Source organism: Pseudorasbora parva, chromosome 7 (genome assembly GCF_024679245.1).
Source record: "Pseudorasbora parva isolate DD20220531a chromosome 7, ASM2467924v1, whole genome shotgun sequence".
Lineage (NCBI taxonomy): Eukaryota > Metazoa > Chordata > Actinopteri > Cypriniformes > Gobionidae > Pseudorasbora > Pseudorasbora parva.
In genome coordinates, this window is record NC_090178.1 from 24581403 (window position 1) to 24653491 (window position 72089).

At 45.1% G+C, this 72089-nt stretch overlaps 1 protein-coding gene across 1 annotated transcript; it reads left to right on the forward strand.

The window, feature by feature from the left end:
* Positions 1–3168: 3168 nt before the first annotated feature.
* On the forward strand, positions 3169–40806 carry LOC137083514 (meprin A subunit beta-like). Its single transcript, XM_067449460.1, has 13 exons — positions 3169–3231; positions 3338–3356; positions 3545–3583; positions 3718–3755; positions 3851–3932; positions 4036–4153; positions 35935–36113; positions 36421–36639; positions 38435–38590; positions 38745–38969; positions 39050–39481; positions 39749–39919; positions 40697–40806. The coding sequence occupies exons 1-13, from the start codon at positions 3169–3171 to the stop codon at positions 40804–40806; spliced, it is 1851 nt and encodes a 616-aa protein (XP_067305561.1).
* Positions 40807–72089: the final 31283 nt, after the last annotated feature.

A 72089-nucleotide genomic window follows, 5' to 3' on the forward strand; every position in this document is an offset into this window, starting at 1 on the left:
TGGAGGAAGGAGGAAGGAGAGAGAGCCCCTGAGGAGAAGAGTAATTTCTTCCTCAACATTCTGATATGTATTTTTTTTTAAAGTAATTGTTTTAATTTGCTCTGTTTGTTGAGAGTAAAATAACATGGTCCAAATTTATATTAGGTGGCCTTAACTACTATGTACTTGCAAAAATGAGTATAATGTACTTAATGTGTTCATATTGTATTGCAAAACACTTTTGCTGATATTGAGATACGGGTAGAGTTATGGTAGAGTAGAGTTATGGACTGGTGTGGTGAATAGGTAAGTTTAAAGGTTTTGGTGTAAGCGAAGTGTCACAGGGTAATTATAAATATAACTCCAGAAATAATTACAGATGTAATTACATGCAGGTATTTTTTAAAATGTATTAACATTTATGTACATAATAAGTGCATCGTATCAAATGATTCATTTAAATGTTAGAATCTAGTAGTTAAGGCCACATAATATAAAGTGGCTTCAATGACATTATATATATATATATATATATATATATATATATATATATATATATATATATATATATATATATATATATAATAAACCTACTCGCATGCGCCAGTATAGCTGAAAGGTGATGAGCAAGAAGGGCAGCGCTGCGCCATCAGCCAATGATTTGTCGTGATTCTATAAGGGCTTTAGACAATCGCCCATTGGCGAACCCCATATGCGCCATTACGCAGCGTCAAAGTGAACCTATGAAAGAGAACACTCATCACCAATTTCCATTGGACAAAATTTCTTGAAATGGCTCAACTATTAAAGATTTGTTACTGAATAGATGCATATCTCCAGAAAGATTTTTTTGTTGTTGTTGTACAACCTACTGTAACAAGTTATAATCACAGACTTTGTGTAACTGAGATAATAATGTTGAAATACTGGTAAATTGAACATGTGTCTGTGTATCACTTTCTATGTATATATTGTACAGTATCATACCTTTTATAGAGGTGTTATTTTGTTATTTTTACCTTTTTGGCTTTTGCAGTTGAGTTACTGTATTTCCACTGTATGCACATGCTGAATACAAACAAATGTTTACAATATTCAGTACATACTTGCAGTGCATACAGTATTTATTCACCTTACTGTTGTGATACTGTACTTTTTATAATTCGTTGACTCTGTTACAATATACTTTTTTTCTGTAAATGCACGCTTTGGATGATGTTTTCCTTTTTTGTTTGTTGTTGTTGTATGCTAGTTTCCAATGAATGATCTGTTGTTTTCATAATATTGACTTAGCCTACTGTGTGTGATCTGAAAGCATTATTTGATTTTGAGCACAGATAAAATGGCTTTGAGGCAGTTGTTTGATTTTGCCAGAAGGGCCATAAGTTCTGCATTGTGTCAAATGTTTATTTTATTTTATTTATTTATTTAGTCGGGACAGTGCACATTAATGAACAGTCTAACATTACTTTAAAGACTGTAAATGAGCCAGGTTATAGAATAAATGCTAATTTTCACCTGTAGTCCCGAGGCAGGAAAACAACAACATACAAAATAGTGCATCACGACAGAATATAACAATATACAATCAAACAAGAATCACATTAACACACATTCAGACAGATTATATTACTTCAGTAAGACTAGTCAAAATGATGACAGAGCTGGGAACTTTTAAGAAATTGTTTAAGATTGGTTTTAAAAGTCAAATAGGATGGACTTTCTCTAATGTTTGTTGGGATACTGTTCCAAAATGTACCTCCTCTAATAGACAGAGCAGTTTGTCCAAAGGTAGTTTTTCTAAGGGGGATCTCTATATCTCCTCTGAGTAAAGCTCTGGTACAATAACCTCTGTCAGGTCTTGGTTTAATGTATGTAGAAAGTGATAGTGGAGCAAGTCCATGAGCAACTGTTTTTAAAATGAATAAAATTTTCAAAATTGAGCATATTGTATTTTCCAAGAATATTACACTGATGAAATGACAAAGGTTTTTGATCAAATACTTTTATAGATTTTTTTAATACATTTCTATGGGTTTTAAATTTGTATTTCCAGTGAGTGACCATGCAGGTTGTAATGCAGTAATCTATTTGTGAAAATATCATTGAATGTAAAAACATTTTAGCAGAAATAATAGTCATTGATGGTCTAATTTGTTTAAAGTTTTGTAAATTGAATTTAATTCATTTCGCTGTAAGTTTAATGTGTTTTTTAAATGAGAGTGTTTGGTCCAGTGTGACACCGAAGTACTTGAACTCCTCTACAATGTCAAGTTCCATTCCCCCCAGTAACACATTGGACCGCTCCAGTTTTATGGGATTTTTAGTGAAAATCATAACTACAGTTCCCTTTCAGTCGGTCACGTTCGACGTACGTCAGAACTGAACCGACGAATGGGATCTTACTTTAGAGACCATTCGTCGGTTCAGTTCTGACGTACGTCTCCGTTCCCTCCTTCAGGGAACGAGGGTTACATACGTAACCGAGACGTTCCCTTTCAGTCGGTCACGTTCGACGTACGTCAGAACTGAACCGACGAATGGTCTCTAAAGTAAGATCCCATTCGTCGGTTCAGTTCTGACGTACGTCTCCGTTCCCTCCTTCAGGGAACGAGGGTTACATACGTAACCGAGACGTTTTCTTTTTGTTCAATAATAGGCAAGATTTAGACAGCCAATGCTGTATATTCTCCAGTTCTGATGTAAGGGTAGATGATGCTTCCTGTGTGCTTTTAGCAGGTGTAAAAATGACCGCATCATCAGCATAAATGTTGGTTCTGTGTTTAAGGTTTTGAGAAAGTTGGTGATGTTTTCAAAAAATGTATTTTAGAAATTCATTCAGTTCAAAGCATATAATGTCTTATTGTGCGTGTGTGGGTGTCATTCTTTCCTATAGGAGCTTAGTATAAGGAAGTAAAGAACTGCACAAACTGCATATTTAAATAACTTTGTTAGACCTCAAGATTGACAGAGTGAATCAGAGTGACTTAGTTACTGCCTACCAAGTTGGTTCAAGCTGGTATGTATCCCTTTTATTTAATAGTTTTTAATCACATAATTGTATTGTATTTTAGCATTATTAAAGTCTTTAAAACTGTCTAAGTGTATCCCTTACATTTTGCTTGCAAATTTTAATGCAAATGATAAAACATAATTCATAAAATGTGATCATTATAATTCCCAGTAAAAATGCAGTTAAGTGATTTTCTTCTGCTGAGTTTGGCTTTGGCTCTTTGCCTTGCATCACCAATGGTAAGTTGGATTATAATACATTTTCATTAAAAAGGTACAGCAGTTGGTTTTTTTAAATGTATTTTTCTTAATGTCTGAATATTTCTTTCATATCTCATGCTCTCAGCCCCCACTAGATATAAATGGTAAGTACAATACAGTCACTGACATGAATCTGTTGTAAAGTAGTAATATGTTCTTATAGTGTCCAAGATGTTTTTTATTTTTGTCATTACTGTGAGAAGATGTGATTGCTCTTTTTTCTACTGTTACTTTCAGGCTGTTTCACTGAATCCTGATTTAAACCCTGTCTTCTTTTTTCATAATATTTTAGGCACTGGGCAATGGAAGGACATACCAGATATAAATGAAGGTAAAACCAACATTTTATTAGAAGTCAAGTAGGTTTATTGGAAGTTAAGCAGTAAGTAACATATCGATGTTTGTTTGTAATTTTTATGCCTGTTTTATTCAAACATTAATTGTATAAAACTGCTGTTGCATTAGGTTTAAATCTCAGAGAGGGAGACATCATGATGGTGAGTTCTATTCTAAGGATTTTTTAAAGTACATGAATATTGGATAATTAAGAAATCAGTCCATATAATATTTATTATGATACTTAAAACGTTCTGCTTTAAAGCCTAATCAAAGGAGTGCCATTCTTGGGGATCAGTACCGGTGGGATATTCCCGTCCCCTATGCTCTGAGTGTGAATCTCAGTAAGAAAACATGAATTATTCACTTGCATTTTAACAAATCAAATTTAAAATAATGAAGTTATCTAATATTGTTTTTGATTATTTTTTCTGATTGTGGTTACAGGAATGAACTACAGAGGAGTCATTTTGAGAGCCTTTGAGCAGTTCAGACTGAAATCATGTATTGACTTTAAACCCAGAGCAGCAGAAGAATTTTACATCTCTGTGAAGAGTCTTGAAGGGTACAGTATGGTTTCAGATAGTAATCCATTCAACTTAATAAACTTCACAACCAGTCAAAATTTTAAATAACTTGACTTTTCCTTTAAAAGGATTTTGTCAAATGCAATATTTCAAAAAACATGAATTTTATGGAAGTGTCTGGTTTTCTGAAAGGAAGGATCCAAAATAGATAGCTGCTTAGACTGTATAAGAAACTCAAACAGAAGACTGGGGTGAGCCACCTGCACTGTAAAAAAAGTCAGGTCTGCAATTGTAAACAATTTTGAATGTAAAATTTACTGAATGTATTTTGAAACAAAGGTCTTGTTAATGATTTTCAGTTTAGTTCAAAGTAATTAAAGCAACAGTTTTTCAATAACGGAAGATTATATTTGGGATAAAGGGCACAATAACGAATGTGATAATAAATAGCCGGTTGACTTTTACATTAGCTGACATCCATGGTTAGAATCAGATATTGTGTATGTCCCCCTTAGAGATAATCATCAAATTTTATAATGAAACCATCAGATTTAAAAATGGAATAATCATAGGCTATACCAAAATATATATATATTTATTTGTTACTGTAAATCTTTATTATTTTATTATTTATCTTTAGTATTATGGGATCTCATTTAACATGAACAGCTGTATTTTTATTAACTAATGTTAACAAATTTTAACAAATACACAGTAACAAATCTATTGCTCATGTTTCATGTTAACTAACGCATTAACTAATGTTAACTGATACAACCTTTGTAAAGTGTTACTGCCTATATAAAGGGATAGTTCACCCAAAAATGAAAATTCTGTCATGTTTCAAACCTGTATACCTTTCTATGTTCTGCTGAACACAAAGATATTTGGAAGAACGTTTGTAACCGAACAGATACTACTACCATAATAGGCAAAAAATATTATGATAGTTAATGGGAGGTTAGATCTGCTTGGTTACAAACTGGCTTCCAAATATATCTGTGTTCAGCAGAACATAGAAAGGTATAAGAATGATGACAATTTTCATTTTTGGGTGAACTATCCCTTAAACACATTAAAGTTGTTTGGCTCATTTTTGTAACCACCCCAGCTCTTCCTGTATAGGGCTTCAGGTGTTTCTCCATTGCTGCATCAATCTCAGAGTCTGGAGCATTCAAGTTCCACCTCTTCACAGCATCTGAGGGAAGAGAATATTTATTTTTAAAATAAATATAAGGGAAAATGTGAGGTAACTTACATGCATTTATTCGCAAAATATCTTAATGGTGTACAGCTAGATAAAATAAAAAAAACAATGGAACAACATGTATAATAATAATAATAATAATAATAATAATAATAATAATAATAATAATAATAATAATAAAAAGCATTTTATTTATAACGCACTTTTCATTCCGAAGAATCTCAAAGTTCTACATGGGAAAATGACAAAAATAAATAAAAACAAGTAAAAATATAGAATAATAAAAACAATGAACACATAAAAGCATTACATTTTATTTTATTGTATAAAAGATGTTCTGCTTTAAATGGGTGTTAGATCAGTTGGTGGAACAGCATCTGTCCCCTCCCTCTTCAATACCACTGTGGTGCCCTTAAAAAAAACCCTTAAATGTGGGGTAAGTGTTATTTCAAAACCGTTTTAGAAAAAGGACACGGGCCGAGTTGAATAAAAAACTTGTAGCCAATCAGCAGGTAAGGGGCGTGTCTACTATTGATGGTGAGAAGAGCGCTCGCTCTGTGCACGTCATTATTCAAAACACACAAGTCACACATGACGGACATTAACCGAGAACTAGTTTAATATATGCTGCTTGACTATGCTCGTGTGTCATGTTCACTTGTTAGTCCATTTGCGATCGTATTGTGGCTCACTTCAGCGATGATAAAGACCTGTTCATTTCCACACCGTATGGAGCATCTAAATCTCATCACTGTGTGCTTCAAGCGTCAGCTCACACAATGTCTCCAACAAGTAAGATACTATATTCCTAATATATGTTTGTTTACTCTTTTCATGATCTATATATCCCTTATCCAGTCATAATTGTAATATGTCATTAGCTGGACTGTCGTGCTTGTGTTCTATAGACCATTTCAGAATGTTTGTAAACAATCGCCTCAAGATACTTCCGGGTGGCAGAACGCGAGCGGCTTCTACTGACAAACTGAAGAGATCAGCCGGCTACTGTAAATAGTAACATAGTTAAGAACATTGCTGTTGTTTAAAGTTGAAACTATGACGAAAACGTGTTGTGTTTGGGGTTGCGCCATCAGATATACAGGAAAAGGTGTAGGATTTTATTGATTTCATTCAGAAAGAAGTAAATATATGCAGCAAAACCTGTGGGTGAGGAGGCTAAAGCGAGTGGACGTCGTCAAAAGTGGCGCTACAGAGAAGTATTCTCAAAATGGTCCATCTACAAAATCATAGAAGAGCATAATTATCTTCAGCTGGGGAATTTCGAGACTAATATTAGTAAACTTTAGATCTCTTTTAACCCCTTACGATTCAAAGATCATACGGCCTCAGATTACTATTGTTCAACATTCACTGCTCATCACACATTATCTGGACAAACTCAGTATCATCAGAAAGATTAAAGACTCCAGCTTTGATATTTGAACACTGTTTATGATAAAACTGGGTTGCAGTGACATTCAATTCTTAATTTATGTCAGGAGTGCATTATTATCGATCCGTTATGAACGATATTTTGAATAGATTATCAGACGCACTTTATTCTCTCGTCTTCACTGGCTCATTTGTGTTCACAGAGATCGCAAATAACAGCTTTCAGTTTAGCTCTTAGTTTAAAAGTCCTCATATTTGGAGAAATATTGACATATCACGTTTGCAAAATATTTCGTCATACAGAATACCATTTCTATTCATTTCTCACGGAATTATTCAATATAAAAGAGTGCATTTGTGCATTTCCTCTCTCGCTCTAGTCACGCGCGTGCGCACCCTACCGGGAGAAGAGCCCGTACGGCCCATACAAGAACCTTTCGCTCTATTGACGTCAAGCCGACCCATTCTCGAAAAAAACTCTCCGAAACTTGTGAGAAACCAGAAGGAGTATTTTTGACACAGAAATACTCCATCAAACGTCCAACATTAGTTCCTTTCCGGGAACTCGAGCTGCGTCGAAACGCTGTGAGAACGCCTCTGCGTTAATGCGTCGTGAAGCGCCTGTAGAACCATTCCATCGGAAAAAAGATCGGTCGTCGGCGTGATGACGTCATCGACCCGGAAGCTATAAAGCGTCCGTGAAAACAAACAGGAACTAGCTTCTGAGCCTTCAGTAAGCGATCTGTGTGAACCTGTCTGTCTATTTGGTGTTTTTGTCTGTCTATTGAAGAGTTTTTCCACCCTTTTTGTTAAATATTGTATATATATTAACAAAACAAAAGGAAAATAAAATAGATAGAATACTATGGCGAGTGAAAGCAGTTTTAAGAGATGTGTTCATCCCTGCCCACGTTACATCACGAGCGGGGATACACACTCTCTTTGTGTAGCCTGCTTGGGAGCGCAGCATGCCCAGGCAGCCCTCGAGGGGGCTGCTTGCGAGCATTGTGAAAAGTTACCGCTGAGAACGCTGCGCTCCCGCCGGGCACTCTTTGAGGAGGGTGCCTCGGCTCGTGTTCCCCGCGGCTCTGGTCCCGCTGCCGCCGAGGCGGAGCGGAGGCTGCAGTCGTGGGGATCACAATTGGATGTTGCAGAGGGGTTAGAGACGGGCGGGAGTTTTTATGGCAGCATTTATGGCTAAACCCCACAGACATCAAGGAGAGGGAGAAAGCTTTCCTGCTTGATGCGCCGCTTTCTCCTGGAGGCCTCTTCGGTGACGCAGTTCACACTGTCACCGAGAGGTTCCAGGAGTCGAAAAAGCAAGCTGCGGCGCTCAAGCAGTTCCTCCCTCTCCGTGTCCAGGTCCCTGGGGCTGCTGCTGACATCAAGCAGCCCAAACCGAGTACGAGCGCCTCGCACAGGGCAAAACAAAAGCAGAGCGTCGCTACCCGAACTCCCCCTCAGCGCGGGGACGAGGGGCGGCGCTCTCAGACGAGGCCTTCGAGGGGCAGGGCTGATCTGAGGACAGTCCTGATCGCCAAGAAGGCCTCGTCGAAGCGTTCCTGACGCCAGAAGCGTCAGGACGCTGAGGGTGGTTCCCCCCGTAGGGAAACGGTGTTTACCCCTGCCAACGGTACCCGTTTCCCGCAACCCCGCCGCAATGCCGGGGCGCAGTCGGTCTCCGCGGGCCACCCGAGGGTGGTCCGCGCCCCCCTCGGGGGGCCCCCGAGCAGTCAAGTCAGTCGTTCCCTGCCGGTCCGCCGCTTCAGGGCACTGTGCTTGTTGCTCAAAGTACACCAGAGGCCAGCCTCGAGAGGCTGGTTCCCTTAGTAGATTTTCTAGACGAGTGGAAACGTCTATCAAATATATCTCATTGGGTCCTGCAGATAATAGAAAGGGGGTACGCCATTCAATTCAAAAGTCGGCCACCTCCTTTCAGCGGTGTCCTACCTACAGAGGTGGGCCCGGAGCAGGCTCTGGTTATGGCACAGGAAGTACAGACACTCCTGCAAAAAGGGGCTATAGAGAGGGTTCCCCCTCCCAGCAGGGAGTCTGGGTTTTACAGCCGTTACTTCATCGTGCCGATGAAGGATGGGGGCTTACGCCCGATATTAGATCTGCGTCTACTAAATCGCTCGGTGGCCAAGCTCAAGTTCAAGATGCTCACACTCAGACAGATTGTGTCGCAGATCAAACTAGAGGATTGGTTTGTCACCATAGACCTCAAAGATGCGTATTTTCATGTCTCCATCCTTCCACATCACAGGAAGTTCCTCAGGTTTGCCTTCGGGGGAGAGGCATACCAATATCGAGTACTTCCTTTCGGTCTAGCTCTGTCACCCCGCACGTTCACCAAGTGTGTGGATGCAGCTCTGGCGCCGTTGCGTCTGCAGGGCATCCGCATACTGAATTATATCGACGACTGGCTGATTCTAGCGAATACAGAGCAGATGGCGGTTCAGCATCGAGATGCTGTTCTCGCGCATATGTCGAAGTTGGGGTTGAGGCTGAACGCAAAGAAGAGTGTGCTTTCTCCGGCTCAGAGAACCACTTTTCTAGGTGTGAACTGTGATTCGGTAATAATGCGGGCGCAATTATCGCCAACACGCATAGCATCGATCCTGGCAGCAGTCAAAGAACAGAAGCTAGGCCGGGCCGTCACTGTGAAACAGTTCCAGAAACTGTTAGGTCTCATGGCAGCAGCGTCCAATGTAATACCTCTTGGCCTACTTTACATGAGGCCACTGCGATCACAGTCACGCGGCGATGCCTACGTGCTCTGGTCATGTGGAAAAACCCGGGGTTTTTATCTCAGGGTCCCGTGTTAGGGGCTCATGTTCGTCGCGTAACGCTAACGACAGATGCCTCTCTCACGGGCTGGGGGGCGACCATGAGTGGTCGCTCATCCCAGGGTCTATGGCAGGAACATCAGCGGCACTGGCACATAAATCGGCTAGAGATGCTCGCAGTGTTTCTTGCATTGAAACAGTTCCTGCCCGACCTCAGGGGCCACCATGTGCTAGTCAGGTCAGACAACACATCGGTGGTTGCCTATATAAATCACCAGGGGGGTCTGAGGTCCCGTCCGTTGGACAAATTGGCACATCGGATCCTCCTGTGGGCCCAAGGGAAATTGCTGTCAATCAGAGCAGTATATATCCCGGGGGTCCTGAATCAGGAAGCAGACAGCCTGTCGAGGCAGGGGCCGAGGCCCGAGGAATGGAGACTCAACCCAGAGGTGGTGGAGCTCCTATGGAAGGTATATGGGAGAGCAGAAATAGACCTATTTGCTTCGGCGGAGAATTCTCACTGCCCGCAGTGGTTTTCTCTGACCCATCCAGCCCCGCTGGGGTTGGATGCCATGGTACAGGAGTGGACGAGGCTACCTCTGTACGCCTTCCCCCCGATTGTCTTGCTTCCAGGAGTTCTGGAGAGGGTACGCCGGGACGGGGCCCAGGTACTTCTAGTGGCTCCGTACTGGCCGACCCGAGTATGGTTTTCGGACCTGATATCTCTCCTGGAAGGCTCTCCAATGGAGATTCCGACCAGGAGGGATCTACTCTCTCAGGCGGGCGGGAGATTCCTGCACCCACGCCCGGAGATGTGGAAACTGTGGGCCTGGCCTCTGAGGGGGCTAGGCTCATAGAGGAGGGTCTCTCGGCCGAGGTCGTAGAGACCATCCTTCACTCCAGAGCTCCATCCACGAGGAAGCTGTACGCTCTGAAATGGAAACTTTTCTCAGCATGGTGCAGAGAACGCCAGTGGGACCCAGTTAACTGCCCGGTTGGTACAGTGCTGGAGTTCCTGCAGGCAAGGTTCTCGGCAGGGTTGACCCCCTCCACAATAAAGGTGTACGTGGCGGCCTTGGGTGCCTTCCACGTCCCTTTCGGTGGAGTGTCTTTGGGAAGACACCCTCTGATTACACGCTTCCTCCGTGGCACTTTGAGGTTGAGGCCGGCTATGCACTCGAGGGTCCCAGCATGGGACTTGGCCATTGTCTTGAGGGGCTTGTCTGGGCCACCGTTCGAACCTTTAGAGGAGGTTTCGGACAAGTTCCTCACCCTAAAAACCATCTTTCTTTTGGCCATTTCATCTCTCAAAAGAATAGGAGATATTCAGTCCTTGTCGGTAGCACCCTCATGTTTAGAGTTTGCGCCTGGGATGGTGAAAGCCTTTCTGCATCCCAGGCCGGGTTATGTCCCCAAGGTTCCTACGAGCCCACGGGGCCCCATCACTCTCCAAGCCTTCTGTCCTCCTCCTTTCTCGACGTCAGACCAGGAAAGATTAAATCTGCTGTGCCCTGTTAGGGCGCTGGATACATATGTCCACAGAGCTGCCCTGTGGAGAAAGACTGATCAGTTATTTGTCTGTTTCGGGCCCCCTAAGAAGGGGGCCCCTGTATCTAAGCAGAGGATGAGCAAGTGGGTGGTCGAGGCCATTTCACTTGCTTACGAGGCGGCCGGGCAGCCGTCTCCACTGGCTGTCCGGGCGCATTCTACCAGGGGTATGGCTGCTTCGAAAGCACTTTTGTCGGGGGCTTCCCTCCATGACATTTGCAACGCGGCCGGATGGTCGTCTCCATTAACCTTCGTCAGGTTCTACGAACTAGACCTGGCATCTACTGTTGGGGCGCAGGTACTCTCGTAACCGTGTGCGCTTCGGCTTCACACATACGAGACACTTGGTCCTATGGCGATGTGGGTATAAGCGTTCTCACAGCGTTTCGACGCAGCTCGAGTTCCCCGAAAGGGAACGTCTCAGGTTACGTATGTAACCCTAGTTCCCTGAGGGAACGAGACGCTGCGTCGCTTTGCCATACTCCCGGCGTGTCCGTGATCACTTACTTCAGGCTTTATCAGAAATTAGTTCCTGTTTGTTTTCACGGACGCTTTATAGCTTCCGGTCGATGACGTCATCACGCCGACGATCGATCTTTTTTCCGATGGAATGGTTCTACAGGCGCTTCACGACGCATTAACGCAGAGGCGTTCTCACAGCGTTTCGACGCAGCGTCTCGTTCCCTCAGGGAACTAGGGTTACATACGTAACCTGAGACGTTTTTGATACTTTGTCTATGTTTAGGATGGCAATCCAATCCCACCCCACCCCCCCAAAAAAAAATTTGATTACTGCAGTATTAACCAATGTGTAAGGTAAGCACAGCTTTTGCATATTTCACAAGGATTTCATAACATAAGGGTCAGGATGGACTATGATTGCACGTGTAAAAGATTTCGCCAGGTGACGTCCTCTCACAATTATACATGCAACTCCAGAGAACTGTAGACATGAACAAGCGTATCTGAATACATTTTTAAGAAATGTTTCTGTGTTACACATTTTTACCGATTCATGCCATCCTACCGCGACTATTTTTGGCCAGGGACATGACGTAGCCTTCGGACCAATGTTTGCTGGGAAGTGTCCCTTATGAGAGGATTTTTTATGCATTGTCGTGTTTCTTTATAAATAAACAATGGACAAATGGAGTCTTTAAACGCCTCAGATGTAAAGTTATTCACTTTTAAAGTGACTCAAAAATGAATGGGAGTCAATGGGATGCTAACAGCAGGTGATGGCTTGGTTAGCAATGGCTGCCCCTATGGGTGGAACGCTTTCCGAGTGCTAGATTACCCCCTTGGTGAAGACCTCTAGTGCGTATCACTCCCTCCAGGAAATAAACGACAGTGGTTCTGGTTACTGATGGATTTATTTCATGTCATCCTTTCTCCAACATCACATTCACCGTCAATGAAATCCACCGTCAAACTACAGTATGACATTGTAAAAGAAACACGTTGATATACACTATAAAGTGGTAAATACAAATACACCCGGGAAATACAAACGTAATACACATACCTCGCTGGCTGCATTTAACCAAGAGGGAATGAGCTGAAAATACCCGGTTCAAAACACAAAATCTCCTTTACTTCTTTGCTCAAAACGAGCAACTATTGTAAACAAATGTACTCTTGTAATCCGCACATGGAGAATAACCATAGACAGTAAAAGAAATGGACAGAGCTATCCCATTGACTTCAACAGTGGAAAATGAGGCCAATCAGAGGCACTCACTTTCTGATGGCTGAGCGAACTGCGCAGACTCAGACTGAGCTTGACGACGTAGATGTGACGTAAGCAACCTGTCTGACAGTTGTAGGTCTTCTAGTAGTTGTGGAAATTGAAATCTGAATCACATTGTTTAAATGTTTTCTCCCATTGCTTTTGGCTCCCTGTCGGCCCAGTCAGCAAATTTCCTTTGGCCCAGATAAACAGCTTAGATGTGGCCCAGATTAGATTGTGTTTGCCGGCCCAGATCTGGCCCACTTCTTCTTTACCACAGCACAGCCAAAGCAGTTCCATAACTCCACCATACGTGAGCCAAACAATACAATTGTATGTGGCCCTTATGTGGACCTAATATGGAATTTTAGTATGGCTAAGTTTTGTTCAAATCTAATAGCCATTATGTGGCCCACATGCAACTTTGAGCATTATGTAAAAGTCTTATTAACACCATGGTAAATACAACACTCAACAACAAAAATGTATTCAATAATTTACTTTTGACAAATGTTTACAGTAACTCAGAAACCATTTATATTAATATAAATAACATTCAAAGTGTGACACCAAATTTCAAGTGTGTATGATGCTCAACTAGCAATGAGAGCTAAAGTAGAAGGGAGGGGGGAATCACAGTAACTTGCTAAAGATAACAAACAACTTCACAAGAGGAAAAGTCTCTAATCGAAAAGAACCGCTCTGAGACAGAAGGTATGAGATCCAAATGCAGTATTTATTAAGAGGGTAATCCACAATCATAGTCAAAAGCAGACAAAAGGTCATACACAAGCAAACAGTCCAAAAAAGCAAACAAGACAGGAGAGATGGGTAATCCGGGAAACAGGCAAGAACTCCAACAAACCAAGAGCCATGAAACTGAGGAAAATGCTCAGAAATGCAGTGTACACAAAACAAGACTGCAATGAATAACAGATATAACAGAGTGATGAAAACAGGATAATGAGACAGTGAGTGCTAATGAGTCCGGGCAAAGGATTATGCGTAGTTTATGATAGAGTGACAGTCCGGATTGGAGTGCCCTCTGGTGGTGAGCACGGGCACTCACACTGGTAAATTGTGACACTAATCAGTGTTGGAAGTGTTGCTGGGACTGGTGTTGTTTCAACCGACTGCACCTGCAATAAAAAGTTACATTTAACAAATTTTAACAGCAATACAACCTGGAAGCTAGGTTTGCATAATTATAATTAAAATAAATGTTAAACTAAAAGGATAGTTCAACCAAAAATATAATTCTGTCATCATTTATTGTCACTTTTTTTTATCAATGTAATGCATTACTAGCCAGGTTAAGATTTGAATTAATTTATTTATTAATTAATTATTTGCACAAAACAAATACACACACACACACACACATTCAATAAATCCTTAGGAACAACGACGTCCTTGAAATGGTAAATACATTCAACTGAGGCTAATTCGACACCCTCCTCAAACAAATACATAATGCTGCAAAAATAACCTTAAAAACACTTTGAAATGCCAAAACTTCACTTACCTGAAGATATGCGTGACTGAAAACCCATGAGAGCAGATGAGAAAATGGTGCCGTATCAGTATGATTCATTCCAGTAATGACATGCAACCACCTGAGGTGTGAAACCTCGGCTGTCAGCTGCGCTTGATTTCAGGTGTCCTGTGTTTTTCCATATATAATCCAAAGGTTTACCACAAGTCAGCCTTTCTCACTTTGTGCCATAGCTCAAACACATATGGCCCTCATGTGTACATTGTTATCTGGGCTATATCCGTCAAAATGAGTTGTGAACCAAGAGAACATTTCCCGCCAATTTTTAAGTTATGGCAAAACAAATATGGTCACATTCTGGGCCATATCTGTTCAGCCATGCCATATCTGGGCCATATGTGCCAGATAATACCCACATGTGGCCCAAACATGCTTGCTATCTGGGGGCATCTCCCCCTTCTTCTCCCTTGACTTTATCGGACTTTGTTTCCATGTTCCCCCGACTGCCTCATAGACAGTAAAAGATTGTTTCTGAGCGTCTCCTCCTGTCTATACGGTAATTTCTCAACTGTGCGACAGAGTCGCGTTGGTTATGACGCAATCGTTAGCCTATTTTTACAAAAACAGCTTCTACGGGCCAAAGTGTAAGATACAATGTAATGGAGCCTTTTATGCATTGTCGTGTTTCTTTATAAATAAACAATGGGCAAATGGAGTATTTAAACGCCTCAGATGTAAAGTTATTCACTGTCAAAGTGACTCAAAAATGAATGGGAGTCAATGGGATGCTAACAGCAGGTGATGGCTTGGTTAGCAATGGAATTAGCAATGGAATGGTTAGCAATGGAATCCCCTATGGGTGGAACGCTTTCCGAGCGCTAGATTACCCCCTTGAGAATAACGCTGCCTTCACCAAAATGTTAACATTTCCCGTTGCACCTTTTAAAAATGTCTGTGTGCAACGCAAATGAACTTTAGTTCCTTGTTGACATTAACCCTCAATATTCATGAATAGATTAAACGAATATAACAAAAAGTGTTAAATAACAAAAATAATATGTATGGCAGTTATACTCCCACCAAATGACTATTTGTCATTTCACCTCACAATTTAAACCTTTTCACAGCTTAATTTAACCGTACAGTATGCCCTTACACCTTACAGTAACAAAATACTGTATTAATCAAATGGCAACCATAAACTTTACTCTGCTTCAAGCAGTACAACTGTCTTTTGTACAGGCCTATCAAGGTAGACGGGCTTGGAACTGCGTCTGCCCTGGCTGTCTAAGGTCGAGTCACTAATTAACAGTTTCACCTTTCGAACCTTTCCATCAGAGCTCGGATACACCTCTGTCACTCTTGCCAATCTCCATTGGTTATGTGGAGAACTGTCCTCCTACAGAATGACAATATCATTAACCTTAGTTTTTCTCTTCTCTTTCTGCCATATTTGTCTTTGCTGAAAATTAAGGAGACATCCTTGTTCCACCTTGTCCAAAATTCGTTTGCCAAAAACTGCACCTGGCGCCATCTCTTGCGCAGATATAGATCCTGACTCACCAACTCCCCTGGAGGTGGGGATATTATGTTAGACTTCATCATAAGAATGTGGGATTTTTAGGATCTTGGGTGTTCCTTCGGTACTTTCTGCATGTTGTGCACTTGTAAATATGTGAGGAAACTGCACTGCTGCATCCTATGACCCATTATACTCCATTGGATCGCAACTCATTGGCTGTTATTTCTCTTCCTTGATGATGCACCCTTTAATGGTAGTGCTTAATAAGCAGCGACAATACATGACTCTTATTTGGTACAATGGCCGGATGCTTGACATGAGGATGAAGAACAGATCTTGTCAAACGTCCTCCAACCCTAAGCACATCTTGCTCATCTACAAATGGAATCAGTTTTTGTAGTTTGTTTACTTTGTCTTTGGGTTTTACTTCTTTACCTTGCTTTATACCTCTTTCACTGCTGAATGCTGCTCTCTGAACCAATTTGATTATAAAAAGCTCTGCTTCTTGCATTTCCTCAATACTTGTTGCTCCACTTACTTTATCTTTGTTGATCCGCAGGATTATCGTAGTGGACTTGATTAATTAGATTATTTTCGCCACAAACACATGAAACCTTCTGGCATCATTGTTTATATAGCCAAGGACAACATTTGAGTCAGTCCAAAAATGTTCTTGAAGACCTTCTTTTTCCAGCTCATTCCTGAGCATAACACTTATTCTTGCCACTATAACTGCAGCCGACAACTCAAGCCGTGGCCATGTGGTTACTTTGGTAGGAGCAACCCGTGCCTTTCCCATGACTAGCGTGCAGTGAACATCTCCCTTGTCGTCGACTGCTCTGAGGTAAGTACATTCCCCATAACCGATGACACCTTGCATCTGCAAAGTGATGAAGTTCGTACTGCTTGACATCCTTGAAGTTATCTGGGATATAGCACCGTCTGATCTTTATATCTGCTAAGTTTCAAAGGTCTTGAAGCCAAATTTCCCACTGTGCTCTTAGCTTGTGGGAGCGGCTCATCCCAAGTTACTTTGTCTCGACACAGTTGCTGTAGGATCTACTTTCCATGAAGAATAAAAGGTGCTACGAACCCCAATGGATCGTAGATCGAAGCCACTGTAGAACGTACTCATCTTCTGGAATATGGGTGTTCCTTGACGGTCACTGTGAACTGGAAGTCATCAGAGGAAACACACCATTGAACGCAAAGAGCCCTTTAAATAAGTGGCTCCCCCAAAGCCATTTCCATGTCTTTGACACTTTCAGCACACTCGTTCTTCGGTATTGATTTCATAACCTCCTTGCTGTTGGAGATGAACTTGTGTAGTCTAAGCTTGCCTGTGCTGCAAAGTTCTCTCACTTCTTTAATCAGTTGGATTGCTTCAGTGTCAGATGTTGCACACACCAATCCATCGTCAACATAAAAATTCCTTTGGATGAACTTAACCGTACTTGGGTTAAATTTATCCAGATCTTAAGCGGCTAGATGCTTAATTCCAAAAGTGGCGCATCCAGGTGAGGAGGCTGCCCCAAATAGGTGGACCTTCATCCGAAAAATAGAGGGTGGAGATTCAAGATCACCGTTCTCCCTCCATAAGACCCTTAGGTAGTCTTGGTGCTCAGGCCTTACATGGAACTGGTGGAACATATTTTCCACGTCACACATGATGGTGATTGGGCCTTTGCGAAACCTACAAAGGACTCCCAACAAGGTGTTTGTGAGCTCTGGACCAGTATTAAGTTGGTCATTCTGTGACGTTTCTTGGAACCTTGCTGAGCAATCAAAGACCACCCATATCTTCCCAGGCTTTTGGGGGTGGTATACGCCGTGGTGGGGGATATACCAGACTGGTTGATTGTGAAGCTCTTCTCCAGGGACCTTTTCTGCATCGCCCCAAGCAATGATGTCTTTCATAAACCCCAAGTAGTCAGTGCAGTATTGCTGATCTCTCCTGAGCCTTCGTTCTAATGACATTAGATGTTGAACAGCACATGATATATTATTTGGTAGATTAGGTCTGTCTTGTTTGAAAGTAGGGATGTCCCGATCCGATCACGTGATTTCAGACTTGATCGGAATCGGACGTTACATCCCGATCAGGACTCGGATATATATGTATATTATGGGGTGAGGTGAGCAGGGGTGCCGTTTAAAAGGTGCGCACTTGCACCACGGTTCATCTCACATCTGATGACGCATCAATAATATGGGTTGTAACTTGAAAATAATGCTTTATGTATGTTTCCGTAGCGTGCTGGCTCCTCAGTATTACAACAGCACTAATAAAAGAAAAACGTGGGCAAAACGGTCTATCTGTGTAAACTTTGTTCAATTCATGCGAGTGCTGCCGTATTGTCATTGAATATGAGCAGTTGTTTTCACCGTCATGTGTAGAAAAGAAGCGAATGAGAGCGGGCACGCTGATCTGTCTCTGTGCATCATCCGAAAGCGCGCACTTGTCTCACAGCGCGCAAATATTGAATTCTCTTTCAAGACGTGTGCTTAAACGGACCAACTCAAACAAGAACTATGTCAACATGTCCATCTTGATGAGTATCCAAGCAGACATAGTCTGAATATGCCTTAAGAGGACTTTATACAGTCGAGAAAGACAACGCAGAGCCTTCCATTAGGTCTTAAAGGGGCAGTAGCCTTTACTGCTCTCTGTTTAATGTCAAACAAAAGATACGGAATCACTCACTGCTCTTGATTGAATAGCTTTTGTAAGGATTAGTCTTTAATTTAAACAGTTAAATATGCACCTATTTTACATCTGATTAGCCTACTTTATTCAATTTCTCTACCTAAAAACTAATGTTAGACCTATAAAAACCTGAAAAGCATTGTTAATTACACTTCAATCAAATTACACTTCAAATACGTTTTGCCCAAAGTTAGTTTATGACATTGTAGGCAGTTATCATCACGATGATTTCATTTCAAGTGTTCGTTTTTTAAATAATTTTAGTTTTAGTTACCCAGATAGCAGACAAACAGTGAATCAGCGTTGAATCAATGTTAATGCATCAACTAAAATATCATTGAATCAATGTTGAGATCTCAATGTTGAGAATGTTGATTTTTCATCAGGTTTGCACCCTGAAATAATGTTATTTCAACGATGAAAAATAGATCAAGATGGGCTTAAAATCAATAGTTTAACAACTAAAATTAAACCACTTATTTAAGTGAATCAATGTTGAATCAATGTTAATGCATCAATCAAAATATCATTGAATCAATATTGAAATATAACATTAATTTTTCATGAGGTTTGCACCGTGAAATAATGTTATTTCAACAATGAAAAATAGATCAATCTTGCTTTATGTACAGCAGGATTCTATGCCAGTTAATTTTTCTCTTTATTTTATTCATTTTAATCAGAGACCATGTGTGGCTGCAGTCGATATGATTTTGCATCAAAAAGTCACTCAAAGTAAACACCATCCTTCAGTTTACATGCAAATGTATTTATTTATGCCCCCACAGTTACAACAGGAAATCTCACATTGACTTAAAACAATTACATCTGAATTTATAACACAAATGAGAAGAGCCTGGAAAAACATGACAACGTGCATCTGCAAAATGGAAGTAAATACAAATGTAAACTTGCCAATAAATACAGAAATGACAGTACTACTGAAAGAAAGAAGGTAGAAGAAAGAATAAAATACTCCAAACTCAGGGGGTTCCACCATGAGCAATGCCCCGAAGCCTTTCAGGTTGTAATGGAGCCAGTTTTGCACCGTCCCAGCAATGATAAATCCTGATGCCTCTTATTATCAGCATTCACGGCATCTAAAACAACAAGAAGTTAGTAAATATTTGGAAATGTGATTAATTATACATTACAAATATAGCCTACAACAAAATGAAGTGAAACTTGAAATTTTATCAAAATCTTGATATCCCAGTTAAAACACGGTAACATTAAATTCAGGACTATTAATGCATTTTAGTATAGACTTTAAAGGACCCTCAGACACACAATGTATGAAAGAACAAAGTGACTATATCCGGTGTTCCCTTTCGAAAGGGAACTCGAGCTGCGTCAGCTGACGCTATGGGGAACGCCTCCAGCGTGACCGGTGTCTGAAACGTTTATCCAATCACATCAGTCCTACTGACCGGCGACAGCCTCTGACGTCATCGACGTGCGACCAGGAAGTATAAAAGGGCGCCTTGCAAACACAACCGCATCCAATTCGTCTTCAGGGACTGTTTGTCTGATTCAAAACAAGAGAAACATTATGTCGAAGCGTACACACAAGACGAAGCACGGCTTCAGAAAGTGTGCAGACCCGTATCCCAGGTTCCTCACACCTGAGGACACACACACACTCTGCGTGTTCTGCCTGGGTGAGGCGCACGCACGGGAGGTTCTTGAGGAAAGTGCCTCCTGTGCGAACTGGAGGAAGGGTGCCGGTGCCGAAGACCGGAACCAGCGTAGGCTCTGAGTTCCGGCCTGAGGCGGACACTGCCAGTTCGCAGTCCCTCAGCTTGATGCCTCTCCAGAGGCGAGTTTCCAGAGGCTCTGTTGTTAACAGACTGGGTTGGCAGACGGAAGCGTCCCGCTTAGTGACGCCAGGTCAAGCCTCCCTGGTGGCATTCGGTGAAGTTCTTCCCGAATAGTGACTGGCTGGGGCACCCTCGGGTCCCCTAGCCACATTCCCTTAAAAGAACCCCTTCTGTCGAACAGGTTGGTTCCAGGCCTTTGAGCGGCCGGGGTAGGGTACATGAAGGTGCCCCAAGGCCACAGCTCGGGTTATGACCGTAGGGAATGCTGTCACTGACAGCCTAATGTGACCAGAGGGGGAGTGGTTCAGGCATTTCAGTTGAATTTGCTTGTCCTGACAGTTGTCACTGCCAGTAGGCATGCACTCCCCTCGGCATGGCGGCGTGGGTATATCGTTCCCCATAGCGTCAGCTGACGCAGCTCGAGTTCCCTTTCGAAAGGGAACGTCCCCGGTTACGAATGTAACCTTAGTTCCCTGAGAACAGGGAACGAGACGCTGCGTCACTTTTGCCATGCCTCGGGGCCTGCCTGCGAACAGTCCCTTCAGACGAATTGAATGCGGTTGTGTTTGCAAGGCGCCCTTTTATACTTCCTGGTCGCACGTCGATGACGTCAGAGGCTGTCGCTGGTCAGTAGGACTGATGTGATTGGATAAACGTTTCAGACACCGGTCACGCTGGAGGCGTTCCCCATAGCGTCAGCTGACGCAGCGTCTCGTTCCCTGTTCTCAGGGAACTAAGGTTACATTCGTAACCGGGGACGTTTTATCTAATAATATTATTGTATTTAATAGTAAATAAATAAAGTGTGAAAATGAAACAAGTAAATGAATGACCAAATAGTTAAATTAAGAAAATAAAAGAGGAGCTGTATAGGCTGCATGGTGGTTTGGAAGAGATTTTTTTTCCATTTTACAACACGAATTGGAGGCACACCTGTTTACTAAATTTCTGTAGTTTGACATAGCTGCCTACAGAACTTAAAAATCTCACTCTTTTCTTTTTTCTTGCTGCATTAAAGATTAAACTGTAAGGATGTAATTGTGATCTGCTCTCGTGATGATATCGTACAGCTGAAGCAGTTATGAACAGATTGTATTTCCCCTCACTGCGCTAACAGGTCAATCAGTTCTAGTTCTGCTTCAGCTGTGAGATACTCGCACGAGTGGTGAACACAATTACTGACAAGCCAGAAATTCATCTAACCTTCCGATCGCCTCTCGTTTATACACTGGAAGAATATGGGATGATTCAAAATGATTCATCTGTGCGTGCACCGAGTAAGATACGTTTGTGGATCCGCGCCGCACATTCATTTTACTCGTTGCACGCACAGATGAATCATCTTAATACAAAAATCATCTCATAAAATAGATGAACACCTCACAACAAACGACGCACGACCAAAAAAAAAAAAAAAGAGTTGCACGAGTCAGAATTCGGACGCAATTCACAGTGTATATGCCAATCTTAAGAAAAAAAATGAATACAAATATGATATGGTTTGGTGAAAAACAAACTGAAACTCAATGTATTAATATTATCCTGGCCGTTGGTTGTGTAACTTACGAGGGCGCTCATGTGACTATTATTAACATTGCAGTTCACTAAAACTCTCAGAAGCACACAAGTTGTAAAACATAAAGATGAATAAAAATACTAAATTAAAATTGAGATGAATTGTATAAATATATTTTTGTAGGCCTACTTACCTCTAAAAAACATGGTCGTTGTCCTGTGTCTCTTTTTCGCGATTGAAGTCTGTTAAGCTGCGCTTGCTTTGATCTGATTGGTGGATGTCTTGAAGGTGCATTACCGCCACCTGCTGGATTGGATTGTGGCGCATTCGATAGGTAGGGACACATATTCTATATTCTTTATTAACTTGTACATTCATGTACTAGCATGTACATTCTACATGATTTAAATAATAATAATAGGCTACATTTTTATTTATTTAAAACTGATAGACTAAATTTATGGTAGAAGTTCTTTGTTTTTATTTGTTTTTTGCATTTTTTATTATAATAACATGAAACACAGAATGACAACATTAAGCAGGAAAATAATATACCTTTTAAAAAGATTCATAGTTTTTACAGCTTTCTTATTGGAAGAGTCAGACATCAAACACGCATACAATTTTAACTCTTCCAGAAAAATTTAAAGAAAGGCGTACAATTACAAAATTTACATTTATGTATTCTTTGTTAATCCACATACTCGTTGGTGTTCTCATCGTATCCTTTGAGGATAATAAATGTGCTCACATTCACACAAATGTAGCCAATTGATTTGGACTTGCCTTAACATGTTGAATAATGTGACAGATAGATTGACCGTAAGCCTCACCGGTGGAGAATTAAGCTGACCAAACATCAGCATTGATTCAATGTTTGTCTTTTCAACACTGAAAAGCATGGAATTATCAACATTGATCCAATATTATTTAGCAGTGAATTTTCAACATTGGTCCAGTATGGTTTTAGCATTGAATTTTCAACATTGATCCAATATTACTTAGCATTGAAATTTCAACCTCAACCAAAATGATGATTCTGATGGAATTTCAACATTGAATCAATGTCACCATGCTATCTGGGTAGTTATTTGATGCTATAAAAACGGCTGTGTGATGTCATGATTGACAGCTGAGATCGACGTCTTCTCTGAGTTAAGTCGTCACTGAGGCACTAACAGACTTTCTTCGGGATTTTTGGGAGCAGATTATTTAATTTAATTTAATTTCCATAACTGTTTATTTCACACCAAAATAATTAATTGTTCTGCATCTGTGAGAGTATGGGTGTGCTTTTGATATCGCCATTGTACTTCCTGCTCTGCGCAACTCCGGTCCCGGACTTTTTTATATTTACTTTTGCACTAAAATCCAAAAGTGAAGAATTTGTTATTTATTACTTGATTGTTCAAGCTACCTCACAGAAGTGCTCTGTTTGTTAGAGTTGTTGAATGTTAAAATAAGGTGAATAAAATAAAAAATAAGGAACATCCTGGTTCGTTTTTTTGCTCTTCTTTATTTTTTTAAAATGTATTATAGAAGTATCGGATCGGGACTCGGTATCGGCAGATACTCAAAATCAAATGACTCGGACTCGAAGGCAAAAAAACCTGATCGGGACATCCCTATTTGAAAGGCAATGGCATTTCAAAATGACCGTCTTGCTTCTGTCTGATACCATCTTTCAGTTTAGCCAAGAAGTGAAGATCTTCTTGAGAGAAGGTTCTCTCGTCTCCAGCTTGCTCACTGAAATCCGATTCCAGCATCTTAATTATGTCATCTGGAGTGACTATTACACTGATCTGGGTATTGCAAACATAGTGGACTTCTCCTTTAATCTTGACCATTGCATTAACTTCTGGCATGACTTGTTTTATGATGATGTGGTTACTCCAATTGCATCACCATAGTGTTCACCTGGATCCCCATCACTCACTATGATCCATCCTAAGTCGGTCTTCTGAGCAAATGGCTAGCTTTCGTCTCCACAAACGACTTCTCGAGGCATTAGAGTTTGTGGGCAATTGTATCCAATCAAAAAGACCAATTTCATAATCCTTTTGAGGTGCGATGTGGCCAGAAAGATGCTACAAATGAGGCAATGCCTTTGCTGTCTCAGGCACTGGGATGTGTGTGCAATTAGCAGGAATGAATTTACGAGTATAAACTGTTAACTTGGAGGAAAACAGGCCCCTTATTTGTAGGCTATTAAGTCTTTTGCAGTGAATGATTGTCCCCTTTGATGATATTGTAGATAGTTTTAACTTAACTTGTTCGGTGTTTGTATCAAGAATATCTGCCACCTCATCAAGAATGAACAAAGAGTCACTCTGTGAATCTAACAGAGCATAGACAAGAACTTCCTTGCCCGGATCACTTGGCATTGACACAGACAGGCACTATTGCTGACGTCTGTGTACTATAAGTGTCTTGTATAACTCTGTTAGAGGTTGTTTCCTTTGTGACGTCTGGTGGTTGAGTTCTTTCCTTAGATTGTTCTTTCTTTAGTTCTTGGTCCCTTTTTGAACGTTCTTCATGCAAGTATGTGGGGTGCCTCCTTGAGCATAAATCACAGACCATCCGGTTACTGTAGCTCTTGGACTGGTGGCCAGGGCTTTACCCTCTAGGCGCCACGGTCGAGTTTACTCGACAAGATGTGTCACTAAATAAAACGGCCAATTTTGTCAAACAGGGTGTCAAATTTCATTCAACCTCGCCTTCACTAGATGGTAGACATGTCGTACTTCATCCCTGACTCATGCAAACATCATGATTCTATACAAAATCTACGAGCAAGAGCACATTGAATCAGTGCAAACAAAAGCGGATCTGGTGTGCGAGTGAGCCGTTTTATCAGAGCATAGTCAACGTCAGCGAGTATTTGCATTAGATTACAATTGACTGATTGTTAGGCTGCATTAACTAAGTCAACCGTAACCGGGAACACTTCCCTTAACACCTGATGTACTCATTACATCATAAAAAGAGTGGCATCTACGCTAATGTTAGTCTCTCTGTTTATCCTGAGGTTTATCCCGGATCCGGGCCGTGTCCGGATCAGATGGTGGACCTGCGCCTGGACATGACCAATGCATCCTGGAGTGTTAATTGGTGTCTTCTATGAATTTGCCTCACCGGCACGTCATGCTCAAAAAACCCGTCTCCGGCGCAATTATTCCGATCTTTCATGTATTCATACTCTTGTGTAGTCTACGCGCCATCCTAAATAAACCTGTCTCTTCCGTGATACCCTGAAATTTTGAATATTCTGATCTAATATGATTTCTGACCTGTAAGGCTGCCAGTAATCATACACGGTGTGTTAATAGGCCAGAGGAGAAATGGCACCCCGACTGAGTCTGGTTTCTCCCAAGGTTTATTTTTCTCCATCGTGCCCTGATGGAGTTTTGGTTCCTTGCCACTGTCGCCTTTGGTTTGGCTTGCTCAGTTGGGGACACTAAAATTATGATCAAAGTTATTCAACTAATTAAACATTTTATGAATTAGGTTTTAATTAATTCTATAAACTATAATACAGATCTGCCAACATTGTCGCTATATGATAAATTCAAATAAGCTGATAACATCACTGTTTTCTCCAGAACGACTGTACAGCCAAATCTAATTTTGTTGCAATATTGTCCTGTTTGACACTGTGAATAGGCCGGGCCACACTGTGATTTTTGACAGAAATCTGAATTTCAATGAACAAATTAACTCTGTAGTCAAAGCAAGCTTTTTCCAGCGGCGACTTTTAGCCAAAGTAAAGCCTTTTTTGTGCTGCAGTGATCTAGAAAAGGCAATTCATGCTTTTATTTGATCACACATTGATTATTGTTACACACTCTACATTGGCATCACACAGCCTTCACTCCATCGTCTCCAACTGGTTCAGAATGCAGCTGCTCGCCTTCTTACCAATACATCTGGACACAGCCACATTAGCCCAGTTCTCTGTTCCCTCCACTGGCTCCCAGTTCATTACCGTAGTTTTAAAATGTTAATGTTTGCCTTTAAAGCTCTTAATGGCCTTGCTCCTCCTTATAAGAGATTTTAAGTGTCCACCATCCAAACAGAGCCCTCCAGTCGGCTGACCAGATGAGGCTAGTTGTTCCGAGGTCCCGGTACAAGCAGTGGGGTGATCGTTTATTTGCATTTGCTGCTAATAAACTTTGGATCAATCTACCTGTAGATCTGCATGTTCTTACAGACCTGGCCATGTTCAAGTCCAGGTTAAAAATGCATTTATTTAGACTGGCCTTTAACACACTGTAGCACTGTGTCACTTTGAATTTTTTGTGTATTGTGTAACTGTTCCTTTGGTTATTGCTTAATGTATTGATATATTATATATTGCAGATGTTCTTCTGTTTTAAATGTAAAGCACCTTGGTCCTCCTTTTGGTTGTTGGAAGGTGCTATACAAATAAAGTTTGATTGATTGATCGATTGATGGTGTGGGTTAGGTTTGATCGCTTGGTTCCAGTAAAAGAAGCTCTTAATGCTTCAGCATGCCAAAACATTTGGTGGGACACCTGTGTGGGAACAGTTTGCGGATGGCCCTTTCCTGTTCCAAGATGACTGCAAAGTAGTGCACAAAGAAAGGTCCATAAAGACATGGATGACTGAGTTTTGTGTGGAGGAACTTGACTGGCCTATATAGAGTCCTGAAGAATGGTCAACAATTCCCATAAGCACACTCCTAAACCTTGTGAGAAGCCTTTCCAGAACAGTTGATGCTGTTATGGCTGCAAAGGGTGCGCCAACTCCATATTAAACCCTATGGACTAAGAATGGGATGCCATTAAATTTCATGTGAATGTTAAGGCAGGCGTCCCAAAACATTTGGCAAAATAGTCTATATTGCCCGGTTCAGGGCAGGGAACTGGGAACTTTGTGAATGACACCATTGCAGAATGTTTCAGTAGTAGTCCCTCACTGCAGAACACGAGATCCAGGGGGCAGGGATGTGTAGGTTTAGGGATGTGTAAAGTGGGAGGAGTTGGATCCAAAGCCAGAGGGTAAAGATGGGTTGGGTTAGGTCCAGGGGGTGGATACTAGTAGGTTTAAGGATGTGTAAAGTGGGAGGAGTTGGATTTGGATTGAACCTCGCCCCCTGGAATCTGGATCTCGTGTTCTGCAGTGAGGACCATCTCGAAAGATTTGTTCACTTCAAGTTCAAGCACGAATATGCTGTTGTCAAAGGATGTCGGGAGCGACCGGCCTATTGTCAGACCACCCCTGTCCCTGTCCAAAGTATACCAGAGTTACTGACCACTACTTTCTTTGATCTGGAAATTTACTCCTGCGCCGCAAAAAAATGATCTGTCCTGATTGCAGACCTCTCGTGTAATTATTCAAAGGATTTGTTCACCCAAAAATGTCTAATTTACTCAACCTCATATCTTTCCAAACCCAAAAGATTTTTGTTGATCTTCAAATAACACTGTAACGAACTGCTCTGAGACAGAAGGTTGGTTGAAGATCCAAACGCAGTATTTATTGAAGGGTAATCCAAAGTCGTAGTCCATAGAACAGGCAAAAGGTCATAACAGGAAATCAGTCCGAAAAGGCAAACAAAACAGAAGGAACAGGCAAAAGGGTAATCCACAGAGAAGGCAAGAAATCAAAGACCAAGATACATGAAACCAGGGAAACGCTCAGAAATGCAGTTGTGACACTAAACAAGACTTCGCAATGAATGACAGAGTGAACAAGGTATATATAGGCAGAGGTAATGAGGTGATGAGACACAGGTGTAAACAGTGAGTGCTAATGAGTCCAAGGATTATGGGTAATGTAGTTTGTGATGGAGTGACAGTCCGGGGTGGAGTGCCCTCTGGTGGTGATCACGGGCACTCACACTGGTGAATTGTGACATAGCCCCCCCTCAAAGGAGCGGCTTCCAGACGCTCCTAAAATTGTCCAGGAGGGAAGTGGACCGGAGGCAGACCCGGGGGCGGGATGAAGGGCCAGGCCCATGTAGTGGAAGAGGGCCTGGAGATTCAGGCAGAGCAGGAGGCCACGATGGAGCTGGCCGGGCAGATGACCAGGGTGGCGCAGGCGACCGGACAGATGACCAGGGTGGCGCAGGCGACCGGACAGATGACCAGGGTGGCGCAGGCGACCGGACAGATGACCAGGGTGGCGCAGGCGACCGGACAGATGACCAGGGTGGCGCAGGCGACCGGAGCGGAGCCGGCGGTCTTGAAGACTCCCAGGGTGGCGCAGGCGACCGGAGCGGAGCCGGCGGTCTTGAAGACTCCCACGGCAGAGCAGGTGGTCCAGCTGGAGCCCTCTCTGGACTCGGGGCACGGGCGGCCGGAGCCCTCTCTGGACTCGGGGCACGGGCGGCCGGAGCCCTCTCTGGACTCGGGGCACGGGCGGCCGGAGCCCTCTCTGGACTCGGGGCACGGGCGGCCGGAGCCCTCTCTGGACTCGGGGCACGGGCGGCCGGAGCCCTCTCTGGACTCGGGGCACGGGCGGCCGGAGCCCTCTCTGGACTCGGGGCACGGGCGGCCGGAGCCCTCTCTGGACTCGGGGCACGGGCGGTCGGAGCCCTCTCTGGACCTGGGGGCACGGGCGGCCGGAGCCCTCTCTGGACTCGGGGCACGGGCGGCTGGAGCCCTCTCTGGACCTGGGGGCACGGGCGGCCGGAGCCCTCTCTGGACTCGGGGCACGGGCGGCCGTAGCCCTCTCTGGACTCGGGGCACGGGCCGGAGCCCTCTCTGGACTCGGGTCAGTGGCTTGAGGTTCTGGAAGGTCCGCTGAGACGACACCAGGCTCTGGAAGGTCCGCTGAGACGACAACAGGCTCTGGAGCCATCTTGTCCGAGGACACAGGCTCGGTGGCCATTTTGTCACAGGACACAGGCTCAGCGGCCATCTTGTCACAGGACACATTCATGGCAGATGTAGTGGGAATGTCATGATCCTCCTCCATGACACCCACTGTGAATGCGGAACCACTCAGTTGCAGTGCCAAGTCAATATAAAATTCAAAAGTCCAAGAAGGATCGTGCAGTGGCATAACTGAACTGAGTGGTTCAGATAATCCTCCCCGAAAAAATATCATGAGACATACCGTGTCCATGGTGGAGAGATGTGCCAGTTCAATAAAGTCTTGCACATAGTCCTCAATCGATCTGTCTCCCTGACGGAGACACATTATTTGTGCGGCTGGACTTCTTTGTGGACGGACGTTCACTTGGCTGCTGGATCTGTGCATGGCGAAGTCTTCTGTAACGAACTGCTCTGAGACAGAAGGTTGAAGATCCAAGCGCAGTATTTATTAAAGGGTAATCCAAAGTCGTAGTCCATAAAACAGGCAAAAGGTCATACACAGGTAGGCAGTTAATTCAGGCAAACAAAACAAGAGACAGAGGCAAAAGGGTAATACACAGAGAAGGCAAGAAATCAAAGACCAAGAGACATGAAACCAGGGAAACGCTCAGAAATGCAGTTGTGACACTAAACAAGACTTCGCAATGAATGACAGAGTGAACAAGGTATATATAGGCAGAGGTAATGAGGTGATGAGACACAGGTGTAAACAGTGAGTGCTAATGAGTCCAAGGATTATGGGTAATGTAGTTTGTGATGGAGTGACAGTCCGGGGTGGAGTGCCCTCTGGTGGTGATCACGGGCACTCACACTGGTGAATTGTGACAAACACAAATTAAGATAAGTTTAATGAAATCAGAGATTTCTTTCATTCCATTGACAGCTATGCTATGTATTTTTTTTAAAGCCTCTTTCGTTTTATTTGAAATAGCAGATTGAATGTTGGCTTTTATTCACATATAAACATTGCAGTGAAAACAACCAGATGCTTAACCATACTTGCTTTAACAGATGAGAACAAACCTCATTGGTTCTCGTACATGAAGCAAGCATGCTTGGGCTTCTGTTTACCATACTCTAACTGATGTGTGTGTTAATAAATATTTATATATGAATTTTGAGGGAAAAAAAATTGTTTATCAAAAGTAGTGATTGTGTCTCATCAGAAAATTATGACTAAAATGCTTAGGATTAGTTATATGACCTCTTTATAAACTTTCTGAATTCATAATTCATAAACTCTGAAGGGACAGAAATCTCAAAGATTTCATTAAAAATATAAAATGAAGTGTTTTTCGAAGATGAACTAAAGTCTTACGTATTTGTAACGACATGTAGACGTGGAAGTTTAGTATCAAGGTCAGTAATGAGCACACACAGCTAGACATTCCAATTATGCAATCAAAGCTGGGGGATTTTCCAATGACCAGAACTAATGACAAGAGCAAGAGTCAGCACCGTGATGGGCAGTCCACTGACCAATGTGTTCTGGTGAGAAAGAAAACCACAGCAGTAACTAGGCAGAGGACAGGGATGAGAGCAAAACAAAAACAAGATCAACAAAACCAAAGAAGGCACATATCAATGTGAGATAAAATAAAAAATAAAATAAAAAACACTGACAAAGAAACAGATTAGAAGGAAGAGAATTTAAAGCAGAAATATGCATTGGGACTTCCGGTTTTGGCGGCCATGTGAGAAGACGTGTTTTCGCTACTCTGCTGCTAAATTCGCAAAAAAAGCTCTCCTGCTCACTTAAAGTCTCAAATAGAAGAGTATTCTGAGGTGTGATGCCTAGCTCGGTAAAGTCGCAAAAGGGGAAAGGTGGGACAACCAAACAATCGAGCCTATTTGACTGTAATATTCGTGACGAAGCGACCAAGTCCAACCAGGCCATGACTACGCAAACTGAAAATGAAACTGAACCAGCAGGCACCAAAGCTGATCAAATACTGGCAAAGTTAAGCTCAATGGAAACAGGGTTCACCTCTAGGCTTGACAGACTGACAACGACTCTACAAGAGGTGAAAAAGGAGATCAGTGACTGCAGTGAACACATGTCGCATGCGGAGGAGTGCATTTCCACCGCGGAAGACGATCTAGTTAGCTTACAAGCTAAAGTCAATACGCTACAAGCTAAAAACAAAACTATGGAAGATAAACTTGTGGATTTAGAAGCCAGATCTCGTTTAAACAATCTAAGGCTTGTGAACCTGCCAGAGGGCGCTGAAGGTAGGGACATGTGTGCCTTCTTAGAGAAATGGATCCCCGAGGCGTTGGAGAATGAAGGGCTACAGTCTTCAATTACTTTGGAAAGAGCGCACAGAATTGGACCAAAGAACGACAATGCATCGCGCCCGAGGACCGTGATAATGAGGTTTCACAACTATAAGGTCAAGCAGGCAGTTTATACCGCCGCACGGGAGAAAAAGGAACCCTATTACAAAGACCAACAAGTCCGCTTCTACCCGGATTTGGCTACGGGAATTGCCCAGCTGAGGAAGAAGTTTGACCCAGTTCGCGCGGAACTACGTAAACTGGGTATTCGCCATGGAATGTCTCATCCTGCGACCTTGCTGGTGACTCACGAGGACAAAACTCACTCTTTTCAAACACCTGCTGAGGCACACATTTTTCTCAGGAGAATACAGTAACATTTACATGAAGAAGAGACAGGAACTAAAATGATAGAGTCAATTTAGGTGGTTTGTGATTTGTTGTAAGTACGACACAAATAACCACAACAAGCCCTTTTCTCTTTCTTTTCCATTTAATTATTGACACGTAATTATTCAGTACTAAAGTTTGAAGCTAAATATTCACAAAAGTGTATTATACAACATGACTGAATACTTCTATTCAACAATGATCATAAGATACCACATTATTTTGAGAGAAATTAAGGTGTTGTTATCATATAACAAACCGAAAGTCAATAGAAGTGAGCAGGAATTATAAGTTAATACTTGTTAAAATGTAGCAGCAGCAGTAGGCTAGTAATTGGAGTAGTTTGGAACAAGAAAGTGGTTTGACTGATCCTCATTAGTGTGGACCGGTCTTAGCAATAACGGGAGACCAACAGCAGCGGGGGGGGGGGGGGGGGGGGGGTACCCTCTTGAGTGGGGGATGGGAGACGGGGGTTATGCTAGTTCAGAGCGTTGGATGTTTGTTCTAACATCCCTATTTGTTATGCCTATAAGCAAGGATAATTTTACATTGCAAAGCAACCTGGTAAAAACATTTTGTAAATAAAAAAAAAAAGTATTGTCTCAAGAAGTGAATCTTAATTTTATTTCATGGAACTGCAGAGGTCTGCAACGTCTTCAAAAGATAAAACAAGTTATGAATAAACTGAAAGAAATGAATGCTAGAATTGTACTGTTGCAAGAAACTCATCTCACTGATGATAGTATAAGGGTGAGAAGGAGGTGGAAGGGCACTGTGTATTCGGCATCATTTACATCTCAAGCTAGAGGGGTTATGACACTAATTCATGAGTCGGTTCCATTTAAAATAAAAAATGTTATTAAAGATAAAAGGGGAAGATTTCTAATACTTCAAGGATCTTTGTTATCAGAAATGCTAAATATAACAAATGTTTATGGTCCTAATGTGGATGATAGCAAATTTTATAACGATCTATTTCTTACTCTCTCAACACTTCCAGGACTTCATGTGATAGCCGGGGACTTTAATTGTACATTAAACCTAGAAATAGACAGATCAACTGGGGTTGATAATTCACATAACAACTGTAGGGCTACAATCCACAGGTCTATGAAAGATTTAAATTTGTTAGATATATGGAGAAAGAGAAAACCGAATATTAGAGCTTATTCCTGTCATTCAGGTACTTTTAAGACATACTCTAGAATAGATTTCTTTCTTGTCTCTTCAGAATTGCAATCTAAAATTTCTGACTGCTCTTATGATAATATTGTGATCTCGGATCATGCACCATGCTGTTTGGTCTACAGAGATGATAAATTACTAAGAGATCCACCTAGATGGCATTTTCAACATAAATGGTTACAAGATGAGGATTTGGTGAAATATTTAGAAAAACAGATAGATGAGTACTTTCAAATTAACACTACACAAACTACTGCATGCATTAAGTGGGAAGCTTTCAAGGATTTCCTGAGAGGGCATATAATCAGTTATACAGGTTCTAAATCAAAAAAGACACAGGAAACTAGATTAAAATTGGAAAATAGAATAAGAGCCCTTCAAACGAAAGTAAATAATTCAGAAAATATTAATAATTCACAATTGGAAAAAGAATTATTATTATTGAGAGCTGAATATGATAAGCAATCTGCCTTTAGAGCTGCCTCAAGTCTTCTACGCTTGAAACAGACATTTTACGAACAAGGTGATAGGGCTGGCAAACTGTTGGCATGGCAAATAAAACAGCTTGAAATGAAATCGCCAATTACTTCAATAATATCAAATGGCAGACACTATTGGACCCAATAGAAATTAATAATGCGTTTAAGGGCTATTATGAAGAATTATATAAAGCACAAGCATCAATTAAACTTGACGATATAAATATCTTTCTAAATAAAATAGATATACCCATTATTTCGGAGAATGATAGAGTTCATTTAAATTCAAATATTACAATAGAAGAAATTGGACAAACCATTGACAGCATGAAATCGGGGAAAAGAGCAGGGCCTGATGGCATTCCTATAGATTTGTATAAGAAATTTAAGAATAAACTTTTGGTACCTATATTGGACATGTTTGAAGAAATCTTTCAGTTGAATTCTCTTCCTCCTTCACTAAATACAGCCTTGATTACGCTCCTGCCTAAACCAGGAAAACCTTTAGATAAAAGTGAAAATCTAAGACCCATTAGTCTTTTAAATTCAGATTTGAAAATTATTTCTAAATTATTAGCAAAACGATTACAAAAAACTCTTCCTTTTGTAATAAATCTAGATCAAAATGGATTCGTCACGGGAAGGCAGGGCTTCCACAACGTACGAAGATTATTAAATATTATTCATTATAAAAAGGAATTACAGTAGGACCATCTGAACATAGGATTTCTTTATTCGCAGATGATGTGATCTTATTTATTTAGAATCTAAACACATCAATACGGATCATTCTGGAAATCATCCAGTCATTTAGTGAAATTTCAGGTTACAAGCTCAATAAAACCAAATCTTCTATTTTTTTATTAAATAAACATGAAAGAGCAAACCCAATCCCAGATGCTATACAGTTTAATGTTGTTACACAGTTTGAGTACTTGGGGATACAGATTTTACCAAGTTTAGAAAGAATAGTCGAGGTGAATTATAATCTTTTAACAACAGGAATAGAAAAATCAGTTGATAGATGGATGCCGCTGCCTATATCAATAATTGGGAGAATTAACATTTTAAAAATGAACATCCTTCCAAAGCTACTATATCTGTTTCAGAATATTCCCCTTGCACCCCCATTTGATTTTTTCTCGCAAATGAAGAAAATGTTTATACGCTTTCTCTGGAATAACAAAAGGTCAAGACTTCGTTTGTCTTTAATGTACTTGCCTTATGAACGTGGAGGTTTGAAATGTCCTAATTTTAAGCTATACTATTGGGCTGCGCAACTAAGGTCTATAATGTTTTACTATACTAATCATTCACCGCATTGGATAGAACTGGAATCACAGGGATTGAATTTACCTCTTCCCTCATATATATATTCAAATACAATAAAGAAACTATTAAGAGAAATTAAAAACCCAATTCTTAAGAACATGATAAAAGTGTGGAGTGATGTGAAGACAGTTCTGAAAGATCCACACTGTCTGTCTCAATTTAGTCCATTATGGGGCAATCAACTTTTCCCACCTGGCAGGGCAGACGCAACATTTAAGTTATGGGAAACTAAGGGACTGGGAATGGTTCGAGATGTGTATTTACCAAAATCTGACATACTTATGACCTTTCAAGAACTACAAGATAAATTTCACTTAGATAAAAAACATTTCTTTAAGTATCTCCAACTTAGGAATTTTATAAGAGTAAGTCAAAACAATATATTAACGAAACCCATCACTTCAGACTTGGAAGAAATGTTATTAAAAGATAGTCAAAAGAAAGGCATTATTTCTCAGTTTTATAGTCTGATTATGTCTTACGTTTCTGAAAGTTCTCATGATAGATTTAGAGCTTGGAAAGATGATTTGTCGACGCAACTTTCAGAAGAAGAATGGCAGAATGCATGCACTTTAGCCCACACAACATCAATAAATACTCGTCTTAAAGTTATCCAATTTAAATGGTTAATGCGAAACATATGTGACTCCAGTGGAACTCTGTCGATATAATGGAAATATTCCTGATGTGTGTTCAAAGTGTAGACAATGTAGAGGAACACTGGTTCACTGTATGTGGCACTGTACAGAAATTACACTCTTTTGGGAAGAAGTAAGAGACATTATTCAAAATATTATTTCCAAGCAAATAATATTAGATCCAAAAATGTTTTTATTGGGCTTATATCCAGAGAAGCACAACTATACTAAAAATGAACGTACATTTATAGACCTTAGCCTGCTTAACGCCAAAAGATGTGTAGCTTTATTTTGGAAAAAAGCATATAGACCAAGAGGCACTTTATGGTTACGGCAGATGCTGTCTGCTCTGCCACTAGAGAGGATTTCATATGTGCTAAAAGGCAAACAGAGGCTTTTTGAGAATATCTGGAATACTTTTATCGATTATGTCAAGTATTTAGATTTAACAGATGACTGAGATGTGTAGACACTGCTGTCCATTTCTGAACAATAACCTGTATCACATGATTTATACAACTCATGTATCTTATTTTATATCTTTATTTTAAAGATAAGTGATTAACATTTGTAAACAGTTGCTTTGCACAGATATGGCTTTCTGATAGGCATTGTGGTTGTTTGTCTTGTGTTTATGTTTGCACAAAACTTAATAAATATATTCTGGCAAAAAAGAAATATGCATTGACTGCAGAGCACATTGTGCGGTCTCCATACGAAAAAGACTAGAGAGATCAAACTTGAGTCCTGAAAAGAAGCACAACCATTTTTAAACATTTAACATTGTTTGGTAACTTTATTATTATATTTGTGTTATTTGACAGTTTTGGAGACTTTTTATTATAATTGTATAATTGTATTATAATAGAGTATTATAATTTTACTTTACAGTGTTATTGACATTACATTATTATAACATGAATGTGCTGTTTTGCTCTCTCTTATTTTGCAGGTGTTGGTCATACGTTGGCCGTAGTTCTCCTGGAGGTCAGCCTCTTTCCATTGGAAATGGCTGTGGAATAAAAGCCATTGTTGAGCACGAGTTTCTCCATGCACTTGGATTTTGGCATGAGCAGTCAAGATATGACAGAGATGATTATGTGACAATCAACTTTCAAAACATCATAAAAGGTGGCCTTGTATTTGTATTATTTCGTTTTTTAATTTAATTTTTGTATTATAGTTTTAAGGAAAAGAGTAAAACAGTTATATACATGATTATGTGACAATCAACTTTCAAAACATCAAAAAAAGGTGTCCTTGTTTTTTTAATATTATTTCTTTAAATGTATTTGTTTTTAGGAAATGAGTGAAACAGTTATATACAGACATACACTGTAATACTGATTCCAGTGTCCATTTGCCTACTCAGCATAAACACTTTAAGCCATTCTTTATGAACAATAATCTTAATAACTCCTTTTGTCTTTATTTTCAGGTTATGAGAGCAATTTCGATAAATACGATGAGAATCTGACCACCATCCAAGGCACCCCATATGACTATTACTCTGTGATGCATTATGATAAAAATGCCTTCAGTAACGGTAATGGATCCACGATCATCACCAAACGTCCAGAGTTCCAAGATGTGATTGGTCAACGCCTGGACATCAGTGAATATGATGCAATTGAACTCAACAAACTCTATAATTGCAGTGAGTAGGGCTGCAGCTATCGATTCTTTTTGTAATCAATTAATCTGTCACTTAATCGATCGATTAATCGGATAATAATTACTTTTTCCTTTATTAAAGAGCAATAAGAGACAATAAGATGGTATCTTAAAATTAACATCTAATTTTTTTTCTTTTATGAAAAATTATGTTTTATTGCTGAAACTGCATACATTAATAACTGTGAAACTAAAAAATTTTAATGCATACAATTGTCATATTATATTATATTATATGAAAATCTATTTCAAATTACTTTAAAAAGGTAAACATAGTTCAATTTAAAACTAAACCTACAACCAATATGAATAATAGTAATATAAATAACAATACTGTAATGCCTAAACATTGTATTTATGTTGCGCAAATTTCATGTTTCAGCTTCAGCTCAGGCATGACATAAGCATTTACTGTCTTATATACTCCTATACTGAAGCAAAAAATATTGGACAGGTTAACTTGGAACAAGAGATGCGTGGATCAGCTCTATTGTCACCGAATCAGCTGTTAGATGACAAGACAAACCATCCACCTGCATCCGATAGTCACAACTTCAAATCCTCCGTGTTAAGCATAATGCTATCATCACATATTAGCTACACTGAAATAGGTTGCTTAACAAAAAAAATTATTTGGCGAAATTACATTTACATTAACCAGGGTCGACAACCTATACATCACACGGAGGAATAACCGCAAGAACGTGATCAAACGCGAGATATGTTTAATTCAGATAAAGTAAGCTACATCACACATGCAGATCTTTTGAGCTAATCATTCATCATTGTAACACAGCTTGTTTTAAGTTAGTAGCTATAAATATGATTAAAGTGTGATATTTAAATTACACAAATCAATGAAAGCACGCAGCTCTGAAAGCAAGAGCGCTGCTCATCACAAACGCACACACACGTTACAGCTTTTGATGTTTGTTGCACCTAGTATTGAGAACATCTAATGGTGCATTTCGAAGACATTATCAAGTAGGATATATAAAGTCTCATTAAAGATTTCACACACATCACAATGACGGTCATCCATGTGCAAAGCTGCAAACTCCATCGCGTTCATGTGTTTGGAGTTGCTCGTATCTCCTCAGCTGACGCGTGTACTGCCACAAATACAACTTAAAGGTTCAGCGTCGCATCCTGAAGCTCAACACACAGTTGTCTTCATTTAAAAACAGCGATACTAAATAATATTAGCAGTGCTGATGCCACTCTCTCTCCCGCATTGCGGTCTTTGATCTCAACATTAGCTGAAAACGAAAGTTAAAGAACGACAAGCATTCATTGCATTTTAGCGTGAAATGAGAGTTCCGCATCTTTATTAAAATCAACATATTAATGATTTCTCTTATCCACTGGCAATTTTTGGGATGTTTACACACTTGAACCGTGGATATAACCGCAATCCGCTCATACTCCGATTCCTTACACACAAAAAAATGTCTTTTTGCAACATCTGTGTGTAGTTAAATGGACTAATAGCGAAGCGTCGAGGCAGATGATTTTGACTCTAGGATGTTTTTGGATTCGATTAACTCGAGTTACTCGATGAATCGTTTCAGAGTTTATATTGTTTTTATTTGGGCTTTTATAGATTTTATAGTTTATTTGGATTCTGTGTAAGATTAAATGTTGCAGTTTGTGGTTGTTAAATATATTTTAGCATGACTTAAAGTCTGATGTAAAGGAGACTAGGAAAAACCTGTAATGAATGGGAAGTTGTAAGGAATTGATTTTATGTTTGGTGAGTTTGTCTGTTTGCATTACAGATTCCTCCATCTCTTTCCTTGACCACTGCAGTTTTGATGATGAATCTCTGTGTGAGATGAGCGTCTGTTCTGCTGCTGATTATGGCTGGCAGAGAGTGAAGTCAGTGAGAGGTGTCAGTGTGACTGACCACACATACTTGAGCAAAGAACAGAATGGTGAGATCCGTTACAGTCAGTCAGTCAATGGATAGTTTGACATCACAGGAAGTGATTTATACTACACAAAAGGAAATGCTTCACTTCCATCCACAGTTGCAGTCACTGTATCACCCAGTTTCACACAACTATTCACCTCTTTTCATGCCTGCAGGGACGTCTTTTTTCATGCACTTCAGCACTGAGGGCAGAAACGAGAGTGACACAGCCAGAATGGAGAGCAAGAAAATGACCCCTAAAAGAGACTGCAAAGTCCAGTGCCTGCAGTTCTACTACTATCACAGTGGTAATGAGTCTGACCAGCTCAACATCTGGATCCGAGAATACCAGAGTGAAACAGACACCAGAGGAACTCTCAGACTAATGGATCAGATCACAGGTTTAACTCTATTAACTCTGCAGGCCTATGTTTTTTAAATTGTACTAAAAAAATTAATTATACAGTTTAATTTCTTGCAGAGCTCCCTGGTAATTACTGGAAACTGCATCATGTGTCACTGAATGCAAACAAAACCTTCCAAGTTGTATTTGAAGGCCGTAAAGGAGCTGGAAACTCCAGTGGAGGCTTCTCAGTGGACGATATCAATATTTCAGAGACTGAGTGTCCCCACACATGGCAGATAAGGAACTTTTCAACAGAGGAATCTTCAACATATTACAGTCCATTGTATTACTCCAGTGATGGTTATCGCTTTCAGTCTAGATTTGTAGTGAATCAGATTTTCCTTGTCATGTATGTTCATCTGGTATCTGGTGAATATGATAACCAGTTGCAGTGGCCTTGTCCATGGAGACAAATAACGTTGCAGATGCTCGACCAGAATCCACACATACAGAAGCGCATGTCCTTAGAGCAAAGCATCACCACTGACCCTGCTTTGGTTTCATCCGGTGAGAATCTGATTATATTCCTGTCACATCTTCATATCTTCACACACATCTTCACACACATCTTCACACACACACACACACACACACACAAACACTCACACACACACACACACACACACACACACACACACACACACACACACACACACACACACACACACACACACACACACACACACACACACACGTTTATATGCAGCATTTTACTACAGATACATTATCTCTGACGTCAAATGGCTTTTTAAAAGACACATTTTGTTTTAACAGATGGCATATATTACTGGGACAATCCTCGAAAAAATGGAACTCAAGTCATCATTGGCAATGAATCTGTATTCGTGGGTACTTGGTTTTATATATATGTCATAGCAAAAAATGATCTGACTAAAAGAGAGTTCATCAAGGGTGGTGACATCATATTTCTCTTCAGCATACAAGGTAGGTTTTGTGAAGTACAAAATGGGCAGAATAAGGGCTGGTTCCCACAGAACTTTTTTTAATGGAAATGTTCTAGACACATGTCTGTGATCGCAGCATTTCTCTGCTTTTTTCACATCTCGTAAGTTAATTCTGCTTCTTAAAACGTCTCGCTTACGTATGTAACCCTCGTTCCCTGAAGGAGGGAATGGAGACGTACGTCGGACTTAGACCGACGAATTGGGATGTGACTTTAGAGACCAATCCTACTTTGAGTGTGTAAAAACGAGCCAATGAAATTTGGCATGCGATCCATGCATTCCACGCTACGCCCAGCAGCGCGAGGTATAAATAGGAAGTGGAATGGTAGATCAGCGCTTTTTTCTGCTGAGGAACCGACTAGTGACTCGGACTCCTAGCGGAAGCACAGCGCCTGGCGACGGAACGTACGTCTCCGTTCCCTCCTTCAGGGAACGAGAGTTACATACGTAACCGCGCTGTGGGGTCGAGCGTGGAATGCGTGGATCGCATGCCAAATTTCAATGGCTCGTTTTTACACACTCAAAGTAGGATTGGTCTCTAAAGTCACATCCCAATTCGTCGGTCTAAGTCTGACGTACATCGAACATGACCGACTGAAAGGGAACTGTATTCTTTTCCATTCCTTTCACATTTTACGATGCATTCTGTGTGTGGCTATGATGGCATAAATTCAAATAGATGGCTGTGATATCAGCTGAAATGTTCTCAGAACATTTAGCTAAATGTTGTTTCATATTCCTGAATACTTTTTCATAGATATCTCAGGGTTACTTAAGAAAGACTCTCTACCCTGCCCTAAAGTGACAGTGAAGAATTTCAACGTTTCTCTGGATGCAAGTGACCAAGCACCATGTGTTATAAGGTGAATATCCCTTGAATTTTTGTTGTAAACTTGTACAAAAAATAGGGTAGGTTAATGCAACATTAAACAATATATTTAAGAAATAAGGTATGAGAGAATGTGCTATGTTTGTGTGAATATAATCAAAATGTCTCGGTTACGTATGTAACCCTCGTTCCCTGAAGGAGGGAACGGAGACGTACGTCAGAACTGAACCGACGAATTGGGATCTGCCCTCAGAGACCTATCCACTTCGAGTGTATAAAAACGAGCCAATCGGAGATTGGCATGTGATCCACACATTTCACGCTCCGCCCCGCAGCGCGGGTATAAATAGGAAGTGGAATGGTAGATCAAATGCTTTTTTCAACTTAGGAGCCGAATACGTGACTGGGCTCCTCGCTGAAGCACAGCTCCTGGCGACGGGACGTACATCTCCGTTCCCTCCTTCAGGGAACGAGGGTTACATACGTAACCGAGACGTTCCCTTTCAGTCGGTCACGTTCGACGTACGTCAGAACTGAACCGACGAATTGGGATCCCTTTGGAAAACGCCAGGATGCTGGCCCTTCCAGCGTCCTGCTTGAGCGCACTGGACCGCCTAGTATGGTACGGTCAGAAGTCAGGGCTCCAAGCAGGGAGGTCAGTCACTGCTGTTTCTGCAAGACCCACTTAGAGTGACCATAGACCGCTGGGAAGCGTGCCCTCTCGGAAGAGGTACGCTGCGGGGCCACGTCCTTCAGGGAAGGGGTGGTGGCGGAATACACATAAGGACTAACCTGGCAGGGTAGTGCAACATATGGCAGTCTCTGGGGTGGTTCCAACCTAATTGTAGGGGGGAAAGAACACGCCCAGAGACGACAGAGCGGGCTCTGTCGAGGGAAAGACACGGGGCTAGCCCGAAGGGTAGCTGATACCGTGGACGAATACACATATGGGGTTGCCGTGAGGGAACCGCTACATATGGAACCCAGCCTACAACCACGTTCCACAAGCATACGGGTGCAGGCCTAGCGTCAGACGGTCCGCAACGTCTGACACCGCGTGGGGTGACGGAGGAGCTCGACAGGGTTAGCTGGTTTCCCGGGGAACACAACTGGAGACAATAAACGCACGTATCCGGCCCAGAGGGCGGGAGTGGCGTTGCAAGCCGACACTTAGAACGGGCACTTAGCGCTCCTGGCCACCAGGGGCGAGGATGCGGGAAGATACCGGCTCTACACGTAAGTTATAAAACCTAGCAAACGTGTTAGGTGTCGCCCAGCCCGCAGCTCTACAAATGTCTGTCAGTGAGGCGCCTTGAGCCAGCGCCCAGGAAGAAGCAACACTCCTAGTGGAGTGTGCTCTTACACCGAACGGGCAAGGCACGTCTTGGGACTGGTAAGCCAAGACTATAGCATCCACTATCCAGTGGGCTAACCTCTGCTTGGAGACAGCCTTTCCCTTCTGCTGGCCTCCGTAACAGACGAAGAGTTGCTCTGAGGTCCGAAAGCATTGGGTCCGGTCAATGTAAGCGCGAAGAGCGCGGACCGGACACAACAAAGCCAGGGCTGGGTCTGCCTCCTCCGAAGGCAGCGCTTGCAGGTTCACCACCTGGTCCCGGAAGGGAGTGGTAGGAACCTTGGGCACGTATCCGGGCCTGGGTCTCAGGACAACGTCAGAGTTACCAGGCCCGAACTCTAGGCACAATTCGCTGACCGAAAGTGCGTGCAGGTCCCCTACCCTCTTGAGGCCAAAGCAGTCAAGAGCACTGTCTTCATTGACAGGATTTTAATCTCAATGGACTCCAAAGGCTCAAAGGGAGGGCTCTGAAGTGCTCTGAGCACTAGAGCCAAGTCCCAAGAGGGTATCGAGGATGGACGAGGAGGATTTAGTCTCCTCGCACCTCTGAGGAACCTGGCGATTAGGTCGTGCTTTCCCACGGACTTACCTTCGACTGCGTCGTGATACGCCGCTATTGCGGCGACGTACACTTTGAGGGTGGAGGGAGACAGCCTTCGCTCCAACCCGTCTTGCAGGAAGGAAAGCACAACACCAATCGAACACCTTCGGGGGTCTTCCCGGCGGGAAGAGCACCACTCAACGAACAGGTTCCACTTCAGTACATAGAGGCGCCTCGTAGAGGGGGCTCTAGCTGAAGAGATGGTATCTACAACTGCTTGTGGTAGTCCATCTAGAACCTCCGCGTCCCGTCCAGGGACCAGACATGAAGATTCCAGAGGTCTGGACGCGGGTGCCATAGAGTGCCCCGTCCCTGAGAAAGAAGGTCCTTCCTCAGGGGAATGGGCCAAGGAGGGGCTGTCGCGAGGAGAGTAAGTTCTGGGAACCAGGTCCGGTTGGGCCAATACGGCGCAACTAACAAGACCTGCTCCTCGTCCTCCCTGACTTTGCACAGGGTCTGTGCAAGAAGGCTCACTGGGGGAAACGCATACTTGCGTAGGTCCCGGGGCCAGCTGTGCACCAGTGCATCTGTGCCGAGGGTACCCCCGGTCAGGGAATAGTACCACTGGCAATGGGTCGAGTCCGGAGAGGCAAACAGGTCTACCTGTGCGGCTCCGAACTGGTCCCATATCAGCTGGACCGCCTGGGGGTGGAGTCGCCATTCTCCCGGAGGTGCTGGCTGCCGAGAGAGCTCGTCGGCTGTCTGGTTCAGTGCACCAGGGACATGCATGGCCCGAAGCGACCTCAGATGCTTCTGACTCCACAGGAGCAGGTGGCGGGCGAGTTGGAACAGGCGACGGGAGCGTAGACCACCCTGACGGTTGATGTACGCAACGGCCACCGTGCTGTCCGTACGGACCAGTATATGCTTGCCACGTAGCGGCCCCTTGAGGTGGCGCAGTGCCAAGTGTACTGCTAGCAACTCGAGGCAATTGATATGCCAATGCAATTGCGGTTCCGTCCACAGACCCGCAACTGCATGCCCGTTGTACGTGGCCCCCCAACCCATGGATGAGGCATCCGTGAACAGCACAGCATGCCTGCACACTTGTTCTAGGGGCACCCCGGCCCGGAGAAACGAAGCGTTGGACCACGGGCTGAAGGTTTGGCGGCAGTAAGGAGTCACTGGGACCCGGTACTGGCCGCTCTGCCATGCCCACCTCGGGACTCGGCCATGAAGCCAGTGTTGGAGCGGTCTCATATGAAGCAATCCGAGCGGCGTGACCGCGGCTACGGATGCCATATGCCCCAGGAGCCTCTGAAAAAGTTTCAGTGGGACCGCTGTTCTGCCTTTGAACATATTCAAGCAGTTCAACACCGACCTGACTCGCTCCTCCGTGAGGCGCGCAGTCTGGCTGACCGAATCCAGCTCCATACCGAGGTAAGAGATTCTCTGCGTAGGACAGAGCTTGCTCTTCTCTCAGTTGACCCGAAGGCCCAACAGGCTGAGGTGACTGAGCACCATGTCCCTGTGTTCGCACAACTGCTCCCGAGACTGGGCGAGAATGAGCCAGTCGTCGAGATAGTTGAGGATGCGAACGCCGCGTTCTCGGAGTGGAACAATGGCTGCCTCCGCGACCTTCGTAAAGACGCGAGGCGACAGGGACAGCCCGAAGGGCAGGACTTTGTACTGTTATGCCTTCCCCTTGAACGCAAAGCGTAGGAACGGTCTGTGCCGAGGGAGTATAGAGACATGGAAGTACGCGTCCTTCAGGTCGATCGCTGCAAACTAATCCTGGGGACGGATGCATTGAAAAATGCGTTTCTGCGTTAACATCCGGAACGGGAGCTTGTGCAGGGCCCGATTCAGGACGCGCAGGTCCAGGATTGGCCGGAGCCCACCCCCTTTCTTGGGCACGATGAAGTAGGGGCTCTAGAACCCTGTCTTCATCTCGGCTGGAGGAACCGGCTCGATCGCGTCCTTCGCCAGTAGGACCTCGATCGCTGACCGCAAGACTTGAGCATCGCTGCTTCGCACTGAGGTGCAGAGGATGCCCTTGTACTTGGGTGGCCGGCGCGCGAACTGAATCGCGTAGCCAAGTCTGATGGTACGGATGAGCCAACAGGACGGTCGAGGGAGCTGTAGCCACGCTCCCAGGGACCGTACCAGCGGGACCAACGGCACCACAGACATGCCCGGGGTGAGGCAGCGCAACGGAGAGCTCTGGCTCGACTCGGGAGGCCCGGAGGCGGCCCGGAGTGTCGCGCGAGCTCTCCTGGAGCGGGCAGGGAGCGGGTGAGAAGGCCCGGAGGCGTCCTCGGAGCCCGCTCGACTGCTCGCTGCCCGGAGGCAGACAGGTGGGATGCTCAGACCCGACTCGGGAGGTGCGTGGGCGGCCCGGAGTGTTGTCTGAGCTCTCCCGGGAGAGGCAGAGAGTGGGTGAGAAGGCCCGGAGGCGTCCTCGGAGCCCACTCTGCTGCCCCCTGGCAAGGGGAGGGGAGGGAGGGAGAGACAAAGCTCGGAGGCGTCGTGAACTGCCACCCTGACCCTCTTGGGGCCCAGGATGATAGGAAACTGCTCTTTTTGTGAGTATGTGGGTACCGCCGAGCTCCGGAGAGCTGGCGGCAGATGTACTAGACCAGTCGGGACCCCCCGGTCCTCCTCCGGGGGGTGTGGGAGGGATGCGGACATCATCTCCCAAAGAGCAGCTCCTGTCCTCCCTGGGCTGCCTGTCTCAGGGCCGCTTCCCCTTGCGCTTGCCGGCAGGCTTAGCGGTCTGGACAGGTTGGGCGCCACCCTTGCGCCCAGCACCCTGCTTGGCCTGTGGAGGCTGCTGCTTTGGCTTGGCAGGGGCGGAGGCGGACGCCGGGGGACGCCCTCGGCGACGAGCAGGCGGGGGAGCTGCGGCCGGCGACTGGGTGGAGGCAGCAGCAGGTCGCCGGGGCAGGATGTTCCTGATAGCCTCCGTCTGCTTCTGGGCCACCGAGAACTGCTGGGCAAAGTCCTCGATGGCGTCGCCGAAGAGGCCGGCCTGACAGATAGGGGCGTTCAGGAATCGCACCTTGTCCGCTTCACGCATATCTGCCAGGTTCAGCCACAGGTGGCGTTCCTGGACCACCAGAGTGGACATCGCCCGACCCAGGGAGCGTGCAGTGACTTTCGTCGCTCGGAGAGCGAGGTCCGTCGCCGCACGCAGTTCCTGCATAACGCCCTGGTCGGAACTTCCCTCGTGCAGTTCCATGAGCGCTTTGGCCTGGTAGACCTGCAGGAGCGCCATGGCATGCAATGCCGATGCGGCTTCTCCACAGGCTGTGTAAGCCTTGCCGGTTAGCCCGGACAAGAACTTACACGCCCGGGAGGGGAGGCGCGGGGCACCACGCCAGTCCGCAGCGGTCTTGGGACACAGATGCATCGCCACTGACCGCTCGACCGGCGGGATTCCCACGTAACCCTTCACCGCACCGCCATCGAGGGAGGTGAGGACGGAGGAGTCCGTCGATCGCGAGCAAGCGCTATACGGCGCTGCCCACGACTTCGAGATCTCCTGATGCACTTCCGGGAAGAAAGGCACCGGGGCGGGGCGCTGAGAACCAGCACGGGCCGTCCCGAGAAACCAATCGTCGAGCCGCGAAGGTTCGGGACACGGTGGAGGGTTCCACTCGAGCCCTACACTTGCGGCGGCCCGGGAAAGCATAGCCGTAAGTTCTGGGTCAGACTCGGGCAACGCTGTCACACCCGAAGGGTGCAGCGCAGCTGAATCCTCATCCTCAGAACCCATTAGCTCGTCCCCCGATGCAGCGACCGACATCCTGTCTTCCGCCGGAGCCCCGAAGAAAACGGCTGGCACTCCACGTGAGAGGTCAGCACGCTCCTCCGGAAACTCCACCGGCGCAGCGGAGGGGGGAGGGGCCCGAGGAGCCATATGACCCGGCGGGTTTGCCCTGACCGTCACCCTCAGGTCCCCACCCAAGTCATCAGCCAGAGTAGCAGCCCTCTGCTTAGGCGCAGAAGGACCGCTAGACCGGGGGATGCGCGAGGGTGCTCCACCCGCCTTGAGGTATTGGAGTCTGGACCGTAACACTGCGATGGTCATGTTCCCGCAGTGGGAACATGAGTCATTCACGAACGCAGCCTCCGCGTGCTGAGTGCCCAGACACGAGAGACAACGAACGTGACCGTCAAGCGGGGACAGAAAGCGACCGCACCCAGAAACACACGGTTTGAATGACATCTTGAAAAAGACGCAGGGTCAAACCGTGTTGCTCTTTTAGGATGGAAAACTGCTCTTTTAGTTGTGCTGAAGCACTCAGGGAGATGACCGCGGTCAGCACGCAGTCCACAGTGCAAGCCTGCGTGTGACACTCAAAGGGAAAACGCCCAGCGAACCAACAATGGAAGCTCTTTTAATGAATGCAAACGGTTGCAACACTGGTCGGTCTCTCGCTGAGAAGCGCTATACACCCGCACTGGCAGTTCCTTCCTTCTCTCCAAGACTCAGTCTCTAAACACTCTTCGTGGAAACAGTACTGAACTGTTCGGCTCCGAAGTTGAAAAAAGCATTTGATCTACCATTCCACTTCCTATTTATACCCGCGCTGCGGGGCGGAGCGTGGAATGTGTGGATCACATGCCAATCTCCGATTGGCTCGTTTTTATACACTCGAAGTGGATAGGTCTCTGAGGGCAGATCCCAATTCGTCGGTTCAGTTCTGACGTACGTCGAACGTGACCGACTGAAAGGGAACTATATGGCATTAGGTATATCATGCAGCAACCCCTAGATGTGACTATATTCACAAAACAGCAAGGCAACAAGTGAGCAAACAAAAATTGCTTTTATAAAACTGTTACCATAAAATATTAAAACTACACATATGAAACTTTTGGCCCTCCAGCAGAATAATAAAACTTCAGAAGAGCATGGTTTAGTAGTACAGACCCCCTAAAGCAGGGGTATTCAATTAAAGTACCTAAAGTATTCAATTAAAAACATGGTGGTCTGACCATGTTTTTGTTTTTTTTGTTTCTTTTGGAATAGATATAAATTTCTTCCTGTAAATGGAATCAATAAATAAATATCCCAAACAGCCAAAATAATAATCACATGGGCCCTCAGTGCCAAAGCAGTGACATCTGAGAGTTTTTCTATAAAAGTATTAAAATATGTCACCAGTTATTAGATATGATTATTAAAAGGTATCCAATGTTTTATCAAGCTATTATTATTTTTAATGTGATGTGACAGTAAAAATTCTGTATGGGGGTACAGGCTTTTCCTCGATGTCTGGACCATTTTTATATTTTTCTTAAAATAAGTATCTACTAAAATTAAACAAACAAAGGACATAATAATCAAAACTCCCTCATGAGTAGACAACAAAGTTAACTAGTCATTTAAAGGTTAAGTTGTCTTTCCTTGCCATCAAATAATTTTCCCAATTATTACAATTTCAATAGTTCACACTTACATCAAATTAAATAGAATAAAGATTATGCATATTTGGCGTGCTGTCCAGGGGAGGGCTCCGGTCTCAGAATTTGGCCCGAACCCAGAGTATTAATTTTTTAAGTATTAATGAGTTTTAATTATCTGAGCGTGCTCCACTTGTGTTTAGTTAGGTTTAATTATCTGCACTTGCTCCTCCTGAAATTTTGTTAATAAAAACTTCACTTATTATGAAATGCTCTTAACATGCTGATTGATATGCCAAATATAGATGAAAAACACCTCATGCGATTTACAAATTCAAAATTGTCAATCTGCTTTAGCACATTGACTGGCACTGAGCCAAAGACTGAGTGATTAAAAGAGATGACAGAGTGATTTAGAGAGATGTCTTTTAATGTTTATTTTAGGTTTCATACACTTCAAATTACATTACACAATCACAAAAATACATCAGGGGAAGTGGATGATCTTAGGTTGTAAATCCAGCAGGCCCCATCTCCGTCAGTGTTTAAACATATACTGGTGGCCGGACAGCCACAGCCCATGATAACTTTCCCGATCAACTAACACAATAATTGTCTACCCTGTTCCCTCATGTAATGTCACATTACATATATCAGGAGGAGTGGATGATCTTGTGTTTTAAATCCAGCAGGCTCCTTCAGTGTTGTAACAAACACATAAAGGCGGCTCAGACGCCCACAGCCCGTGATAACTTTACCGGTCAACTAAGACAACCATTTTCAACATTGTTTCCTCATGTAATGTCACATAACGTATATCAGGTGAAGTGGATGATCTTGTGTTGTAAATCCAGCAGGCTCCGACTCCCTGTCAGTGTTGAACACATGTAATGGTGTTGACCTGCCCACAGCTCGCCGATCAACAAACACGTGAACTAGGCGGTTAGCGAATCAGAACATACTGGGCCAGCTAACCAATCTGACCCATTCCGTATTTTTGAGGGACCGGCTTCATAGAACCTGGAAACCATTAGACCATTTTTACAAGGAGGGACAGAGCAGTGTAGAATAAAGGTAAAACTAAAGGTAAAAGAGCATGCGGTAGCTGCATTGGAGTCGGGCGAGTAACGGCATTGCAAACTGTTCACAGTCAAAATGATGCATGCTCGTCTGGGCTACTTTCAGTCTAGCCTAGCTTTGCCCTCCTACGTACTTCCGCTCAATTTTCATTTTCCTTCAGTATGTCTAGGACTGCGGTGTATTCTTAGGTTTTTTCTAAACAAATTTTTACCGGTCCAATCAGCGAACAGAGGGAGTGGCTGAGAACAATGTCGTTGATGTGGTGGGCTAGTTTGAGCTGTAGTTCAGTAATGGCAGCGGAGAAAGATGCAAAGGAAACCATTCATTATGTTATGGCACCGCTGCTGAATATCCAGAAGTTAAAGCTGAAGCAAGAACAATCTTTGCTGAGGTTTGTTGGTGGCCCTCCTCCCCAACAGGATGAATTCGGTAAAACAATTTTTTTCCAGCTCGCTCCATTTGTGGTGAAGGAGTTGGCTGAAGACCTATTCGGACGGTAATCGTTTCTCGTGGGGTCGGAAGGTATTGGCATTTAGGTTACAGAGGCTGGTCAGTTATTTTATTGCCGTCCGTCTCCCACCCACTTAAAAATCCCCGGCCGAATGACCTACTGCTTTTGACAAACACCAAGGTCGTGTGGTGATGTAATAGCTGTCCGAATCCACATCTCTGAGTTTTCAAGAATATATCACTTCAAAATTCCGCAACGTATGGTTGCACTTTGCTCTTATTTGGATGCATTTCTAGACTTGTATTTCTTTAAAATGCTGGCAAGTATTTAAAAGAGCAATATATTTCATCACCACTTAAACAAATTAAAATAAAAGCACATAAACATTTGAATTGGTCCGTTATTTATAGCAGCATCTATTATCATACCAAGCATATGTCATTTTATTTACAGCATACAATGATGTTACGGACCTTGTGAGCAGCGCGTTCCCAAATCACAAAACTCTCCCCTCCACCATGGCGTGAATAAATCACAATCCGAATGCACGAGTTTTAGGTTTTATCCTATGGTTTTATCACTGAGGTGGCCTGCACATTTATTTGGACGGATTTCCATGTGTGAAACAGGTGAAGGGGGCATGACATACGTCACAACCAAACAAAAGCGATGGGTTATGGCAGATCCAATAGTTTTAATCTTCAAGAGAGTACTTTGCGGAAGTAAACACTTGTCAATGGGAAGTGGCCAGACTCTATGTATAAATAAAATGTACGAGAGTCTGGTAAGACCAGGCTACTTTCAGTCTGCACCCGCAATGAGATCGTTGAGATCTAGAATGGATTTGGCTGATGAACAGGAGACGGGTCCTTCCTTTTAGACTGCTTGTTCACCAGATCCAAAAATTTCACTATGTGATCCCGAAGCGCATTTGATTTTAATTATTTGATTTTTCTGTTCGCGAATTCCAATGTAGTTTGGTCATCAGATGCCTCCATACAAATCGGCTGGTCATTATGGCTGATTCTTCTGACAGATATCTACAAATTTTTTGTTCGCAATATACACTTGTTTATTGCAATTTCAACCACTTCCGAACAATTCCGAACTGCAAGCCTTGCCAGTTAAAAAGTGCTGTTACAAGCCATGAGCGCACACACCTAAAGTGCATTCACAGAAGCCAGCTGTCACAGCTCGTGATCTGAGATAAACAGAATACTCTTTAGTGTCTTATTGCATTAATTAAAGTGTCAAAAACACAGAAATTTTACATAAACAGGTGGTTTTGTCTTAAGTGAATGTAAACATCTGTATTACTAAGCTAATATAGAATCAGTGGAGTACATCATACAGTGAAAAATATGCTGTTTTATTTTTTCATGTGATTATTCCATTGCTTATTTGAATACTGCTTTTAGGCATACTGCTTTTAGGCATAGCACTTTAGGCATATGTAAAGGCATACTTTACATGGAAAATTTAAAGCAGTTTATTTAATTTGCATCTTTCTTTTATTATTTTATTGTATTGTTTATTTTTGTATGCTTATGTTATCATTGCCTTCTGTAATAAAATAAACATTAATCAAGGAAAACAATTCAATAAATGTTAGTTACAAAGGTGGATGTCTGATATAACTAGGGCAAGAATATGTAGTATTGCAAAAACAATTATATTTTTGTGTAAAAAGATAAACTACTTAATTCAACAGCATTTGTAGCAATGTCATAAAAAATAATCTTTACAAACAAATATCTTGGTTACTGAGGAACAAACAATGTAAGTGAATGGGATCAAATGTTAAAGGCCGAACTGGACTAGATCCAAAAGCAACAGTCTGAACACAAAGGGGTCTGAGATCACATTCCTACACTGTAAAAATTTTTGGTTGTTTTTTGTTGGTTTAACTTAAAAAAGTAAGTAAACTGGTTGCCTTAAACGATTTTATTTTGCCTTAAATTTGAGTTTATTGAAATTGAGTTGATGAGTTGATACAATGAAGGAAATTTGTTTAATAAATAGAAACTCAAAATATTATTGTACCTGAACCACATAAAAAAATTGATAAACCATGAAAATAGCACTATTTGGCATGTTTCACTGCATCATCAGAAATAAAACACACACAATTACCCAATATGCTTAAAAATCTTAATAAAGGTTGTCAAGTCTCAAAAAATGTTCATTGTATTAACTCAAAATTTCAATTTCAATGAACTCAAAATTTTAAGGCAACAGGGTAACTTTTTTTCTAAATATTTTTTTACAGTGTACTAAAGTCCTCTCTGAGTCCTCTTTCAGGCACAGGGACAGAGTGAACGTAAAGAGAACTGAGTAATTTTAAGTCTCTCCCCTTATTTAAGGACCTTCATGGGGTCCATCTAAATCATGGAATAAACCTTATACTTATTGCAGCAGTGTATTCCGGGGCAACTGAATGTGGGAGCATATTTGCTGTCCAGACAGAAATGACCTATAGGGGAATGGAAACTCCACCTAGATGTAGTCAGTCCTCTGCTTTCTCCCTTTTTCGCAGGGCCTGGTGGTTGAGGCCTCCCGTAAGAACCAAGATCCCTTCATGTGGCTTAGCTCCCATTGAACCTCTAGAGTCAGTGTCTGACAAACTTCTGACCCTAAAGATGTTTTTTCTTATGGAAATAACTTCTCTAAAAATAATTGGGGATATCCAGGCTCTGTCAATATCGCCATCCTGCTTAGACTTTGCTTCAGGAAGGGTGAAAGTGATTTTGCATCCTCATCCTGACTACCAGCCTAAGGTTTTTTTCTCGACTGTACATCCTGTCACTCTTTCTGCCCTCCGCCTTTCAAAATGCCGGATCAGGAGAGACTTCATAGACAGTGTCCAGTCTGTGCTCTTCAGGCCTACGTCCACTGCACTAGCCAGTGGCGCAAGTCAGAGCAATTGTTTGTTTGCCATGGGGGCCGTAACAGAGGTTCTGCTGCCACCAAACAGACCATGTCACATTGGGTCAGGGATGCTATTGCTCTTGCCTATGAGGCGCGCAGTCAAGCTTTGCCTATAGGACTAAGGGGTCACTCTACCAGGGGGCCGCCTCCTCTACTGCATTAGTAAACGGTGCCCCCTTAAAAAGTGTTTGTGATGCAGCAGGTTGGTCCTCTCCGCACACATTCATAAGGTTTTATAGCTTGAATGCTCATGTGGTCTAAATGTGGTGCTTTAACGTCTTTAGATGGTGAGAGAACCGACGTGCACGGAATGGAAAGGGCTTGAGTGAAGCATGTTTGGTTCTAAATAAAAATTAAGAGGATATATCGCTAAAAGATCATTACCATAATCAATCCTGATCGATTTTGGTGTGTATAGGCTACTGCTCTGTTGTTTTGACATGCTGCTCACTTAAACTGTAGAAACAGTATTTGAGGAAGCCTGCCCTAAAGGCATGATGGTGGTGGAATTAAAAAAAAAAAAAAAAAAATATATATATATATATATATATATATATATATATATATATATATATATATATATATATATATATATATATATATATACATTTTTTTTTCTTTTTTTCAAAAATTAAAAGTTTCTCAGGGAATGCACAGGCTCTTTCTGGGTGAACACAAAGGTTTTACTTGCAAACGCACCGTTTCTTGGGGAGTGCAAGCGTTTTTGGAATGAAACACAAAGGTTTTGAGCAAACACATTTTTCTGGGACCGCAAGTGCTTTTGGGCTGAAACATGAAGGTTTTGTGAGTGAAAGCAACATTTCTCTGTGTAATGCAAATCATTTGTGAGAGCAACAGCATTGACTTAATATTTTTCCTCATTTTATTTTCTTCCTATCTTATATTTCTTCCATCACAATGTCAATTTAGGGGCTCTGTAAAGAACATTGAAGCGAGAAGCACCTTTTTTTTATATTCAGTGACAGGATGCGAGCGAATGCAAATAGCCGATCTTTGCGAGAGAACACAAATATCTTTGTGTGAGAATGCAAAAGCATTGAAAAATACTTTTATTCTCATATCTCATATTTTTTACACCCTTTAGGGGCTCCGAATCAAAGTGTACTGAGTAAATACTGTTTGTTTAGATGTTTGTTTTTGTTAGAGATGTTTTTTGCACTCTGTCATTGATTACATTGGGGGCCTGGCTACATATGTAACCTTAGTTCCCTGAGAACAGGGAACGAGACGCTGCGAATCAAATCACAATCCTACTGACCGTCGGCAGCTGGTGAGGTCATCACCGTGCGACCAGGAAGTATAAAAGGGCACCGTGCCGACATGACGCTATCCGCTTCGTCTGAAGGGACTGTGGGCAGGCAGACCTTGAAGCATGGCCATGTGACGCAGTCTCGTTCCCTGTTCTCAGGGAACTAAGGTTACATACGTAACCGGGGACGTTCCCTTTCGAAAGGGAACTCGCGCTGCGTCAGCTGACGCTACGGGGAACGATATACCCACGCCGCCATGCTGAGGGGAGTGCATGCCCTTTACTAGCAGTGACAACTGCCTGGACAAGAGTTTGAAAAGGAAAGTCTGAACCACTCACCCCTCTAGCCACACAGGCTGCCAGTGACATCATTCCCTATGGTCATAGCCCAAGCTATATGCCTAAGAGAGAACCTTATCAAGTTTTATCTGAGGTTTCCTACTCTCGGCTTGCTCGAGGGCCTGGGACCTACTACTTCGAAGGAAGGAGTCCCTTAAGGGAATGTGGCTAGGGGACCCGAGGGCACCCCAGCCGTCACTAATTCGGGAAAACCTTCACCAAATGCCACCAGGGAGGCCTCACCTGGCATCACTTCTGTGGGACACCCCAGCTTGGTCAACCCTGTCTGTCAAAACAGAGCCTCCGGAAATCGCTCTTACTCATGAGCATCCAGACTAAGGGACTGCAAACTGGCAATGTCCTCCTCAGACCGGAACTCGGAGACGGGAATCCTGGAGAGCAGTACTTAGCTTAGTGCATCTTACCCTTGCCAGCGAGGGGAGTCTCTTCTGCTCGATCCTAGGATCTACTGAACACATTTATTACAGGGGTGCTCAGGAGGCCTGAAAAGGCCTATGGACTGATCTACCCGGGAGACCCCGAGGGGGGCCTACCCGTCTGATCAGACTCAAGCGACCGTAAGCTTGCAGATGACCCTCAATGAGGGGAGCTCTTAAGCCAGCCTGGTAGGTAAACCATGCTGTAGGCTAGCTAGTCCCTGTCCTGAAGGGACTGCGCAGCAGAAACGGAGTCTCGTCATGCTAGGGCATGAGCCCGCCCTTGAGTTATACCGGCCAAGGCCGGGACCCACCGGCGGGCAGCCGCTAGCTGTCAGCACAAAGCCAGTTATACGTTCCCGCTCAAGGGAACCGTTTCCCCTCCAGGGCGGCCAGGAGGCACCTCTACCTGGCACCGTTAGTGCTAGCTGTTAAGAGCCACAGGAAGGTGGCTTTACTGGTTCCTCAGGGGGCCCATGAGGCCATAACCCCAGAAGCCACCCATGCTAATGGCTAGCTTGTCACCGAGACCTGGTCCGGGAATCCTTTCCCAAAGAGGCCCAGAAAGGCCTGACAGCATAATACACTGGCCTACCGAGCGTCCCGGCTCGGGGGCTCACCCTCAGGCGGCCTGGAGCGGCCTGCTCCCTGCCAATGTGCAAACTGTCGGGAGTTGCTGTGTTCCCGGGGCTCGCCTCCAGGGAGGCCTGTTTGATGCCTACGTATAGTCCGGTCTTCTAGGGCGGCCTGGAGAGGCCTATTGCCGAATGGCAGTTCCCTATTAGATTGGTGACAGACGGTGCTTATCCGATGGCAAATCCCACCGGAAACCCAGCAGGGCCGGGAACGACCTTAGGACGGCCTGAAGCGGCCGGCCCCTGATAGCAGACCATGCTAGCCGCCTGGCTAGCACCCACGCACACTGTTGCAAGACCTGGGAACCGGGGCTCACCCTACAGGAGGCCTAAAGCGGCCTAGATCCTCTCAATTAATGGTCGGAACCCTAGGTCACCCCCTCAGGGGACGCCATCTAAGGCGTGCTGAAACTCAGCGAGCCCACATAAGTCGGGCTGACAGTGGCTTGTCTGCTGGCTGATGAGGACTGGATATCCAGTCACTACCTGGGGACTTATCCCCAGGGAGGCCGTAAGGGGCCTACTTATGACGAGGTTTCTGCTGCAGCCGACATCGTTGGGGAGAACCCTCCCCGGCTCACATGGGCCACGATCCGGGTCGGAACTCACCCACAGGGAGGCCTTCTGAGGCCTACCACCTGACCCAGAGTTAACTGCCCGGACTGCCTCGGCTGGCGTCTCCCCGCCAGCCGGCCTTCTGTAGATGGTCCGTCCCAGCGGCCCGTAGAAGCCTTCTGTGACGACGCAGTCTCCCAGGCAGCACCTACCAGTGTGGACCTAAAACACAATGCCCACAGCAGTGCACTCAGCAAAAAATGCTTTGGACCCTCTAAAGCGAGAGGAGTACAACTTACGCCACCTGCCTCCAGGGCGGCCGTCTGGTCGTCCAGTGGTCCGCCGTCCGCGCAAGGGCGTCAGCTGTGACAGTGTTTTGGCTCCAGGGGAGCATCCTACCAACCCATGCTTTCCAATGGTTGCGAAGTACAGCTCGACCGAGCCCTAAAAGGTGAAGCAGAAGACACAGAGCAAGAGGTGAAAATATTGAACACACACAACCGGCCATTTCCAAAACCAAGCCGGGGGGCTGCCCAGAAGTGGCGGCCGCACTAGCTCTGGGGGCGGGGCTAGCAAAACCAGTCTAACTGCGCACCGCGAAGAGACGCCTACCCCGTCCCCACGACCACTGGCTGAGTCGCGATTCATTCTACTACACACCTTTTGCATTAATAACAACCCCCAAATGCAGAAGGGGGGTGGGCATTGGCCGGACGACCCTAACTGCGGGGAGGCCGGATAGGGATACAAGACTACCGACAGGAGCCCGGGGCAACTGCCAGGGCGATATGCCACTGCGAGACGTCACCGCCATCCCATCAACAGCCTAGGCCAACTTGATGCACTAGCATCGGTCTGATAATCCCACCAACAGAGGCCCTAAAAAGGGCTGGGACAGACCTTACTGTAGCTCATGCGCTAGCCTAACCTCACATATTCATCTAGATATTTCACTAGCAGAGGTGCCAACGCTACCCAGAGGTGGCTACAGCTAAAAAGTTCGCTAGGAGAACATACATCAGTTTATATCGCCGCTACATGCCCGCGGCATGTGCGGTGGCCTCAACTGCTCATATTACACATATCCAGAAGAGAAACAGCCTTATATACTACTGTTGCTACACTAGCAAAGATACAGCATACATAAACATTTATACAAACATCGTTCTAGCCACCTTCACAGGGGAACTACAGGCCCAACTTCTCCAACTGTTACATTCCTTCACTCTTATTGGAGAAAAAACATCCCTCAGGGAAGCATAGAGTCCAAACATAAGGTATTGAAAAGAAGAATGTTTGCCCTAAAAGGGGACTCACCCGCTGTCTTCAGTGCCTCATCGCTTCATGTAACATGCATGCTTCGGCGCACTAACCAGAGGGTGGGGCGCTCTCACACACCGGCCTGGCAGGCCGTTAGAGTCTCACATCCGCTCATCATAGGCCCGCGCGGCCTGGTGTAAAGCGTGCCCGGGGAGAGAAGAAAACAAAAGAAAACAAAGGAAGGGACATACCATCACGTTCTCCGCGCCCTCGGGGGCGGAGACTCACCGCCTCGCTTTCGGCGCTGGAAGCGGTTCCTCTCCCCGATGTCCCCCCTGTTGCGGGTGTCCCGCCTCTTCTGCGTCCTGCTCCTCCACGGAGGGGGCGCACGAGAGGCCACACTACTGCGTTGGCCCAGTCGATGATCCTCGGATCTCGATGGGCCAGGGACACCCTCCTGCCTGGGCGCCACCCCGGACGGAGGTGCCGAAAAGCTCAGAGGGCGAGACCGGGGCATCGAGGAGAAAGGCCTTTTCTTTCACCCCGATGTCTACCAGGTTCAGCCACAGATGCCTCTCCGTGGCGACCATAGTCGCCATTGACCGTCCGATGACGACTGCTGTGTGTTTGGCCGCCCGGAGAGAGAGATCCGTGATGCAGCGCAACTCAGCCATCGCATCAGGGGGTAGGCCCTCCCCCTGATCGAGGTCCCTCAGCAGGTCAGCTTGATAAGCCTGCAACACAGACACTGTGTCCAAGGCCGCCGCCGCCTGACCCGCCGACGTGTATGCCCTGCCATTAAGACGCAAAGTCGTCTTTAAGGGTTTCGATGGCAGGGCTGGAGCTCTTAGTGTCGATGGCCAACCAGACGCGAGATAGTTCGCGAACGTCTCGTCGATGGGCGGCATCAACACATACCCTGCCTCGGCCAATCCCTCGACATCAGCGAAATTAAAACGCTGATGTCGATGGATTCGCGCCGAGTAGGGTTTCTTCCATGCCCCCACGACCTGCTCGTGAAGGTCGGGGAGGAATGGAAGGCTCCCGGGAGCTGGGCGGCTATGGTTGGGGAGAAACCGATCGCCCAATCTGTCAGGACGGGCAGCTTCTCCTCTGGCTCTCTGCAACGGCAGCTGAAGTCTCAGCGCCGCGCGCCCCATTACGGCCAACAGCTCCCCATACACTGGGCAGGATGGCTGGGAGGATTCAGCCTCAGCCTCATTTCCCTCCTCATCTACAGCCATCCTCTGATCGACCGGGAGAGCACGGGCAGACGAAGAGGAGGAGTCTCCATTCGACTCCTCCGTCAGCCTGCCCTCGCGACCTGGCTGATCGTCCGCGAGAACTGTACTCTCCAGACGATGAGCCAGGTCCATCTGGGAGCCCCAGGAAAGACGGCGCCGCTCAGCCTCGGCATGAGCCTCGGCACTTTATAATAAAGTTCATAAAGTGCTCTTCTTAAGAAATGATTCCTTGCACATAAGGGTCAGAGCTTTGTCATTTTAAATGGTTATTGTTTAAAACAGTGTTCAGAGTTTACAGAAGGAAATTGGATACATTAATGTAGAATCTGATCAAATAAACCTAACAGTATCTTCCCTCCTAGAGTTCTTCCCACAACTGATCCGACCGTTTCAACAACTTCTACAACTTCTACACCAAAACCTACTATGTAAGTCACAATCACATATGCTCAGATTTGTTTATGTGGATGGAAAAAGTTGAAAGAAATCCTACATTTATTTTTATTTTATGATGGCATGACTGTATTGTATTAAGCAATAATATTTGGGAGGCAATTCAAAAGTAACGCAAATCATTTGCGAGAGCAAAAGCATTGACTTTATATTTTTCCTCATTGTATGTTCTTTCAATCTTCTATTTTTCCATCACAATGTCACTTTAGGGGCTCTGTAAAGATCACTGACGTGACAATGAAGCGCCAATGCATTTGACAAGATTTGAGCGAATGCAAATAGCTTATCGAGAGAACACAAATATCTTTGTGAGAGAACGCAGACGCTTTGGAAAATACTTTTTTCCTCACATCTCATATTTTTTTTCCACCACCATGTCCCTTTAGGGGCTCTGAAACAAAGTATACTGAATAAAGACTGGTGGTTTAAAAGATGTTTTTGCACTCTCTCATTGATTACATTTTGGGCCACAGGCTATTTAATACTGAGCACCGATGGTGTGAGGACCCTATTGGAATTGCTCAGCCTATTATTATTATTCTTTTCCCCAAATTAATCGCTTTTTTGAAGGCCTAAAGATAGAAAACTCATGAAACTTTGCACATGCGTAAGAAGTGGTGCAAATTTACGGCTGATATGAGTTTCAGAATTAGACATGGCAAAATGGCTCAATAGCGCCGCCTATAACATTTTATTTAAAAACAATAAATCACTCAAAACGCCTCGGTTACAACTGTAACCTCGGTTTCCTGAAGGGGGAACGAGCGTTGCATCGAAAGACGCTTATGGGAACGCTTGTGTGATGAAGTCATGAAGCACATGTGAAATCAGTCCAATAGTGTGAGGGCACGTCAGAGGCGGTGACGTCACCAGGAAGTATAAAGCCTGCCCAAAACACAAAGTCTGAAGTAGTGCTTTGACAGGCATGTAGGAGATATGGCAGTATGATGCAACGCTCGTTCCCCCTTCAGGGAACCGAGGTTACAGTCGTAACCGAGGCGTTTCCTTTCAGGGGAACTCCCCTTGCATCGAAAGACGCTTATGGGAACGTCATACCAACGCCACCATAGCGAGACGTGCCTGTCCAGTGTGCAGAAAACAGCACTTAGAGAGACAAGACCCCAGACCCTGGAGTAAAGTCTAGGTCCAGAGAGTAAAACCTAACGAATGTGTGCGGTGAGGACCAGCCCGCCGCATCACAAACGTCTTGAAGGGCCACTCCTGAAATAAGAGCCTTAGAGGCCGTCATACTCCTCATAGAGTGAGACCAGACGGCCAAGGGGGAAGGCAGTCTGACCGACTCATAAGCCAGTGAGATAGTCTCAACCACCCACTTGCTCATTCTTTGCTTAGATGCCGGTGCTCCCCTGTTTGGGGGCCCAAAGCACACAGACAGTTGGTCAGTCTTACGCCACAAGGCAGCTCTGTGGACGTAAGCATCTAAAGCCCTAACTGGGCAAAGCAAATTACTGTTCTGCTGGTCCGGATTGAGGAAAGGTGGAGGGCAGAAGGCCTGCAGTACAATAGATCTAGCTACATTAGTAGGGACCTTAGGAACATAACCTGGCCTAGGATGAAGGAAGGCCTTGACCATGCCAGGTGCAAATTCCAAGCACGAGGGTGCCACTGACAGAGCTTGAAGATCTCCTATCCTTTCAAGAGAAGAAATAGCGAGAAGGAATAACGCCTTTAACGTAACAAACTTGTCCTGAACCTCCTCCAAAGGCTCAAAGGGAGCCTGGGAGAGGCCCTGGAGGACCGTTCCCAGGTCCCAAGCCGGCACCCTAGTGCGAACTACAGGCCTCAGCCTAAGAGTACCACGAAGGAAACGAGATACCAGTGGATCTTTACCCACTGACATACCACCCAGAGGAGTGTGGTAAGCACCAATAGCCGCCACGTACACCTTTAAGGTGGAGGGGGAAAGACCTGCATCAAACCGTTCCTGCAGGAACTCCAACACTGTACCCAGAGGGCAGTGAACTGGATCCTGGTGACGGTTCCTACACCAGGAAGTGAACACCGTCCACTTCAGGGCATAGAGCTTCCTCGTGGAGGGAGCCCTAGAGTGCAGAATGGTCTCTACCACATTGGTAGAGAGACCCGAACTCATGAGCTGGGCCCCTTCAGCGGCCACGCCCACAGGTTCCATAATTCTGGACGGGGATGAAATATTGATCCCCCTGCTTGGGACAGGAGGTCCCTCCTGACTGGCAACTGAAGTGGATGCCCATCGAGGAGAGACACTATATTGGGGAACCATACCCTGCCCGGCCAACGCGGGGCTACTAGAATAAGGCGCACCTGGTCCCTGCGAATTATCTCTAGAACTTTCGGGAGTAGAGCGACCGGGGGAAAAGCATACAGACGCAGCCTCGGCCACGCCTGTACCATTGCATCCACCCCCAGCGGAGCTGGATGCGTGAGGGAAAACCAGAGTGGACAGTGAGACGTCTCTCGAGACGCAAACAGATCCACTTGGGCCTGGCCAAACTCTCTCCAAATCTGCTCCACCACGTCGGGGTGGAGCCTCCATTCCCCGGGCCTCAACCCCTATCTCGACAGTGTGTCTGCTCCTATATTCTGGACCCCAGGAATATAAGCCTCTCTGATAGAGAGAAACTTCCCCTGAGACCATAGGAGGATCTGGCGTGCCAGCTTGCATAGCGGACGTGAACGCAGACCCCCCTGGTGATTTATATAGGCGACCACTGCCGTGTTGTCCGTGTGGACTAGCACGTGCTGGCCCCTGAGGTCTGTGAGGAAATTCCTGAGGGCAAGAAAGACCGCCAACATCTCCAGGCGATTGATGTGCCATGAGAGATGACGGTCCCCCCACAGACCTTGAGTCGAGCGACCCTCCAGGACCGCTCCCCACCCCGTGAGAGAGGCATCTGTCGTTAGCATCCTGCGACGACCAGAAGCCCCTAACACCGGACCAAGGGCCAGAAACCAAGGTTTCTTCCACATAGACAGGGCCCGTAAGCAGCGCCGTGTGACCCAAATCATGCGAAAGGGGTTGCCCCTCGGGGAAAACCCCTTGGTTCTGAGCCACAACTGTAGGGGTCTCATGTACAGCAGTCCTAGAGTTATCACGTTGGATGCTGCTGCCATGAGACCCAACACTCTTTGAAATTGTTTTACAGTAAGTGACTGGCCTAGTTTCACTTTCTTTACTGCTGACAGTATGGATTCTATGCGTGCTGGTGACAGGCGTGCCTGCATCAGCACCGAGTCCCACACCACTCCCAGAAAGGTGGTCCTCTGAAGTGGAGAAAGCACAATCTTCTTGGGGTTCAGCCGCAAACCCAGCTCCTTCATATGAGCGAGAACGACATCTCGATGCTGAACCGCTACCTGATGCGAATGCGCTAAAATCAACCAATCGTCGATGTAATTCATAATGCGAATCCCCTGGAGACGCAAAGGCGCCAGGGCTGCATCTATGCATTTCGTGAAAGTGCGGGGTGAAAGTGCTAGACCGAATGGAAGCACCCTGTATTGGTACGCTTTCCCCCGAAAGCAAACCTCAGGTACTTCCTGTGATATTGAAGGATGGATATATGGAAATATGCGTCCTTGAGATCTATCGTGACAAACCAATCCTCGGATCTGATCTGTGGCACGATTTGTCTCAGGGTTAACATCTTGAATTTCAGTTGCATGACCGCCTCGTTCAGCACCCGAAGATCTAAAATGGGACGCAGACCCCCACCCTTCTTCGGAACTATGAAGTAACGGCTGTAAACGCCGGCTTCCCTGTCTGAGTGAGGTACATATTCTATGGCCCCTATCTCTAACAGGGCTTCCACTTCTAGCTCCATTACCAGAACCTGCTCGGGGCCCACCACAGTGAGTAAGACCCCCGAAAACCTGGGCGGGCGAGACCCGAACTGTATCTGATACCCTTTCTCTATCGTATGCAGGACCCAACGAGAAATATTTGGCAGTAGCTTCCACGCCGCCAAAACATTTTTTAGAGGTACCATCCTCTCGAGAATGGCTTCTGGTTTCTGTTGAGCTGCCAGGACGGTGCCCTGTAACGGCGAACCGGCAGGGGACACCTGAACTGGCTGCTCTAGGACCCTCCTTGGAGGGGGTGTGTTCCCCAGGACCACTACCTTTCGGGGTGGACCCTGGGACGCACGCTCATCGGAGACCGCTGCGCCCTGTAACACCAGAGGTGGCAGGGTTGGCAGAACGGCCCCCGGAGGGCGCCGAAGGGAGACAGGCACCGTATAATGAGGTGTACTCTGCCTCCCTTCGGGGGAGAACGCCCCCATAATCCTGACCCCTCGGGCGTCAGGACTTCTTTTTAGCAGCCTTCTTGGACGCAATGACGGTCCGTAGATCCGTCTTACCCCTCGAAGGCTGCGGCAGACTGCGCTTCCCCTGTCCCCAATCTTTTTGAGGGGGAGCACGAGAAGCCACACTCTGCTTTTGTGTGGCACGGTATGAAGAGCCAGCTTTTGATGTTTGGGGCTGCTCTCTGTGCTCAGCAGCCCCAGTTAAATGTGAGCGGCGGGGGAGGAGTTTCTGGAACGCTACCGCCTGTTTGGATGCCTCCTGGAAACTGTCGACAACCGTGTTTACAGTGTTGCCAAACAGGCCCGAAGGAGACATGGGCGCGTCCATCAGAAATGTTTTATCTTTTTCCTTTATAGAGCTCAAATTCAGCCAGAGGTGTCTCTCAGTAGCCACCAAGACTGCCATAGAGCGACCAATAGATTTGGCCGTCTCCTTGGCGGCCCTGAGAGACAAATCTGTGGCCCGACGTAGCTCACACACTACTTCGGGCCCAATACCCCCGCCCTCATCCACATCGCTCAGTAATTCAGCCTGGTAGGCTTGTAGGAGCGACATCGTGTGTAAACATGCCGCTGCCTGACCAGACGCTGAATAAGCTTTACCCACTAAGGCAGAGGTGGTGCGTACTGGCTTAGTGGGTAATGCCGGGGCCTTTAGGGAAGATGCAGACTCAGGGGATAAATAGCTTGCTAAATTATCTTATATTTTAGGCATCTCCCCATAACCGTGCTCTTTATAATTCATTTTAGTGGAATAGTGTGATGTTTGTGCACTATACACCCTATATGAAACCGGTTTTTCCCATGATCTTGACACCTCGGTGTGAAGATCAGGGAAAAATGGTAGACCCCGGCGTTGAGGCTGTGACCGGGTCGGCAAAAACCGTTCGTCCAACTTGCTTTTTGAACGAACGTCCTGCCTGTCTGCGGGCCAGTCAATGTTTAATCTCTCCACAGCCCGAGTCACAACCTCAACTAGCTCTTCAAATGCTTGTGATTGAGGAGGCGGATCCTCTACTTCTCTGATACTAACACTCTCCAGCTCCTCAGAACTGGAGAGCTGCATCAGAGGTGCCTCCCTCGGGGTGGAAGTAACCGCAGTGCGTGCTTCCAACCCCAGAGAAAAGGCACTGGATCTATCAGGTGAGGGAAGAGATAAGGCTGGGCCCGTCTCTATCCCCGCTGATATATCCACTTGCGAACCCCAGGACTGTAATCGCCGCTGTGCCTCGGCAGCAGCAGGACCAGAGCCCCGGGGAACGCGAGCAAGAACGCCAGGCGGGATCGGAGCGTCCGTAAAGGAAGCGCTTCGCAGTGCCCACAGCCAGCACCCTCGAGCGCTGACCGTGCATGCTCCTCTCCCAAACAAGCAACACAAATACTATGTGTGTCCCCACCCGAAAGGAAGCGAGGGCAAGGGTGCACACACACTCTAAACTGCTGCTTTTCCGCCATAGTGTTGAATAAGAGTTACTTTACTAACTATCAAAACACTGTATTAACTGATCACAAAAGCGCTACTGAAGACAACAGAAGCTAGCGCGGTTGTGTGTTGGGCAGGCTTTATACTTCCTGGTGACGTCACCGCCTCTGACGTGCCCTCACACTATTGGACTGATTTCACATGTGCTTCATGACTTCATCACGCAAGCGTTCCCATAAGCGTCTTTCGATGCAACGGGAGTTCCCCTGAAAGGGAACTGAAAATTTGATGTTTTTCCCCCAGGGCATGCAAGATGTAGGTGTGTTTGTTTCTTCAGTAGAACACAAATTAAGTTTTTTTTTTGTTTTTTGTTTTTACTCCGACCATTGCCGTATAATGCATGTCAATAGTTTTTTTTTTTTTTTTAAATTAGAGTTACTATGAGAGTAAAAAACACACAGACATAGTAATCCATATGAAACCCTGTGGCTCGCGGCGACACATTGATGTCTTAAGACACGAAACATTCGGTTTCTGCGAGAAACCGATCAGTATTTGGGTTATTTTTTTACCTAATATCTAGTATTTCCAACACCGTTACTTCCGCCGGAGAAGATCAAAACCCTGCGCGATCATATATATAGATTCCTCATAGTGTCTGCATGGATGGCACGGATTGGTCAAATGATGAATCTATGTAAATATATATCTATGATCGCGCCGGATTTTTGACTTTCTCCTGCGGAAGTAATGGCGTTGGGAATAGTAGATGAGATTCGTCTGATATGAGGTAAAAAAAAACAACAACACAAATGCTGATAGGTTTTTTGTAGAAACCGAACATTTTGTGTCTTGCCGTGAGCCACAGGGTTTAATATGGGTTAGTATGTCTGTGTTTTTTTACTCTCATAGTGACTCTCATAGAAAACATCTCATTGACATGCATTATACAGCAACGGTTGGAGCTACAAATCTTCATTTGTGTTCTACTGAAGAAACAAACACACTTACATCTTGCATACCCTGGGGATAAGCAGGTCATTTTTGGGTGAACTAACACTTTAAGCGCAGTTCGAGCTACATTAAATGTATGAGTATGAAATTCGGTAGACACAATTAACCAATACCTACAAAAAAGACCCTGGGTGCAAAATATGAAAACCCAAAAGGAGGTCAGATGTTTTAAATTTTCTCTGCAATTTTTTGCAGTTTTTGCCATTTCCAGACGTAGTAGCTACTTTAACAAACTCCACCTAGAGATTTAATCAGATCATCATCATGTTTTCACAGTCTAATCTAAAGGCCATGGCGAGGTTAAATTGTGAAGATCTTGAGTTTTCCCTGGAGAGCGAGCCCGTGGTGGCCTAACAAATTTGTTTTGCCATGAAACAGGAAGTTGTTGTAACTCGGGCATACAATTTCCGATCTGCCCCAAACTTCACAGCTTTGATAAGAGTTCTAGCCTGAAGACATTTACATGACAATATTCAGTTACAGTCATAGCGCCGCCTGTGGGCAACAGGAAAGACCATGTTTTACAGAGTGATGAGTAGAACAACATGATATTCGGTTGATCTAGTCTTAAGTCCTTGTTGATGTTAAATTGTTAAGATCTTAAGTTTTCAATGAAGGGTGTGTCCATGGCGGCCTGTCAAAGTATTATGTTTCACCAGGACATAGGAAGCTGTTGTAAGTCAGGCATACAATGTTCGATCTGCCTCAAGCCTCACGTTTGATAAGAGTCCTGGCCTGAAGACATCTACATACCAATATTAGTTAGTTATAGCGCCACCTGCTGGCAACAGGAAACTGCATGCTCATAAAGTGCTATTCTTAAGAAATTATTCCTTGCATATAAGGGTCAGAGCTTTGTCATTTTAAATGGTTATTGTTTAAAACAGTGTTCAGAGTTTACAGAAGGAAATTGAATACATTAATGTAGAATCTGATCAAATAAACCTAACAGTATCTTCCCTCCTAGAGATCTTCCCACAACTGATCCGACCGTTTCAACAACTTCTACAACTTCTACACCAAAACCTACTATGTAAGTCACAATCACATATGCTCAGATTTGTTTATGTGGATGGAAATAGTTGAAAGAAATCCTACATTTATTTTTATTTTATGACGGCATGACTTTATTGTATTAAGCAATACTATTTGGGAGGCAATTCAAATGTAACGCAAATCATTTGCGAGAGCAAAAGCATTGACTAAATATTTTTCCTCATTTTATTTTCTTTCAATCTTCTATTTTTCAATCACAATGTCACTTTAGGGGCTCTGTAAAGATCACTGACGTGACAATGAAGCGCGAATCACCTTTTTTGCATTTGACAAGATTTGAGCGAATGCAAATAGCTTATCGAGAGAACACAAATATCTTTGTGAGAGAACGCAGACGCTTTGGAAAATACTTTTTTCCTCATATCTCATATTTTTTTTCCACCACCATGTCCCTTTAGGGGCTCTGAAACAAAGTGTACTGAATAAAGACTGGTGGTTTAAAAGATGTTTTTGCACTCTCTCATTGATTTTTTTTTTTTTGGCCACAGGCTATTTAATACTGAGCACCGATGGTGTGAGGACCCTATTGGAATTGCTCAGCCTATTATTATTATTCTTTTCCCCAAATTAATCGCTTTTTTGAAGGCCTAAAGATAGAAAACTCATGAAACTTTGCACATGCGTAAGAAGTGGTGCAAATTTACGGCTGATATGAGTTTCAGAATTAGACATGGCAAAATGGCTCAATAGCGCCACCTATAACATTTTATTAAAAAACAATAAATCACTCAAAACTGAAAATTTGATGTTCCCTTTCGGGGAACTCGAGCTGCGTCGAAACGCTGTGAGAACGCCTCTGCGTTAATGCGTCGTGAAGCGCCTGTAGAACCATTCCATCGGAAAAAAGATCGATCGTCGGCGTGATGACGTCATCGACCGGAAGCTATAAAACGTCCGTGAAAACAAACAGGAACTAGCTTCTGAGCCTTCAGCAAGCAATCTGTGTGAACCTGTCTGTCTATTTGGTGTTTTTGTCTGTCTATTGAAAGAGTTTTTCCACCCTTTGTTAAATATTCCTTATATTTACAAAAAAGATAAAATAAATAGATAGAGAAATGGCGAGTGAAAGCAGTAACTTTAAGAGGTGTGTTCATCCCTGCCCACGCTACATCACGAGTGGGGATACACACTCTCTTTGTGTTGCCTGCTTGGGAGCGCAGCATGCCCAGGCAGCCCTCGAGGGGGCTGCTTGCGAGCACTGTGAGCGTATGCCACTGAGAACGCTGCGCTCCCGCCGGGCACTCTTCGAGGAGGGTGCCTCGGCTCGTGTTCCCCGCGGCTCGGGTCCCGCTGCTGCCGAGGCAGAGCGGAGGCTGCAGTCGTGGGGTTCACAATTGGATGTTGCAGAGGGGTTTGAGACGGGCGCTGCCTTATCTCTGCCCTCACCTGCTCCATCCAGCGGTTCTTCTCGGGGCTTGGAAGCACGCATTGTGGTTTCTTCCCCCCCGAGAGAGCCGCCGGTGCTCCAACTATCCAGCTCCGAGGAGGTGGACGTTGAGAGCATCGCGACTGAAGATTCGCCACTTCAGTCCCCTGCGAGTGAGGAGCTCGTTGAGGTTCTAACGCGAGCCGTGGCCAGATTAAATATTGACTGGCCCGTAGAGAGATCTGAGGCAGGAAGAAAAAGATCTAGCAAGTTAGATGAAAGATTCCTGCCCGCTCGCGCTTCAGAACCTCAGCGGCGGGGCCTGCCATTCTTCCATGATTTGCACACCGAGGTGGCAACATCATGGAGGAGACCGGCATCATACCGTGTGTTCAGCCCTCAGACTTCGGTCTACAGTAACATCATGGGGCTGAAGCACTACGGTTATGGGGCGATGCCAAAGGTAGAAGAGACGCTCGCGAGCCATCTCTCGCCTTCCTCGGCATCGTCCCTAAAGGCCCCGACTTTGCCCACCAGACCATTAAAAACAACGTCGGCAATGGTGGGCAAAGCGTACTCGGCGGCAGGTCAGGCTGCTGCATGCCTGCATACCATGGCTATAATGCAGGCTTATCAGGCTGACCTGCTCAGGGACTTAGATGGACGTGATGAAGTGGGGGGTGATGTCATAAATGAGCTAAGAACAGCAGCTGATCTAACTCTCCGGGCCACCAAAGAGACGGCCAGATGTGTTGGCCGCTCTATGGCAGCATTGGTGGCTACGGAGAGACATTTATGGCTCAACCCCACTGAAATCAAGGAGAGGGAGAAAAGCTTCCTGCTCGACGCGCCGCTGTCTCCTGGTGGCCTCTTCGGTGACGCAGTACATACTGTCACCGAGAGGTTCCAGGAGTCAAAGAAACAAGCTGCGGCGCTAAAGCAGTTTCTCCCTCTCCGGGTCCAGGTCCCTGGGGCTGCCGCTGACATCAGGCAGCCCAAGCCGAGTACGAGCTCCGCTCACAGGGCACAACAAAAACAGAGCGTCGCCGCTCGAGCTCCCCCTCAGCGCGGGGACGAGGGGCGGCGCTCTCAGGCGAGGCCTTCGAGGGACAGGGCTGATCTGCGGACAGTCCTGATCGCCAAGAAGGCCTCGTCGAAGCGTTCCTGACGCCAGAAGCGTCAGGACGCTGAGGGTGGTTCCCCCCATAGGGAAGCGGTGTTTACCCCTGCTAACGGTACCCGCTTCCCTACGGCACCCTCGGGGGGCCGCGCTGCCAACCCCGCCGCAATGCCGGGGCGCAGTCGGTCTCCGCGGACCACCCGAGGGTGGTCCGCACCCCCTCCGGGGGGTCCCCGAGCAGTCAAGTCAGTCGTTCCCTGCCGGTCCGCCGCTTCAGGGCACTGTATTTGTTGCTCAAAATACACCAGAGGCCAGCCTCGAGAGGCTGGTTCCCTTAGTAGATTTTCTAGACGAATGGAAACGTCTATCAAATATATCTCGTTGGGTCCTGCAGATAGTAGAAAGGGGGTACGCCATTCAATTCAAGAGTCGGCCACCTCCTTTCTGCGGTGTCCTACCTACAGAGGTGGGCCCGGAGCAGGCTCTGGTAATGGCACAGGAAGTAGAGACACTCCTGCAAAAAGGGGCTATAGAGAGGGTTCCCCCTCCCAGCAGGGAGTCTGGCTTTTACAGCCGTTACTTCATCGTGCCGAAGAAGGATGGGGGCTTACGCCCGATATTAGATCTGCGGCTATTGAATCGCTTGGTGGCCAAGCTCAAATTCAAGATGCTTACACTCAGACAGATTGTAGCGCAGGTCAGATCGGAGGATTGGTTTGTCACCATAGACCTCAAAGATGCGTATTTTCATGTCTCCATCCTTCCACATCACAGGAAGTTCCTGAGGTTTGCCTTCGGGGGAGAGGCATACCAATATTGTGTACTTCCCTTCGGTCTAGCACTGTCACCCCGCACGTTCACCAAGTGTGTGGATGCAGCTCTGGCGCCGCTGCGTCTACAGGGCATCCGCATACTGAACTATATCGACGACTGGCTGATTCTAGCGAATACAGAGCAGATGGCGGTTCAGCATCGAGATGCTGTTCTCGCCCATATGTCGAAGCTGGGGTTGAGGCTGAACGCCAAGAAGAGTGTGCTTTCTCCGGCTCAGAGAACCACTTTTCTAGGTGTGAACTGGGATTCGGTAATTATGCGGGCGCAATTATCGCCAACACGCATAGCATCGATCCTGGCAGCCGCCAAAGAACAGAAGCTAGGCCGAGCCGTCACTGTGAAACGGTTCCAGAAACTGTTAGGTCTCATGGCAGCAGCGTCCAACGTGATACCTTTTGGCCTACTGTACATGAGGCCACTGCAGTGGTGGCTCAAAACAAAAGGGTTCTCCCCGAGGGGAAATCCGCTCCGCACGATCAAAGTCACGCGGCGATGCCTACGTGCTCTGGTCATGTGGAAAAACCCGGGGTTTTTATCTCAGGGTCCCGTGTTGGGGGCTCATGTTCGTCGCGTAACGCTAACGACAGACGCCTCTCTCACGGGCTGGGGGGCGACCATGAGTGGTCGCTCATCCCAGGGTCTATGGCAGGAACATCAGCGGCACTGGCACATAAATCGGCTAGAGATGCTCGCAGTGTTTCTTGCATTGAAACAGTTCCTGCCCGACCTCAGGGGCCACCATGTACTAGTCAGAACAGACAACACGTCCGTGGTGGCCTATATAAATCACCAGGGGGGTCTGAGGTCTCGTCCGTTGGACAAATTGGCACATCGGATCCTCCTGTGGGCCCAAGGGAAATTGCTGTCAATCAGGGCAGTATATATCCCGGGGGCCCTGAATCAGGAAGCAGACAGCCTGTCGAGACAGGGGCCGAGGCCCGGGGACTGGAGACTCCACCCAGAGGTGGTGGAGCTCCTTTGGAAGGTTTATGGGAAGGCAGAGATAGACCTGTTCGCTTCGGCGGAGAATTCTCACTGCCCGCAGTGGTTTTCTCTGACCCATCCGGCCCCGCTGGGGCTGGATGCCATGGTACAGGAGTGGCCGAGGCTGCCTCTGTACGCCTTCCCCCCGATTGTCTTGCTTCCAGGAGTTCTGGAGAGGGTACGCCGGGACGGGGCCCAGGTACTTCTAGTGGCTCCGAACTGGCCGACCCGAGTATGGTTTTCGGACCTAATATCTCTCCTGGTAGGCTCTCCAATGGAGATTCCGATCAGGAGGGATCTACTCTCTCAGGCGGGCGGGAGATTCCTGCACCCACGCCCGGAGATGTGGAAACTGTGGGCCTGGCCTCTGAGGGGGCTAGGCTCATAGAGGAAGGTCTCTCGACCGAGGTCGTGGAGACCATCCTACACTCCAGAGCTCCGTCCACAAGGAAGCTGTACGCTTTGAAATGGAGACTTTTCTCAGCTTGGTGCAGAGAACGCCAGTGGGATCCAGTTAACTGCCCGGTTGGTACAGTGCTGGAGTTCCTGCAGGAGAGGTTCTCTGCAGGGTTGACCCCCTCCACACTTAAGGTGTACGTGGCGGCCTTGGGTGCCTTCCACGTCCCTTGCAGTGGAGTGTCTTTGGGAAGACACCCTCTAATTACACGCTTCCTTCGTGGCACATTAAGGTTGAGGCCAGTTATGCACTCGAGGGTCCCAGCATGGGACTTGGCCATTGTTTTGAGGGGCTTGTCCGGACCTCCGTTCGAACCTCTGGAGGAGGTTTCGGATAAGTTCCTCACCTTAAAAACTATCTTCCTTTTGGCCATTTCATCTCTTAAAAGGATAGGAGATATTCAGTCCCTGTCAGTAGGGCCCTCATGTCTAGAGTTTGCGCCAGGGATGGTGAAAGCATTTCTGCATCCCAGGCCGGGTTATGTCCCCAAGGTTCCTACGAGCCCACGGGGCCCCATCACTCTACAAGCCTTCTGTCCTCCTCCATTTATGACGTCAGACCAGGAAAGGTTAAATCTGCTGTGCCCTGTGAGGGCACTGGATACTTATGTCCACAGAGCTGCCCTGTGGAGAAAATCAGAACAATTGTTTGTTTGCTTTGGACCCCCTAAGAAGGGGGCTCCAGTATCCAAGCAGAGGATGAGCAAGTGGGTGGTCGAGGCCATCTCACTTGCTTATGAAGCTACCGGGCAGCCATCTCCACTGGCTGTCCGGGCGCACTCAACCAGGGGTATGGCTGCTT

What these genes read in the sequence shown, in the direction of transcription:
- LOC137083514 (XM_067449460.1), top strand. Translation starts at nt 3,169, where the DNA reads ATGCAGTTAAGTGATTTTCTTCTGCTGAGTTTGGCTTTGGCTCTTTGC. An exon ending in TCTGTGAAGAGTCTTGAAGG is followed by an intron (nt 4,154 to 35,934) that starts GTACAGTATGGT and finishes CTTATTTTGCAG; the next exon opens with GTGTTGGTCATACGTTGGCC. An exon ending in ATTTCTCTTCAGCATACAAG is followed by an intron (nt 39,920 to 40,696) that starts GTAGGTTTTGTG and finishes ACTTTTTCATAG; the next exon opens with ATATCTCAGGGTTACTTAAG.